This window comes from Seriola dumerili, unplaced genomic scaffold (genome assembly GCF_002260705.1).
Source record: "Seriola dumerili isolate Sdu_G_001 unplaced genomic scaffold, Sdu_1.0 BDQW01000550.1, whole genome shotgun sequence".
In the NCBI taxonomy this organism is placed as follows: Eukaryota; Metazoa; Chordata; class Actinopteri; order Carangiformes; family Carangidae; genus Seriola; species Seriola dumerili.
Window position 1 is genome coordinate 1,597,223 of NW_019174805.1, and position 71,135 is coordinate 1,668,357.

At 41.4% G+C, this 71,135-nt stretch overlaps 4 protein-coding genes across 6 annotated transcripts in view; 2 read left to right on the plus strand and 2 right to left on the minus strand.

The window, feature by feature from the left end:
* The first annotated feature begins 17,827 nt into the window (after nt 1-17,827).
* LOC111235996 (ferritin light chain-like) lies at nt 17,828-23,105 on the plus strand. The gene is made up of 3 exons (XM_022764579.1): nt 17,828-18,200; nt 19,209-19,355; nt 21,689-23,105. Exons 1-3 carry the CDS (start codon nt 18,030-18,032, stop codon nt 21,977-21,979), a joined length of 609 nt encoding a protein of 202 aa, XP_022620300.1. The 5' UTR covers nt 17,828-18,029; the 3' UTR covers nt 21,980-23,105.
* A 2,936-nt stretch (nt 23,106-26,041) lies between these two features.
* LOC111235991 (myoblast determination protein 1 homolog) lies at nt 26,042-28,675 on the plus strand. Its single transcript, XM_022764572.1, has 3 exons — nt 26,042-26,699; nt 27,756-27,837; nt 28,452-28,675. The coding sequence occupies exons 1-3, from the start codon at nt 26,109-26,111 to the stop codon at nt 28,673-28,675; spliced, it is 897 nt and encodes a 298-aa protein (XP_022620293.1). The 5' UTR covers nt 26,042-26,108.
* Nucleotides 28,676-32,380: 3,705 nt separating this feature from the next.
* LOC111235971 (troponin T, fast skeletal muscle isoforms-like) lies at nt 32,381-45,354 on the minus strand. 3 transcript variants are annotated; one of them, XM_022764548.1, is made up of 14 exons: nt 45,284-45,354; nt 43,205-43,245; nt 43,026-43,039; nt 41,704-41,868; nt 39,791-39,808; nt 38,894-38,912; nt 38,695-38,740; nt 38,483-38,599; nt 37,845-37,922; nt 37,555-37,668; nt 37,348-37,460; nt 36,875-36,965; nt 36,164-36,204; nt 32,381-32,701 (listed from the first exon to the last, which is right to left on the minus strand). In XM_022764548.1, the coding sequence occupies exons 2-14, from the start codon at nt 43,222-43,224 to the stop codon at nt 32,665-32,667; spliced, it is 873 nt and encodes a 290-aa protein (XP_022620269.1). In that variant the 5' UTR covers nt 43,225-43,245; nt 45,284-45,354; the 3' UTR covers nt 32,381-32,664. The 3 variants fall into 3 exon arrangements, with proteins under 3 accessions (XP_022620269.1, XP_022620267.1, XP_022620268.1); XM_022764546.1 differs by lacking the exons at nt 39,791-39,808; nt 41,704-41,868 and adding an exon at nt 42,398-42,406 and having other exon boundaries at nt 45,284-45,353; XM_022764547.1 differs by lacking the exons at nt 39,791-39,808; nt 41,704-41,868 and having other exon boundaries at nt 45,284-45,353.
* A 5,836-nt stretch (nt 45,355-51,190) lies between these two features.
* LOC111236029 (non-muscle caldesmon-like) overlaps nt 51,191-71,135 on the minus strand; it is a 37,967-nt gene continuing 18,022 nt past the window's right edge. Inside the window, exons 3-13 of the mRNA XM_022764617.1 lie at nt 70,421-70,808; nt 69,301-69,431; nt 68,821-69,061; nt 68,306-68,443; nt 67,216-67,259; nt 63,613-63,694; nt 61,862-61,999; nt 60,667-60,762; nt 59,456-59,542; nt 59,064-59,172; nt 51,191-51,862 (exon numbers count right to left, since the gene is read on the minus strand). Coding sequence (XP_022620338.1) covers nt 51,840-51,862; nt 59,064-59,172; nt 59,456-59,542; nt 60,667-60,762; nt 61,862-61,999; nt 63,613-63,694; nt 67,216-67,259; nt 68,306-68,443; nt 68,821-69,061; nt 69,301-69,431; nt 70,421-70,808 — 1,477 coding nt within the window. The 3' untranslated portion in view covers nt 51,191-51,839. The remainder of the gene's footprint in view (nt 51,863-59,063; nt 59,173-59,455; nt 59,543-60,666; nt 60,763-61,861; nt 62,000-63,612; nt 63,695-67,215; nt 67,260-68,305; nt 68,444-68,820; nt 69,062-69,300; nt 69,432-70,420; nt 70,809-71,135) is intronic.

The following is a 71,135-nucleotide window of genomic DNA, read 5'->3' on the forward strand; positions in this document are numbered from 1 at the left end:
CGAGTCTGCCAGCGGAAAATATCCTCCGGACGCTGTTGTTCTTTAGAGGTGATGAGCTCATCGTTTCCTCAGTGGGCAGCAGTCACAGGTTAAAACCAGAGTCATAATGAAGCATGATATCACTGTGTGTTAACTGCGTCACATCAGCTGTCACACAGATCATCGTCTTAAACCTGAATGTACCTGCTGTGTGTTTCAGGCTGTTTATTATGCTGCTATAAGTTTTCTGTGTTTTCCCGACTTCTGATTGGCTGACTGTTTTCTGAGTGAGCCAATAAAAATAAAGCAGATTTCAGGTAAAAACACTCAGAGAAACCAGATCCTGCAAGGTTTGGATGGTGGGTCCAGGTGGGCGGGGCTTGGTGACTGCTTTGTTGTGACATCACAAAGTTCCAGAAGTCCTGACGGCTGGTTTTAAGGCTCAGTTTCTGAATACAGGCTGTGTGCATTTCTCTGTGGACTGAGGCTTTGATACTTTCACAGTATTAATATAGAAGCTAGAGCTGATCTATAATCACACTACACATGGACAGAGACCTTTACACTGAATGGGACCTTTAATGTATTTGGATTTTTCTAGATATTTAAACTTTATACTCTGTTTTTGAAACATGATTGGATGATTTCTAGTGCGATGCCCACAAACCTCTCATGGGGAGGGGCCAAAACAATGTCCAAAAACACTGGAGCGGATCTGCACTAAAATTTAACAGGTCCTTCCCTGGCCCATCCCCCAACATCCACCACAGATTCAGAACTTTTTTATTTTTCCTTAATGTTGAAAGTAAAACTAAACTTTTCACGATCTTTGTCTTTGAACTGATTTAAAGGTGGAAACGGAGGCTGATCATCATGTTCTTCAGTTTCAGTATTTTTTAAAGTAAAGTATTTTTAGTTTCAGGAAATTACTCATCACCTTCACAACATATGATTTAGAACAACAAGCTCTTATCGTACAGATTAAGTTTGTTTAAAAAGTACATTCGTTTAATAGCAAACTTCCCATCATGCCTCAGTGTGTGCAGATCTGTAGGAAGATAAACTCCTGCCTCTGGTTTATCTGCTGTGAGCAGCAGCTCATGTGTCGCTCTCAGACCTCAGGATGTAGAATCCATCATGGTGCCCATGCTGAAACCTGACTCCTCCTCGTTCCTCTATACTCCCTCGCCCTCGCCCTCGCCCTCGCCCTCGCCGCTCAGCGTTTATGGCGAGCGTGCTGCTGTTACAGGCTCTGCAGCTGAGGCCTGAAAGCCCGGGGCTTTCCTCTGCTTCTGTCACAGCCGTCATCCACCATCCCGCAGGACAGAGACGAAGAAGAAGAAGAAGAAGAAGAAGAAGAAGGCTGAACGCTGGAGGAGCTGGATCAGACCCGGGTTCAGTTTCCATGACGGTGGACATTCCTCAGACGTGTAAACGATTAAAAACAGCTCTGCTGACTCGCCGCTCACTGAGCGATGAGAGGAAAAACATCGGCCTGAAGATGATCACGTTTTTAATTTAACCCCACAGATCCGTCAGTGTCGTCACGACGATCTCCAAAGACTGAGGCTCAAGAGCTTCTCATCAAAGCTAATTAAACTTTTACCACAATAACCTTCTGTGTGTTAAAGTTCATTTCCAGTAAGATGAGAGTTTCTTCTTCTCCTCCCTTTTCTCTGTGATGAACAGAAACACAATTAGGTTTTAAAATATCAATAATTTGGAGACGATCCTCCCAAGAACAACAGTAGCATCGGCCACTGAAACCACACGTGATATTCATGTTTTTCAGACGAGGATCTCGTGGTCGTGTGAACTGTGACTCTAGTTTGTCAGAGGCAAATCCATTTCACAACAAGGACCGTAAACTGAGACGAGTTAGACCACAGACCCTCATCTGATAAGACTTTTGCTTTTAGATCTTTTAAATCCAGAAAGTGTTTGAAACCCATGAGCACAATAGTTGAGGATGAAAGTATAGTGAAAATAAATGAGAACTGAGAACCACCTGTTTATAAAGCCATTAAACTCTGTGATGAGGACGTTTGATAATGTGGATAAACAGATGTTATTTACAGGGAAGTAGATGTTAACAGCAGCTGAGTGTGTGACCATCTCACAATGACTTGTTTGAGCGTTCGTAATATATTTGTGTATTTATGTCTCATATAAAATACATAATATAAAAGTGCTGGACTGAAGATTTCTTAATTGATCAGATATAACTCCTCTCCTACAGCAGGACAGGAGTCAGAGTCGTTCACATGTTGACGATCTCTGTGGACGATGGAAACGACCGACAGCGACGTCAGACGCTTCCGAGTGTGAAACAGGAGCAGCAGCCTGGGAGGTTCGGAGGTGTGGAGAATCCTAATTACAGCAATTCAGAGTCTTCCTCCCGTCAGAGGAACCGCCGGTCCTCACTGACAGATCAAACTTTTTCATCTCAGTCGAGACGTCAAACACAGGAGCCGCGTTTAAATTCTCCTCCGTGTTTTAAAGTTTAAAGTCTGATTTAACCAGTGATGCTGACGGAGCCTGATGCATCAGTGTGGTTAGCTTTTATAAAAAAATGTCTGATCATCATGGATGTGACCTCACATCACACACCGCTCTAGGAATATGTTAAAACAAGCACAGAAACACTGACGGAACAAGTGAAAACTGTCATTTTAAACAGTGTAAACAGGACCATCGACTCTGAGGGGTGTGTCCTAATACTTGCACAATCCACATATTTTTATATATTCACATTCAGGCTGTAGAGATTTCACTAAAAAATATCTTTGTTTGTTTTGTCTTTTTTTCTGGCAAATGAATCGGACTCAAATACAAGTGTCGGGGNCACAGAAACACTGACGGAACAAGTGAAAACTGTCATTTTAAACAGTGTAAACAGGACCATCGACTCTGAGGGGTGTGTCCTAATACTTGCACAATCCACATATTTTTATATATTCACATTCAGGCTGTAGAGATTTCACTAAAAAATATCTTTTTGTTTGTTTTGTCTTTTTTTCTGTCAAATGAATTGGACTCAAATACAAGTGTTGGGACAAAAGGAACAAAAAGTTACATTTAATGAAAAGGCAACAAGATGAAGTGTTTTATTAACACAATATCAATATTTTATTTTTTAATATCACAGTTATCATCAGTAAATCGCGACTCCCGTCCTTCACGTGTTAGATATGATATTTCACAGCCTGTACTGTGTGTAAATGTGTTTGATATGTGACGTTAAATGTGAAAAGTCATGTGTGATAAACATGTTAAACTGATTTCATATGAGCTTTATTCATCAAGTCACTCATCTCATCTGACATTTCCCATTTGTTTGATCCCTAAATGCATCATTTCTGAACTTAATTGATTCCAGTTTTAATGAGTGATTTAAATGTTGATCACATTTTGTCAAACACCTGCTGGTTACAGCTTCACATTGGTGTGAAAAATTACACATTTGACTAAATTACAACATTTTCTCCTTCATCCTCTGAGTCCTGTACGTTGCTTTGGTGTTTGTCAAATGAATAAATGGTAATGTGAATATTTTGGGTTCATTTAGTTGCTTCTGTGATGGACATTTGTAACTGTTTTGAATATTATATACATGATTATTTTAAGTGATGATGGTATGAAATGATTTTTCTTTCTGGTAATTAGTGTCCATGTCTTGAAACGAGAGACAGAATGACGCTGCGCTGTCAAAAAGGAATATTTTGGAGGATAAAATAAAACTCCGTCCTGAATCAGCTGTTTTAAAGTGTTGTTTCCTGCAGGTTCTCGTCTCCCCGTCTCTGTGGACTAAAAGTTTTTCTAACCACTTCAGGATGTTGTGTCCAACTGTCAACGCCGCGCTCGTCAAAAGGTCCTGCCGAGCGTCGGATGCTCCGCAGATACTTCACCATTTGTACAGAAGAAGAATGTAACAAAGTGTGTGGACCACCAGGACGGAGGACAGGAAGGAGGACGGGACAACCTCTGAGCCATCGTTAGGACCCGACATCCAGAGGCTGGTCCGGCCTCGGCCTGCTGCAGGCCTGGATCTGTGTCTGGGTTGTTTTCAGCTTGCTCGGTCCTGTCAGAGCCTCCAGGAGCTGCCCCCCCATTCCTCCCCCATCCTCCCCCATCCCCCCCAGGGAGCTCAGCTGGTAAGTCGAGGGGACGCGGGGAATCAAACACTCAGCACTGAAGGTAAACACAGGACTGCTTGTGATCTTAGCTGAGGTCTGCTGGAGTCCTGCTGGGACGAGCGGGGTCGGGGGGGGGGGGGTCAGACTGGATACTGCATGGACTGAACCAGGGCGGCTGCTCACAACTGTCCTCATTTCATTTCATCAAGTTTTCACACTGTCTGTTATATAACACAAATGATGGAAAATGACCAACTCAAGTTCCCAGAATTCAAAGTTCCTGATCCTGAGCAGCAGCTGCAAACAAAAATATTCAGACTCAAACAAAGAAAAATGTCTGTTTTCTGAAATGAGCAAAGAAAATTAAATTAATTAAAAGTAATGATACTTAGGATTCAATCACCATATCATCATGTTTAGAAGAAGAAAACGTTGCAGGTCCTGGTTCTGTTTCTGATCACGTTGGTCGTCCGGTTTCTGCTGCTGCTCCAGCCACAAGTCACAGATATGATCCTGTTCTTGTTCCTGTTCTTGTTCCTGTTCTTGTTCCTGTTCTTGTTTCAGGTTCTGAGTCTGTCCCTGGTTCTGGAAAGTTCAGCATCAACGTTAACTCTTGTCTCTATCACATCTATTCTTCTACTGAAGTTAGCATGCTAACCAGCTAGCTCCGGCCCGTGTCGCCCGCTTTGAGTTAAGGTTTCCTTAAAAATAAAAACACCTTTAAATCTTCTCCGTCAAGCATTTAAGGTGTTTTCTTCCCCACTCCCGTCAAAACAACACGAGGATCATTTAATGTTACCGGCTTCCCAAAGGTGATCACAGGTATCACAAGCTAATGCAGGCAAACAAACGGTCTCCATGGAAACACTAGAATTTTACCGCTGTAAAATCTCTTTTGCTGCTGTAAATCACTTCATAATGATTTTAAGAGTAACTCGCTCAGCTAAGGAGAAATTAAATCTCAAGTGGTTTATTGAAGTAGAACAGCTAAGGTGTTCTGTGCAACTGGCTCCAGAACCCTTCGCCTGTGGTTTAGGCAACAAAAGGACTTTAGTTAAGGTTAGGGAACGCGGCGGTGAACCTGGGGCCGGTCGATCGAAACACCTTCGTTTTTCTACTTAAGTACGACACTGTGTTTAACGTGTGAGGAGCAGCAGCAGTGAAGCTCTGAGGGTGTTGACTCAGACTGTGGAGGCTCCTCAGACCTGCAGGTTAAAGGGTGACAGACCACACAGAGAGGCCACACACACACACACACACACACACACACACACACACACACACAGTGACGTGACAAAGCTCACAAACATTCAGTGTAATCTGAGTCTCATTAGTCTGTGAGGGATCACTGTGATCTGCTCTCTGCTCATCACAACATTAACTGCTGGGTAACGCACAACAGGCCGAGTGTGTTTACTGCTACCTGTGTGTTCAACACTTACACACACACACACACACACACACTAACGTACAGTTTACCACCAACAAAGACAAAGAATACATTATTTATTATTTCTTTTTTGTGTTAAAAGTGAACATCATGTGACTTCTGTCTGCAGGCCACTAACTGTGATGAGGAAGTTAAATACTTCAGGATCAATGAAATGGTTTAAAGAGTCTTTACTAACGTTAGAAACCATTAGTTAATTAATCATTAGTCTGTTTCAGCTTCTCCTCTGCCGCTGTAATCTGAAGATCTCTGCGTTTTGCACTTTAATCATGATTTTTTTTACATTTTTAAATTAAACAATTAACAAAAGAAGAGATGAACTGATACTGAAATTGATCATTACTCACAGTTATAGTTTTTTCATTGATATACTTCTTCGAGCTTCTTCCTGTTTTGACATATTTTTCACTTTTGGCCTTCAAAATAAAAGTCCTGAATCACCAAGAAAAGCCATAACAAATCAAAGTGACCTAATCTTAGAGGACGTTAGCCTCTCAGCTAACAACCGCCATCTTCTTGTCAACACATCTAAATTAGCATTCTAGCTAATATTGCTATTTAAAGCTGGAATTAGCAGGTTAGCATCCTCATAAGTGTCTATGCTAAAGTTAGCTTGATTTCTGCGTAATTGAATTGGTCTGTGACGCCTGCAGCTAAATAAAGTCTTTGTACATGTGTGTGTGTGTTGGTGAATTAAGTCTGATTGTTATAATAAAAACAAGAGGATGAGAAATTACTGCCAGGAAGGACCAGAACATTTCAACTGATCAGATCAAGAACTGAAACTAACATCAAATACACACTTTGGGTGTTTTTATAAACCTGAAAAACTATTTTAAAACTTGATTCTTTCAATCTGAAACTAAATAAAGTGAAAAATGTTTAATTTGTTAGTAAGTGAACAATTGTGAATATTATTATTATGTGACCGACTCAGACTCAGTGTGAGGGCTCTGTGTTTTTACAGATCGTCTTCAAAGGAGGTTTACAGGGAGGGCACACACACACACACACACACACACACACACACACACACCAAAACAATTTTATTTACAGAAATAAATAAAGATTAACAAACAACAAAATTGTAATAGTCTTATAATGAAAAGAAACACGTTCATATACAACACACACACACACACAGCACAGGACAACACAAAAGACTACAGAAACACACACACACACACACACACACACTGCAGAGTCTTTTTAAAGCAGCTTTGGTTTCACTCTATGATCTCACAAAGTCACACACCGGCCTTTAAACACACACTGCTGCTGTCACACGCACACACACACACACACACACACACACACACACACACACACACACACCTCTGCACAACGGACAGAACACAAACATTTACATTCGTAACAGCTAGCTTCATGTGTCAGTGTTTGTGTCGGTCACTGTTTACATGTTGTCGTGTTGTTGCGTTGTATCTTGTGTGTTAACTCTTCATATCATCTTCCACCTCAACACTCTGTTTCTACCCGACTCTCAAACTGAGACGTGCGTCAACACAACGTCCTGTAACACAACAACGGCTAAAATCACAAACACCAGCAGTCGTTATTGTCCTCAACTCGACATAACACATTTAAATAACACACATAGCCATAGTTACAGTAAAGATATTACACTTGTGGATATATATATATATATATATATTTATATATATTTATATATATAAGATCTGTTAATATGTCTTAAAGCTCAAATCAGCGGGTCCAAGTCCAGTTTGGTAGAAATCTGGATTCTTCAGAAACAGTGGGGGAGTTCTTGAAGGCAGCATGTTGGACTTTATCCAGGTAAACCTCACCTACGGACAGTGAGTTACTTCATTGTTTATGCTAATTTGGTTGTTTTTATTTGTCCTTGTATATCTTGTATTTGTGAAGAAATAAACCCTGTAACACTGTTGTCAGCAGCTACTGTAACAGGCTACTACCTTGCCAGGTGAGGAGACCGACGTACCTGTATAGAAACTCCAGACTGTTGTTGCTGAACACTGTGTGAATTTTTTGCCGGTGGCCATGGAGACGTGAGAGTCGCCACTCAGTCAAACCTCAACACACAGAACTGATACACACATTTCAGTGCAACTTCAGCTTTCCAGTCCATCGTTATTAACAATGATCTTTGTAAATAAACGTCCATAAATCCGTTTTCAAAATCAGAGAAAAGACACTTGTTATAACCCCAGAACTTGCCTGAGAATCATGATGTTTTGAAGTTTCCACAGTGGTTCAGTGGTAGTTGTCTGAACATCCATGAGTACACTGCAAAGAGGAGCCGCTAAAAGCTAATTCAACTGCTTTTAATGGTGCTGATTTTCTATAATGTGAATAAATATGAGCTAAAAAACAAAGGGCTCACTGACAAGACGTTTTTGAGTCTAATCAATATGACTCTTATTTTCCTGACACTCCCCTCTGTCTATTCACACACTCATATTTGAAAACCTGTGGACAAAAAAAAACGACCCTGACCTCTGACCCCCAAAATCTATTCAGTTTATCCTTGAGTCCAAGTAAATGTTTGTGTCAAATTTGAAGTTATTCCCTTAAAGCCGAAATATCATGTTGACAAGGCCAAAAATGTGTCTTGTGAGGTCACCAAGATACTGACCTTTGACCCACAAAATCCAATCAGTTCATCATTGAGTCCAAGTGAATGTTTGTGCCAAATTTGAAGAAGTTCCACTAAGTCGTTGCTGAGATATTGAGTCCACGAGAACGGTGTACACGCTCTCGTTTGGTAAAGAGGTTGACGGTGGATGAGTCATGAGATCTCAGGGATGTGATTGGATCAATTGTGGCAGATCCAGAGTCAGTTTTCTGTCATGTAATTAAGACATAGTTAATGTACAAATAATAATCAGGCTGGTTCATTAACGTTTGATTATAACAGAATAAACTGAATCTCTGACGTTTGACCTCTGACCTCTCCCAGTGCTCCTCTCTCTGTGGCTCACAGCTCAGGTAAACACATTTTCCTCATGTGTCGATCCCACATTCATGAAACAGATACAGCAGACTGTTGATATTTCATCTGCCCTGGGCAGAGAGAGTGTGAGTATCTCAGAGATGATGTTCAGTCAGGATGACGGTGATCATCTCCACACACACACACAAACACACACGATATCTGGGTCATCGTCACCATTCCCACAATGTGGAGAAACAGGACACATGACTCTGTGCAGAGCTGAAGATCAACACAGCTGTTGAACAACCTGTGAGAAACAACCTGCTCACTCTTCAACCTGCGTCTGTTCCTGTTAATTCTTTACATCTCTCTGTGGTTTCTTTTGGGAGTTTGCTGCAGATCCAACATCATTTTATCCTAATTTTGTTGCGTGTGCATAGCGGCTGCGTCGCTGCTACTGCAGCTCTAACTCTCTACATAGAGTTTTCAGGCTGCTTGAATGTTGGATTTATTTTTATTATTTTTATTTTTTGACACAAAACATCCCTAAGCCAAGGAACACATTGGATGTGTGGACGTGTGTCAGGCTGCGGAACATTTTCATTTTGGCGTCCACGCTAACGGGTCACAGCAACAGGCTGCCTGCAGCTGCGTCGCGTTATCTAGAGATTTGGCATCTTCCCCTTTTTTCACGCATGACGCATCTCCCAGTAAAAACAGACAGAGAAAAGACGTGTTGATGTCATATTCACATCACATGAAACTGACTCCTCCCACTATAGTTTGTCTAGACTGAATCTGAATATGACACAGACATGAAAAAATATAAATACTATAGTTTTTCAACCATTTCAGCAGCTGCATGTGGAGGCAGACACTTTACTGACGTAAATCAGAAATCAATTAATAATTCAAAGAAATCCAACATTTCAGCAGTAAACTGTAAACTCTATGTAGAGAGATAGAGCTGCAGCAGCGACCAAGCAGCCACGCACACACGACGCAGACGGTGTGTGCCCGGCGTAAAACACCACTGTCCCCACATGCAGCTGCTAAAATGGTTAGAAAATATATATTTATATATTTTTTTAGTCTGTATCATATTCAGATTCAGACTAGACATATAAACTATATTGGAGGGAATCCGTTTTATGTCATGTTGCTGGTGTACGCAACACAGCTGAAATGAAAATGAAAACATTCTGCAGCCGCCACGCACACACCACGCATCCAGTGTGTTCCCGGCCTATTCCACACTAATGGTAGTCCCTAATGAAATCACCTTTATAATACAGGGTGACCAGACGTTCCCGTTTTCCAGGGACGGTCCCCATTTTTGGTGACCTGTCTCCAGAAATGTCTGTGTGTCTTTAATTGTCAATTAAAAAAACAGACCGGATCGAAAGACCGGGCCGCAGAGGAGAAGGAGAAGGGCAGTCACATTGAATGATATATTGACGGGAGCTGGAAATGTCCCAGTTTTCATTATTTATTCTTAGTGACAGAAGTTTTAATCCAATGTGTTGCAGCATGTTCATCTTCACCAGGTCAGAAACTGTTATACTCATTAGAAACCCTGGTGGCTGTGTCTTATGTTACTGGTATATTACCTTCTGACATTACAGCTCCTACTGGTGACCAGTGCCAGGGCTACAGGTTCGTACTGGGAGGTGGATGAACCCTTCTACAGGATCTAAAATGTCCTAATTATCAGTCTTGCATTTAGCTGAAGCCGGATGCTCTGATTTCCCAGAGACGCCAAACGCCTCACATGTTTGAAGAATGTGTTTCTGCCATCACTGGAAATAGTCCTGTTTTTAACCCCCCACCCCTCCCCTCCCCTCCCCACCCCCACCTCCTCTGAGCATCATCATTCATCATTGTTTAATTTCTGCCACATAACACTGCGGCGTCCATTTACCCTCCGTCCCTCGCCGGACCACACCGCGCTATATTTGTCTCTTTAATGAGGAAGGGGGCATTCCTGAGGCTCTCTGGGTAATCACAGCGTCTGGCACAAAAAGTATCTGGGGGGGAAGGGGGGGGGGGGGCAGGTCTCACCGGGTCTCAACGCCAACCTCGGATTTACTTTCCTCCCATTTCAGAGCCACATCCTCCCACCGGCCTGAGTCTGCTCGTCCTCACGACGAAGGTTTTCACAACAACAGCAGCGGCGGGACGCTCATGAAAGCCGGAGCAGCGCTGCGACGGGGTTATGGTCCCCGTAACGAGGCAGACTCTGGTGTCAGGTACCAGCAGTGAAACGGGGCGCCGCCGCAGGCTCGGGTGTCCCGCGCTCTGATCAGTAATTGTATTTACCTTGTCTCTGTCTTCCCTCCATTAAGGGCGGTAATGAGGCGAGTTGTGAGCTGAGGAGTTCGTCTATGATGACGATCCGGAGGATTCTTAACAGACAGCTGTTGGCTCGGCGTAAAGAGAGGTCCTGCTGATCTCTTTGACAGCTGTGACCCCGGCACAGGCCCGGGCCAGTGCCGGCCCTTCACTGATCATGTTCGGCCTCTGAAAAAAGACAAAGCAGGTTTTAATCCAGCGGGGGAAGTCGTCCATGAAGGATGTTGGTGTGAATGAAGCTTGAACAAACAGATGATTAATATTTAGTTAACATGACATGTTATGAACGTTACTGGAGTCTGAACGTACTGTTGACCTTTAACTGTGGCAAACTGGGGACTGAGCAGGAAGTTGACCGTGATCCATTAGAACAAGTCAGGAGCTTGTTGTTGTTGTTGTTGTGTATGTGGCTTTTTGCACAAACAGTGTAGCAACAGATCGACGTTGGACAGTTCTGTGCGTACCACTGACTTAATGAGATACAAAGACAACAGACAGAAGTCGGGGCGACCCGGTGACCCGGGTAGAGCGCGTACCATAAAGGCTCAGTCCTCACCAGCAGTCCAGGTTTTTGAATCTCTCTCTCTCTCTCTCTCTCTCTCTCTCTCTCTCTCTCTCTCTCTCTCTCCTTCACAATAAAGGCAAAAAATGCCCAAAAAAGCAGCCATCTTGGATTTGGAGATCCGTTCCAATTGAAATTCCGTCTTCGAAGTTCAAATCTGATTTCCCATCACACACAACGTAAACGATTATACTACTACTATACCATACTACTTATTATATTATAAAACGTTATTATAAATGACCAATAAATCACTGTATCACATGGAAGCTAATAAACAACAAACCTGTTATACATTAGCGATAATATAATGTAACATTTTGTTCTTTGAAACGTCAGTAAGTTGGAAGTCGTTTGGACGTTCCCTCCACCATCGAACACAGAGACTCTTTTATAATCTGAGGAGAGATTCAGGGACGTTTCGAGTATTGATTAAGGTTTAAAGACATAAACTACCATAGAATATTTCATACAACTGATCTGACTTTATATTTTAAAACAGTCCTATATTTGACGATGTGTTTATGATCAAAATGTGCTCACAGCATCACACTACAGCCGGAGTACTAACGACACTAAACCTGTTAAATTGGGCTGCACTCATACACTGTGTTTATAGATAGATTTAAATTAAAATGTCATGAGTTAAAATACAAAGACAAAAATACACAGGATTCCACAAATATACACTCAAGATGAGAGGTAGATATATTCCCTAACGTTCCCTAACGCAGCGAGGTCGTATGAGTCTGCTGCTGAACGTGCTCCTGAGTTTGTGTAGAGTTTTTATGGAGGGGGAGATTTTATGGGGGGGTGGGTGACATCCAAAGTACTTTACAGTTCGCCTCTTGTTCAGCCGACCATCGGGAGCAGATTGGGCATCGAGTGTTTTATCCAAAGAAACCTTTATAAAATTCTTCAGGTCCCAAAAATATTGAACAGTCCTGTGGCAGAATATTCGTACAGAAATAAAGTCAAACTGTTCAGATAGATATGAGTATAAATCATGAACTGATCGACTTCACGACTTCAGGACGGGATGAACTCATTCATAAAACACAGTAGCTTCACACCGGCCTGTGAGCGCTGAGGACGAGTCTTTGTTCCCCTGCAGGAGTCAGTCGATCTGTTTTTGTTCTGTTTAGTGGACCAGCTGTTCTGTCTGAAGCATGAAGACATGAGGCCTGACATGAGCCCAGAGCGGGGGGGGGGGGGGGACATATTTATAAGCTGGGTCATGTGATGAGAGACAGGAATTCAAAATGAGAGGCGGCGTTCCTGAGGAGCGTACGGGGTCCGCTGGGACCCTGTGAACAAACGTTGTGTCTGAAGCTGCTGCAGCGCTGAGAGCCCGACATGTTTCATACAAGGTCAGATATGTCAACTACAGGAGCCACGGTTCAATCTGTGGAGCTCTGCAGGCGTTCACTGATCAGGTTTTATAGTGATCTGGACTTAATCTGTGATCTGTGGTCATACGTTTGGTGTTTTATTGTGAAATTTAGCTCATTGTTTATCTATTTGCTTTCACTCCCTCCCACCATAATCCAGATGTTTTCAGAGAAACAGCTGTAAAATGCCACTGTCCTGAACATAGGAAATAATAATAGAAAGAGAGGGAATATAAGACTAAGATTCATCAGGTGAAATTAAATTAATTAAATTAAAGCTCCATCCAGTGTAAAGGTCTGTGTCCATGTGTAGTGTGATTATAGATCAGCTCTAGCTTCTATATTAATACTGTGAAAGTATCAAAGCCTCAGTCCGCAGAGAAATGCACACAGCCTGTATTCAGAAACTGAGCCTTAAAACCAGCCGTCAGGACTTCTGGAACTTTGTGATGTCACAACAAAGCAGTCACCAAGCCCCGCCCACCTGGACCCACAATCCAAACCTTGCAGGATTTGGTTTCTCTGCGTGCTAGAGCTCCAGAGAGAAGCCTGAGAGAGGAGATGTAAAACTACACTAAGATGGTTTTTATATCTTCTGATGGATCAACACTTTAAATAAAACACAGAAGAAGTGTAAAATTTTGACCTCTAATGATACTGTTGCTTGGTAACAGCTGGATGTGGAAATTAGCAACTGTTTGTTAACAAGTTCAGTCACAAATGTTCACAAAATAGTAACTGCAGCTTTAACGCGACGAGTCGTTGAACTGAATAATGAGGTGAAAATAAATCATCAGTCTCCTACAGAGGCAGGTTGAGGACATGTTTAGCCTAGCTTAGCATAAAGACTGGAAGCAGATGGAAACTGCTAGTCTATGTCCAACAGAAGTGGAAAAATCCATCACTTTTAGAGGACATATTACTCTCTATCTGCTTTTTTTTATTGTGTTTTATTTTGTGTTTTGTCTGATGTCAAACTGCGCGAATCACGTCAACTTGAAGTCTTTGTTCTCAGTAACATTTCAATAGATAAAAGAAAAGAAAAATACAAATTGTCCCGTCATAGAATCCGTTTGTTCAATCTGAACTCAAACACAACAAACCACACGACCGGCTGCACAGCAGTAAATCTGCTCCTCCGAGCTAGTACACCCTGTGTGTGTGTGTGTGTGTGTGTGTGTGTGTGTGTGTGTGTGTGTGTGTATATGTAAAGTAGTCTGCCACCAGTGCAGGACAATGTGGTCGTTGTGGTGTTGGTGGTTTACAGCAGGCAGCAGGTGTGAAGGCCGACACCTCTCCTGTCAGTCTGCACATTTTGGGTTTATTAAGTGCTTTGTGTGTGTGTGTGTGTGTGTGTGTGTGTGTGTGTGTGTGTGTGTGTGTGTGTGTGTGTGCCTCCTGTCTTGTTATCATCTTGTGTTTATCTGTATTTATCTCTGCTCTGTAAAATATTTTATGACAAGACATCTTTTTATTTATCTTTTTTTATGTTATTTAAAATCTTATTTATTTTTATTGATACGATTGATTGACGAATAAAAATGGTAAATAAATGAGAACATGTGATGACACCATACAGGAACCCGTGTGTTTATGTAAACTTATTTAGTTTGTGTGTTATTACTTTACTGTGTTTGCATCTTTAATGTGAGATTTTAATGCATCATGTACATAAGAATATTTTATCTATGCTCTTTAATGACGACGTATTTACAGTACAGTATCCTACTTCGCATAAATCTTAATTCATGACCTTTTGTCTTATAAGAAAATATTGGATACCTGATGCATTATGGATCTTATACAACCGTCTAATTCTACAGAAGAAAGGCAGGATGTTTTTACTGTTGAACATCATCATTATTCATATTGACTGAAAGTTAGAAGAGAAGATCAGCTCCACTCTCACGTCTGTATGTTAAATATGAATCTAGAGCTAACAGTGTTTTAGCTTAGCTTAGCATAGAGCAACTGTAAAAACAACTATTTGCTGTTTCACGGTGAGTTTTTCCTCAGACTGTTTCTAGGCTCCGAGCAAAATGACACTTCAGGCCCAACATACGCCTGGCTCCTCGGCCCGAATCTGGCCCGTATACTTCCACATCTGGGCAGAGTCCAGCTGTTCTCCCCCGGTAATCGTCTGTAGCGTAATGATATAAATGTGGACCGAAGGAAAAATAGAAGTTGCCCCGGTAACAACTGACTAACATTAATTAAACACAAAACTGTCCTCATGATCGGTGATGCGATCGTGATCATGAAGCAGTGGAGGTGAAGGATTACATCACTGTTTTTCATTTTAATTCATGATAACTGAGGTGAGGTTGTATCATCCAGACAACAACAACAGTGTCTGAGGGGAAGCTCCGAGTGTCTGTTGACAGCTGCAGCGTCCAACACACACACACACACACACACACACACACACACACACACACACACACACACACACACTGTCTGTGTGTATGTGTGTGTGTATCACAGGGTAAGACTGGGGGGTTGTAACAATGGCAGAGCTCCACAGGACCGTGAATCACAGAGTCCTGTCATCTGAAGCTCAGCTGTGGGAGAAGAGTCAGAGCAGAAGAAGATCATAAACTCAGAGACAGTTCACTCAGGGAAAGGTTCATCGCTCAGTGGAAATAATCTGGATTTAGAGACATGGTCGTCATCAGCAACCGTCCCTGATTGGCCGTTTAATCTGATGAATGAGTGAACTGACATCACTTTTACGACACCTGATTTTCTTCATCGATACAAATGATACTTCTTCTGTACCACACTGAGAAATACAAACGTTGGTGTCAGGAGGAGGTCGACTGTTTGTTTCCTGCTTCCAATCTGTCGTTTCATAACCTTAACCACTGTTTATTACTGTAACCATGACGACAAACATCCACTCACCTCGACAAAATAGGCTTTTTTAAAAAAAAAAATTTTTAAACCCAACCCATGATCTTTCCCTAGACCGACCCCAAACTTCACCACAGCACCGTCACATGATCAATCTGATTTATTCTCAGTGATCTGCTACAAAGGCTGCCGTCGTCGTGGTGATAACCTCTGTTCCACACGCTTTCAATTTACGGTTTCAGTCGAAGAACACACGTGCGCACAATTCTGCGGTTTAAGAACACGTTCATGAATCTGACGTAGAGTTTTCTTAAGAACAACTTAAGAAAGAATTTAAGAAAATACCGAAGAAGATATTGGTGATTGAGGCGCAGTGAGTTTTACTGTTCGATGTAGAGGACTCTGTGGTCTGAGTAGGTGTCTGCCTCCCCATCATGGCTCTGCAGAAACCCTTCAGGGTGGATCCTCAGTGACAGCAGCAGTGAGGAGCAGAGCAGCAGCACAGATGGATGTGCCGCAGTGTCCGGCCCCCTGTCGGCCCTCTGTCGGCCCTCCTGCGGCGCAGCATCACCTGGTGGAAGCTGACCGACCTCCTGCAGCGTGTCTGTAATCTGTTACAGCCAGGTCCGGCCCAGGTGATTACTGAGGTGTCTGGGGGGGGGGACCAGCTGACCCCCGGGGAGCAGCCAGCCCCTCCCGTCACTCATCCAGGAGCTGGACTGAAACAGGAGAGGAGGGAGAACCAGGGGGGTCAACTGAGAAGAAGCAACCAATGATGATCAGCTGATCCTAAAATCAATCATGATAAAGTGTCACATTTACATAAATAGCTTTATAATAAATCTCACTATTTCCTAACTATTTTTTATTTCTGATGCAATTTTTAAATACAAGAAAATTTAAGTTTATTTTCAGTTAAACAGAGAAATTGAGCCTCATTAATCCAATAAAAATCTAGCTGCAGTCCAGTGCTGATTATCCCATACAGATATTGATTTTGGCTGATCTGCAATAAATAAATAAATAAATAAATATAAGGAATGGTTCTTTTTAAATTTGGCCCTCTGGTGTTTCCGTAGCAGGCTGCATTTTTATTCAAGGTGTTGACACATGCTGAATTACAAGTTTGTGCTCCTTGTAACTTTCTGATGCTAACAGCTCAGTGAGGGTGTCCTGAGGCACAGTAGTGCTTTGAGCTAAATGCTAACATTAGCATTAGTCCCAAACACAGGTACCAGGAAGTGCAGCAGAGAACAGGGACAGGAACGGGTTCAGGCAGGTCAGTTAGAGACTAATGAACCACAATAAAGTTGCACATTGACAATTTGGCAGAGGCAGACAGGTGAACCTGGGCGGGTATAAATACTGTCAGACTAACAGGGAGGTGAGAACAGGTGTGCAGGTGAGTGAGGAAAGTCAGGTGATAAGGAGTAGAGGGAAAAGTCGAAGGGCATCTGGTGGTAGTTGACAATTCTTAATGCCAAATTAATATTATTTTAAATAATAAGAATAATTTCTATGCTGATGAGGTTTTTGGCCACTCCCTCTGTGTGATTGTTCTAATTCAGCAGGACTTTTAATTTGTAAAATGTAAGTAAAAAACTGTTAAAATTTTCACAGGTTTCATTTTTTACAGTGTACTAACTATATGATTTGACACTTAGATCATTCCTATCGAAAAACTGTGGGTGAATTTATTGCAAAAAAAATTTTCCTTGCCAGAATTGGCGGCCATCTTGAATTTTTGAGTGGCTCACGTGCATGTTTTATCAAACAGAGTAATACCCAAGGAGGATTTGTGCCAAGTTTAATATTTCTTATAGTTTCTCCTGATATTTGCAGTTATCTGCTATTTGCCTCAACCTGTCCTTAACGAAGCACTAATTATAATCTCATTAGGACCTGAGCTCTTCAGCAGAAATATATCTGTTTAAAAGCTGTTTTCTGATGTTTTTAAGTCTCTGAACAACTTTAAAGTAAATCTGAGTGACTTCCACCAGGAAACGTGATGTTTAATCAGAGATTAAATCAGACTGACTCCATCTGTGGAGCTCAGTCAGTTTGGACTCATGTTCACTTTAATGTGATTCTCTTATGTAAGTTTTACTGTTTTCATGTGTGCAGCTCTGAGCTCAGTCGCACCGGATGAACTCGAGCAGCTGACCGGGAAACGGTTGATGCAAGGGGGCTAAATTTATCCTCCGTCGAGGTTCAGCTCGGCTGCTGGAGGAAGACGCGTTTTCTCTACAAGAGTTTGTTTCGCGGGTTGTTTATTTATCACCTGTGATTTTTTTTTTGTTTTACTTCCGCGGGTCGTGGTTCCGTCAGCGCTCAGGCCGGACTGTGCGCGTCGGGGATCAGCGGCGGTGGCAACATGGCTGAACCCGCAGGAAAGAGGTTAAAGAGCAGCCTGCCGCTGTGCAAGACGCACCGGAGCTCCGCGGGCACCAGCCGGGCCAGGCACAACCTGCCGGCCGCCGTGGAGGAGGCTCTGTGCGGGGTGAGCAGCCTGCTGTTGGACGGAGCGTACAGACTGCAGGCTCTGGTAGGAAACAACAACAACAACATCAACATGTCGTCAGCTGCGTGAGACTGAGATCAGCTACTGTACGAATGTCAGGGAGGATTTTAATAAGGACATCACAAACCAGAAACTACCTGTTTAACCACGTTATAATCCAACTTTAACACATTTACACTGATTTGTCATCAGATGAGGGATTTTTACCAAAGAAAGTCAGAGAAAAGACAAACTTACAACAGACTTCCTCCAATATCTCAAAATAATATAATATAACTATAAAACTGGTTGGCTGACCACGTGAATGGAACAGTCATTTACTAATTGCCCAAATAAGTTTATTTTCATGAGCTGTGGATTTAATAAAAATGCAATAAATCCCACAAAGGAAGAATGAAATAAAATATAAACAAACAACATACCAACATACTGTAAACACATGACCCTCCTGACCTTTTCTGACCTTCCCTCTAATCACTTTCATACAGTCATAGACATTGATTGAAAGGATATTGCACAGAAATCCCTCATGTCTAATTATAATTATTGATAAGCTATAAATTCTTTGGTATTTTAGGAATTGTATAAGACTTGACAAATAGCGACAGATAGAAATAGAGTAAAAAACAGATAATAAGATAAATCCACTTCACTTGTGACATTTGACTTGAACACATGATGTTAAATATGCTCATGACTGAATGTAACAGCCTCCATGTAGTGGCTTCGCTGCCATGACCCACTGTGTGCAGGGGATTGTGGGATATGAGGAGATCAGGATTCAGGCTGCAGGAGGCTGACAGCAGCTTCTCCACCTGACATGACGTGTTCAGTCTTGAAATGCAGAATTCAAAAGGAGACAAACTTGAATTTGGTTGCACATTGTTAACACATGGTTAATTGGGACCTTTGAGCTATAAACGCTTCATAAAACAACGAGGGAGCATCTTTGAAACGATGAGGGTGTTTAAATGACAGGTTGGAGATGAGTACATAAACACTCTGAGTATTGGTTTGTTTTATCTCCTTCAGGCCAGTGTGTTTGAGCGGGACGACGTCGCTCTGCCTCGCGTCGCTTCTTTCTTCCACCAGGAGGCGTTGAAGCAGCAGGACGAGACCGAGGCCATGCTGGGCTACCTGGCCGAGAGGGGGGGCAACTACTGCGGCAAAGACATCCAGGTACAAATGTACAAATTAGTGTCTTCATTCTGTTTTGTTTGTACAAGGTCAAATGTCACAAAAGCTTCTAATCACTCAAAAAAACAGTCAGCCAATCAGAAGAGTTCAGGTAAACAAACCAAATCCTGCAAGGTTTGGATGGTGGGTCCAGGTGGGCGGGGCTTGGTGACTGCTTTGTTGTGACATCACAAAGTTCCAGAAGTCCTGACGGCTGGTTTTAAGGCTCAGTTTCTGAATACAGGCTGTGTGCATTTCTCTGTGGACTGAGGCTTTGATACTTTCACAGTATTAATATAGAAGCTAGAGCTGATCTATAATCACACTACACATGGACACAGACCTTTACACTGGAGGAGCTTTAACTACTTGTTGAGTTCATGTTGTTTTGTTGAATCTACAACAATACGCGATATATTTTAAAGATAAACACATGTTTTGTGTGTAAAGTCTAAGTAAAGTAACCAGTAAGTAGATGTGTAAGTGAAGTATTTGAGTAAATGTAGTTAGTTTCGCTCCTTACAAACATGCAGAGGTCAGTCAGAGGTCAGGGTCAAGAGCATCTGTTGCCCAGCGACACTTAAGCAGAAGGAAGGGGGGGTGGGGGGGTTGGAGGGGGGTTGTTGGATCCTCACGGTCCTGAGGGGCGTTTAGATGATCTGGTGTGAAGAGCTGATTTGTGGATCCATTTTGAAACTAAATTTATGATTTGAACTTTATCTGTGAGACAGAGGAGCTTCAGTGTGTAACAGCGTTCTCGTTTTACCTCCCGTTCCTCCCAAACCGGCCCATCATGACGATTTATTCTCCCCCCTGTGCTATCCGTCATTTTGTCAGAGCAGGTGTCTCTCTATCTCGCTGTGTCGCCCCCCCCCCCAATGGCTGAGATCTCATTTTGGAGCAGAGCTCTTCATTCAGGCCGAGGGAGGACGGGGTGAGGGGGGGTGGGTTGAGATACCAAGAGGCCAGAGGAGAAGAGAGGGAGGGAGGGAGGTTAAACCCCTGGAGACCTTTCCCCCCCTGGCTCTGGCCATAAGCCCATCAGGGTGTACATTTCCCCCCCCCTCATGTTCCGGAAAATTGGCAAGATTAATGCTGCGGCAGAGGGACAGTGGCGCTGATGGCGTTTCCAGATGGCCGTCAGCTTCGTCGGCGGTGGCGGTGGCACTGGCGCGTCGCAGCATGGCCTCCGACCGCCGCCCCAGGTTTATGAGTCGTGTAAAATCGTTTCAGGACCGAGGCCCGAGTTCAGTCAGCAGCGTTTTGGGACACCTCGTTATCCGTCTCTCAAGTGCAGTTCACCTTTGACGAGACAACGCCTCTGAGTCCTTCACCGCTCACTGCGGTTTGATTTAGTTTCATGTTTCCTGTTGTGGGTGATTTTATTTTAGAGTCACACTGATGACATATCACCACATCATGTCTACAAATATAACGAGGAGATGAAAACAATGAAGGAAAAGGTCTCATGATGACATTCATCAACACTGAACTCAAAGTGAGTCCAATCAGGTTGAATGTCAACTGTTCTGGCAACGTGAACTTTGACTTTAATGTTTTTAATGCAGCACTAGACGACTAACTATCCCATGATTGGCTGTTCAAGACGACAGGAAGTCCTTCAGTGTGGTTCAGGAGAACGAGGTCGTACGAGAAAAGAAGAGGCTCGTGTATGGTACTGATTGGTTGGAGGGAGAACTAAACAAAATGACCCCTTCCTTCCTACTTGTGGAGCAGTTCATATAAAATTAGATGTTGCACCACCTTTTAAAATACACCGTGCCACCGATGCGACGCAGTCTACACGCAACCATGACAAATTACACATTGTTCGAAAGCTCTAATTTCACTGTTTCTATCTGTGCAGTCTGTGTAAAGCATTTTATCCCCATATCACTGCAACAGCTGTTGATGTAGAACTGGTTCAGACTTGTGGCTTGTGTTTTCCACACTAAACGTCCCACCACAGGCTTTATATTCAGTTTTTATACTGATAGAATCAGGCGAGGCAAAAAAATACTTTTATTTCTACCATGTTGTGCCTCGTCTACTCAGTCTGACCTGTTGGTTGTAAAATTTAAGGAGTAAGCTTTCAGAGGAGACCAGGGTTATGACTGCAATCAAAAGGGTTAAAGAACAGTAACCTTTTTATTTTGGGCGCATTATTTTTGGGCTTGTGCACAAAAATGGTGGGTGTCATGTAACAAAGTTAACTCTATTTATTTCGGACTCTGTGACTTTAGTCCGTCAAAGTTCACAAAGACTGAACTTATAGTTGTAATGGTGCAAAGTTCAAGACAAAACAACTGAGATCAGGTGAAATCTTTGGTTTCCAGAAGCCGGGCTGCGAGGCGGTCTGCGCCGTGTTGCCGGCTCTGGAGCTGTTGCTGCTCCAGCTGAAGGAGGAGGCCGGCGTCCTGGTCGAGCTGAGCCAGTTGGCCCGCAAGCACGCAGACCCGCACACCGCCAGCGTCGTGAAGAGCCACTTCCTGACGCCGCGGGTGGACCGCCTCAAGCTGCTGGGAGACCTGCTCACCAGCGCCCGTCGGACGGGCTGCACCAGCGACCAGACGGGGCGGTTCGGGGAGTACATCCTGAATGAGCTGCAGGAAGAGCTCAGCAGATGATCGGTCAGCTTCTCTGAACAGGAAGTCTTTATTGGTTTATGATGCTCCTTCTGGCGTTTCTCTGCAGGGAATAAAGGGTTAATTTTCCTCTGTAAAAGATAAAAATTTGACATTTTGAGAAATTTACTTGTCGGCCATTTTCCCCAGAGTCAAACATGTTTAGCCTAGCTTAGCACAGAGACTGAAAGCAGAGGGAAGCTGCTAGCCTAGCTCGATTACAAGAGATATAAAAAGTTTTTTTCCATCAACAACAAAACTTTAACTTTTTCCAGAATGAAGTCCAGAATATAAATTAAAGTGTTTAAGAAAAAAAAAAAAAAATTTTATCCTCCATGAATTAGCTACCACTCAAAACACTGTTACGTTGTGACCTGTTCACGCCATGTTACATGTTTCATTTCTTTTATAATTACAAATGAAAAGTCCATGTGGATGGAGAAGCACTTTACGATAAACAGGAAGTTTAATTAAACAGATAAAGAAAGAGATAAACATTCTTCAGGACGTGTTTAGCCTAGCTTAGCACAGAGACTGATAGCAGGGAGAAGCTGTTTAGCCTAGCTTAGCATAGAGACTGATAGCAGGGAGAAGCTGTTTAGCCTAGCTTGATTAAAAGAGGAAACAAAATGCACTCAAACAACTCCTGTCTTTATATTGTTTAAATTAGTTTGTTCAGTTTCGAATTCAAAACACAGCCAAAACTCTTGGCTACGTCGTCACCTTCATGTCCTTTATGTTTATAATATGTCTTTCCTCTCTTTTGTTGGTGTCAGTGTGGAAGAATATTAAACCAAGTGAGAAGATAAGACTTAATCAAGGACGTGTTTAGCGTAGCTTAGCACACAGACTATAGAAGCAAGGGGAAACTGCTAGCATAGCATCAAAATAGAAAATGTATCCTACCATTTCCATATATTTTACAGTATTGAAAGTTTGTCATGAAATATTTTCATTTAAATATCATTAAGTTTCTGTCAAAACTGTTAGTTAATGTAAAGTTGTGACCTTTTTGTTTCATTCTTATGGTATGACTGTTGCGTTTGTGTTTTCCCTCTCCCTCGTTATAACTTTTATAAGTGAATAATGGGAGGGTCAGTGAGTGAACCACCAGTTTTTGATAAAAAAAAATAAATAAAAACAAATTAAACCAGTTCAGAAAGAGAAAGACAAGTTTAGCACATTAACTGAAAGCAGCTCCATTAAATGAGAAAAAAAAATGCACCTTGAAACAACTCCAAAACGGATTTACATGTTGTATCTCGCTAGATAGCTGGGTTCATCTAACAGGGGATTTAGCACAGATCTGGCAACCCAACAGATAGCTCCAACGCTGCTGCTAATGTCTCATTTCTGCAGCTGTTCAACAAACTAGATACGACATGAAAATGAAAAACATTTTCCAAAAGAAAGGCTCCTGTAAAGTTTTTCATATTGAATTTCTATATTTTTCATATTTTCATTTGAGGAATTTAAAGATATTTTTCTACAAAACTTTTAAAGCGACGAACATGTACAGAGGACCAACCTGAGCAGCTTTCAAACATCTTGTACGTTACCAAAGAGGTTTTAATCTGGATAAATGATTTTTAAAGAACATGAATGTTTCCTACATGAAGCCGGTTGTAAAGGGGAACTTTATACAAGTATACGTTACAAGTACAGAGCTACTCCGCATCTTCTGTTTCTGAAAATCATTTTATTTGAATTACTCACAGTATATGAAGCATTTAATCACATGTTCTTGTTTGAGGTGTTGTACCAAATTGTTTGATTGTTTATTTGTTTTTGCGATTCTCTAAAGTTGGGGCTCGTTGTGCACGACGGTATCAAATAAAGATGGAAAAATGTTTGGAAATAATCAGTATTTCTTTCCTCTCCAGCTCTCTGTCTCTCTGATTCAAATTCAAATAGCTTTATTGACATGAACAAAAAACATGTTTTGCCAGAGTTTTCAGAATATTAAAATACAATACAATTATTAAATATGTGTCACATACTGGTACAGCTTCAGATTTTCATATAATACAATACAATATAAACAGCTTTATACATTTACTTACATACAATCATTAATTTTTTATCAACGTTAATTGATTATCGGCTGCAGAAGATGAAATGTTCTTAAATATTTCTCAACTAAGAATCAATGAAAGTAAAAATGAATGACAGTAAAATGTGAATAGCAGTAAAATGTATTTAGACGTTGTGTGAGGTGAAGATTTGTAGTAGACGACCTGTCAGTCATGTCGCAGTGATAGTGATAATCCTTTGAGTACAGGGTTTGAATATTTCCTGAGACACTTAAAGCATCGACAGAGTCCAGCTTCTAACCATCTGTCACTCATGACTGGCAGAGGTTGATGGGTAGTGAGTTCACAGCCTGCGAGACTCTGCTCAGGGCAAAGACCGCAGGCGTTATCTCGTCTCAGGCTCTGCTCTGCAGCGCCCTCCAGCTGCTGCTTGCCGCCGCTGCAGCTGCACGACTCATCTGAAAGCTCTGCTGCAGGTTTCTGTGAAAAATCACTAAATCTGCATCTAAATGTTTGTGGGTGTTTGTGTGCGGTGATGACAGCTGAGAGGAGGAGAGAGGAGGAGAGAGGAGGAGAGAGGAGGAGGTCGTGAGTCTCTCCTGACAGAAACACTCATCTATAAATAAACTCAATGACATTTAACTTGATTACTGAGTTCACACTTTCATGCAGTATTAACACTCTTTAAAATGGTGTTTGGCTCTGTAAAGATGTGAAATGTGAGGAGAGGACGCAGACATTCCTGCTAAGTTTGGATGTGACATGTCTCAGTAAAAATGAAGCAGCGCTGCATCATCAACACAAAACAGCTCATCTGCATCACACGCTCGACTCCAGAAAACTCCTCTCAGACACGATTAACACTGTGTTTTCAATTATCATCAATGTTTTTGCAAAAAACAACATTTAACAAAATCCATCCTCAGTTTTCTGCTTTGAATTAGATTTTCACTACTTTATTTTCCTGCTGTGAGAAATTTCGTTATCTAAAATATTTCTGCTTCATTTTAAGAATTTGCTTCTTCTTTTTTTTTTTAAATTCCTCTAAAATGTTATTCTTCTTAGTTTTATGTATTATTATGTATAACTTTAGGTCCTCTTGTTTAGAATTGATAAGCAATAAATAAATATTTAATCAGTGGTTTATAAAACACATCACAACTACAACTCCAGGTTTTAGTAAAATACAGCAGTAATAACAAATGTTATAAACATACATACAGATTACATACAGTTTATCCGCTTACAGCTGCATTATAATGTGTATGTATAATATTCATACACTTATAAATGCGAAACATTAAAGTCTGTTATTTATTACACCTCCAGTTATTTTAGTTTTTATTTTTAATCATTTAGTAGCACTACAGTTACATGTTTGACTTTATTTGTACAGATTCATTGGGCCTGTAGCTGAAGATTGAACAGATTCATTCACATCTCTTATATTTATTCTCTTTTTCAAACCACTCCCATATAAAAACGAATATTGTTTATTTATTCACCACATTTCATCACGAGTAAACTCAGTCTGCTTTAGATTAAAATGAGTTGAAGTTTATTTCACACACAGAAGCAACTGAACGTGCTTCACATACTGCATTAAAATATTTTAAAAAAGAAAGAAAATATTGAAATTGAAATATTATGAAGAATAAAATAAATTATTAGAAAAGAAGAAAGAAAAAGTCTGTTGTGATTTTAATAATAACTTTGTTGTCAGTGTTAAACTCCCACATGTTTGTCCCCCACTGTGAGCAGCAGTATATTACCCTGCTCTTACTGCTCTGTTAGGGGTAATTGTACACTAATTACCGTGAAGTTGTAAACCCCTCCCGCTGCCCTCTGATTGGTCAGGCCTCAGAGGACCTCATTGCCCTGACCCCGCCCCCCGCTAATGTCCCAGGTATAAGAAGCTCCAGGTCGACAGCTGAGGGACAGAACAGTTTGTGACAGGACTCTACATTCCCCCAGAAAACTCTCTCTTCTTCTTCTTCTTCTTCTTCTTCTTCTTCTTCTGTGGTTTGTTTTTGGCTGCAGACTCCCCTGTCTCCTTCACTGGATTGTTCTTCTTCGTTGGTGTGTTGGGGGACTGAACCATGGAGTTGTCGGATATCTCTTTCCCCATCCCCGCGGCTGATGATTTCTATGACGACCCGTGCTTCAACACCAGCGACATGCACTTCTTCGAGGACCTGGACCCGCGGCTGGTCCATGTGGGTCTGCTGAAGCCGGACGACTCCTCCTCCTCCACCTCATCCTCCCCTTCCTCCTCCTCTTCCTCCTCCCCGTCCTCCCTCCTGCACCTCCACCACCACGCCGAGGTGGAGGACGACGAACACGTCCGCGCGCCCAGCGGGCACCACCAGGCGGGCCGCTGCCTGCTGTGGGCCTGCAAGGCCTGCAAGCGGAAGACCACCAACGCGGACCGGAGGAAGGCGGCCACGCTGAGGGAGCGCCGGCGGCTCAGCAAGGTCAACGACGCCTTCGAGACCCTGAAGCGCTGCACGACCGCCAACCCCAACCAGCGGCTGCCCAAGGTGGAGATCCTGCGCAACGCCATCAGCTACATCGAGTCCCTGCAGGCGCTGCTGCGCGGCGGGCAGGACGACGGCTTCTACCCGGTGCTGGAGCACTACAGCGGGGACTCGGACGCCTCCAGCCCCCGCTCCAACTGCTCCGACGGCATGGTGAGTTCAGGGACCGACAGGTGTTGGAGAGGGGGAGAGGGGAGTCTCAAAGTTTCTCCAGCGCCTCTTTACGCACGGATTAGTTTGTTTTCTCGGTTTTGTTTAAATGTACTGTTTATTTCTTCACTCATTATTAGATTTCATCTGTTGTAATGTGTCTTCATCTCTTAGTCGCTGGTGACTGAACTTTAAATTCCCATTTCTACAATTTCCACGGGTCATTTTGATCCATGAGAAATCGACTTTTACCAACATAACTTTTCTACTTTTGGTTGAAAGTGAAGATTTTCTGGGTGTAAATTCAGTGTAACATCAGAGGTTTAATTTAATAACCAGCAGCTTCACACACACGAGCTTCTGCACTTTGATATAACTCTGTAATTATCTGTGATTTTATGTGAGAAGGGAAAGGGAAAGATATTTTCCCTCCATTCCAGCTCATGAACTTCTTCCACTAGTTTTTTCCCCTCACTGTTTAAATACAGAAAATGAAGTGTCATCTCACAGCATTAGTTTTGTTGTGTCACATGTTTGTATTTCGTTAGAGAAAATCGGAGCTCAGGTCTGTTTCTCTTTTTCACGTGGAGAAAAATCCGCCGTTATTTTTAAAACAGAGAAACGTTGTTGAAATCGACTTGAAGCGGGAAACGGATCGAAAAACAAATTTTAGTTTAACGAAATATTTAACGTAATTTTTCGCTCAGGCGTTTATTTTCGTCATTTTCGTTATTTAACAATAATTCAACCGCAAGAAAAAATGTCTAAATAATAATAATAAAATAAATGATCATACATAATTTATCATTTGTGTATGAGGGTCAAAAGTGTGTTGTGAATGTATTTCAAAGATTAATGCGGCTTTTTCTACCTTTTCTTCCCTCCACTTCACCTTTTAATATTTTCTTTATTTAAAGGATAAAAGGATTTATTTTTCTGTTGTGCAACATTTAGGCCTCAGATTTCCTCTAAAATAGATCATAAAATCATTTGTTTATATGATTACAGTCTGACATGTTGTAAAACCTCATTTCTAAATCAAACTCTCTCTTTCCTCAGACGGATTTCAACGGGCCGACCTGTCAGTCCACCAGGAGAGGAAGTTATGAAAGCAGCTCTTATTTCTCCCAGACACCAAAAGGTAAGAAACCAGGGAACTGACCAATCACACGGACTGCTAATTAAAAATAATAAAGCCCTTTATTCACCTCTGGTAATAAAACAGAGAGTTCACAGAGAAAAGCAAATAGAAGAAGTTATAAAAACATCAAGTTAATGAGGCAATGAAACAATAAAACTGAACTTCTTTCCATCATAAATGTTATTGAAGACACATTTTAAGAAGCCCAGTAGTACAGTATATAGTTTATTATCATGGCATTTGTCTATATATTAATGAGACAAAAAAACTGTAAAAGAAGAAAAAAAGAAAAAAAAGATCATTTATATTTTTACCAACATATTATAATTGTGAGGTAATAATATGAAGGTAATGATAGAAAATTACATGTGATACCTTGATGATTAAATCATCTTAAGATTAAACTGACAATTCAATTCAATTAAGATCTTTAGTTGTTTTGTTCTTGTTGCTGTTTTTACAAACGTCCATGTTGTTAGTGAATTACATGAAATGAACTGTTCTTTATTTTTCGGAACAGTTTTGTTGAACTTATAAATATTACAATAAAAACATGTAGAAAACCAAAATAAAACAAACACATGATTTATTACCGTTGTGTTTGGCATCATCAGGTGGTCTGAAGAGTGACCGGAGCTCGGTGGTCTCCAGTCTGGACTGTCTCTCCAGCATCGTGGAGCGGATCTCCACCGACAACAGCAGCCTGCTGCCGCCCGCCGACGGCTCCGGGTCCCCGCCGACGGACCCGGCCGGCGAGACAGCGGCCCCCGGACCCGTCCACCATGTCCCCTCTCCGACCGCCAGCCAGGACCCCAACCTGATCTACCAAGTCCTATAGACCCGCTCCCACACACACACACACACACACACACACACACCTGGGACAATCACATCCTCTCACACCATAAACACACACTCACACACAGATGATTTTTACAAGTTATTTAGGATGAACTGAGTCTTCACAACCTGTTTGCAGCAGCTGTAAAGTTTTTAATGCAGTTTTTTCAACATCCTTCCACATCTGTTTTTATTCCCTGTAGCTCAAGTATGGAATCTCCTTCCTGCCACAAAACAAACAATCAAAAAAAACAAAAAAGTTAATTCTTAAACTTGGAAATATTAGTTTATATAAAAAGGCTTCGAGGGCTTTTAGCCACAACTCAAAATTTTCATCAACAAAGAGAGTTTGATATTTTATAGTCACACTTTATAGATTTTATAGTTACTGAGCATGCTCCATGTGCTGATGAAGATCGTGAGACATGGTCGAAAGCTCTGGAAAAGGGTCTGGAACAAACAAAAACCTTATTCCTAAATCTTACTTCAGTCTTAATCCAATAGCTGTAAAATTAGGAATAACAAAAACTGATGCTTTATTGTGTCAAGATCGTAGGGTTTTTTTTTCAAAATAAAATAACGTTTGTGGACAGAAATACAAAAATGAACAGAACAGTCAGCAAGTAGCTGAAGCCATAATTTTGACTTTGATTGATTAAGTGATTATTATTCCAAACTTACAATACTTTATTTATTTTCCTGGCAGGAATGATCTTCCATACTTTCAGCATATTTCACCCCCAGATTCCCTTTTCCTGTTGTTAACACAAGTGGACTAGAACTTAGATCGAACCACTCGACTGCTGGGAAATGTAGTTTTTTTTTTCTATAACAGGTTTACTGATGAGTAGAAATCAGTTCAGTTCTTGCTGTATTTGTGTATTTTTATTTTGTTTTAAGTTATGAAAAGTAGTTTAAGGCTCAGCTGAGTCGTTCAGATGGATTTTTTTCTTCCTTTCTGTGTATTAGTCTGAAGGACGGAGGCCAAAAAAACCATCCATTTACATTCCTCCACGTTCGTCCATCTGAAGTCCTAAAAGCCCCAGCTGTTCAATTCCCTCAGGGAAAAGAAAACTACAATAATCCTGAAAAAATAAGATACAAAACTGTAGATTTCTGTATAAAACTTTACTTATAAATAACAAAATACAACTAAGACAGATTTCTTACAGGAGTATTGTAGTGTTTTTTTTTACCCCACCAGGGTTGAAGTAGGTTCACACCTCCTTCCTGTCCAAGTCAAATTAAATAGATTTAATTTGTTGTTTTCATTCACTGCAGCGGAGGACCATTTTTCTGTTTCTGTACATATTATGTAAATAAGAGCTGATTTGTTCCAACTGAAAGTATTAATTATGTATTTAATGTTTCTGTCTGTATGTGCTTTGTTTGTTGTGAAAAATGTTAAACTTTATATTTATACATCTGAAAACTGAGTGACAGTCTAATGACAAATAAATGAAACTGCTTATTTATACAAAAAAAGAACATGACTGATTCTTTAATTTCTTTATTTTTAATGTATATTTTATTATTCATGTTATTTAGGCCAAAACAATACACACAGGGTCATTTCAGCACATTTTTGGTGGGAAAAGCTAAAGGGAAATATCTAATATTTAGCAGCATTTCTATAAAAAGTTTATTTTAGTTAAACATACGACAGGTTTTTATAAACATTAAATTATTAAAGATAGATTTTTTTTCAAACTTTATACTGATCTTTAGCGGCTTTTTATTTTATACTTCATTTTCATGCCAGTCTTCAGATCAATATAATTTCAGTATATTATGATTGTGTAATTATTTGTAGATTTCTTTCCCCCATATGTGTTAAATATCTTGTTTTTAAGAACAGCTTCACAAATGAAGTCTATGATTTGAGTTTTGCATCTGTAACCAGGAAACACATTTGAATTCATAATGTAAGTGAAGTGATAGAGGAACGTCAAGTCTATAAAAACAATTATCTTTTAGATAATTCACCCAAAACGCTGAATAAATACAGAACATTCAGCGTTTCACCTGTTCACTGACTGTTTGACTCTGTGGTCTGAGACTCAAAGATCAACAGCTCCATCGTGTGATCACACAGAAGACCTGCAGGTTTCTGAAACACAAGATCCACCTTTAAAAAAAAAAGAAAAAAAAAGAAAAAGTTTTGCTCTGAAATCTGCCAAATTTCTAACGTTCAGTCTTTATTGACGTTGTTGGAGATGTGTAAATTTTACACATTTTGTATTATGAAGTCATGGTTAAGGGTGTTGTTGTGCTGGATTACATTATACTGAGGGGTTTCTAATTGTTTGTGTCCTCCCTATTTCCACGAATGAGGGCGGTAGAATACAACACCACCACTAACTGATCTCAGTGCTAAAAACATAGCTGACTCATCATGGGAGTAGACTTTATGTCTCACCCTTCCTGTACAGAACATACAACATAAAGGACTTTGAATCCTTTTCACTTTGATCACATCACACCTGTTCCTGGTCTCCTGATTTGTTTCAGAACTATTTAAAAATGTTAAACCTTGTATATAAAGCCTTAAACAACTCTCTGACCTACTCATTCAATATGAACCTGTCAGGATTCTTCAGCTCTTCCTGCTCAGACCCTGTAGTCGTTGGTTAAGCAGCTTTTTGTTGTTGTGGTCCCAGCTGCTGAAATACCTCGTCAGATTTTATTATATGAGCTCCAACATCGCTCGACTGTATTTTGAAAGCAGAATCCTGTGCAACTGATGACTTCTCTTACAGCTTGATGGGTAAACCCAGGGTTTACAGAACCAGTTGATAACCAGCTCTGTTATCACAGGCGGTGATGCCAGAGGACCACAGAGCCAGAGTAAGTTGAACTGGCTTCACGGTGCAGGAACCTGGATCTTGAAACCAGCTTAGCTATCATTCAGTTTTTATCATTTATCATTTGTTCCTGTGACATTGCAAAATGTCGTCTGGGAAAAAGGCAACTTACATTTGGTCATCTATCTGGTGAACTTGGTAAAATAAAAAAAATACCTGAGGTGTTTCATGAGCCTAATGTGTTGGATGCATCAAAAACAAAACGCCCCAGAGTGATTCTTCATTTTAAAATCTCCTTTCAAAAGTTTAAAACTCTGACACCAACTTAAATCATCATGGCTACCAAACTGATGAGACGGCAGCTCATCAGAGACAGCAAAGTCTGCTGGGTTTTATAGACCACACCTGCACACAGGTGTTCACGATCAACAGCCACACCTGTTTCCTGTCAGGTCAATCAGGTGTAGACTCTTCAGAGTGACAATATTTGGAAAGACTATTTGACTCAAGCCTCTAAAAAAACATTTTAATAAAGAGTAATGAATAAATCTGACACTCTTTAATCAGCCAGAGACAAGAAGCTTTCTGACGGAGACGAACTGACGGATCTTGTTCGTCTGTATTAATGTGTTTTTGTACAAAACCTTTGTTTCCTTTTGCAGGGATCCTCATGTAGTATTTGTCTATTTTACAGCTAAAAATTATTAATTTTTTAAATAGTTTTTATTATACTTTTGCCTTAAATATACCACAACTCTGTATAAAATAGAGATTTTGAGTCCTTGTGGTGACTACATCATTAAACACCAGGTTCACAGTGCTGAACAAATGACTTTAAAATTACACGACTAAAAATACTGAACTTTATTGATTTCTGAATGACAACAGATCTACAGACATGGCTTGAAGAGTCACACTTTATTTACAAAAATACTGAGAACCAAACAGTCGAGGGTGAGGAAGCGTGAGGCGAATCAGGTTTAGTACTTTTATTCCTATTGAACAGCAGCTATAAAGGCTCCTGGTTGCATGTATCAGGACGTGGGTTGGTAACCGCAAGGTAAACATCAGCGTTACTCGCTTCTTCTGAGCCACGACCTCCGCCACCGTGTGCGTTGCTTCATCAGGCGTGTGTCCGAGACAATCGCAGTTTGGTTTCTGAGCAGAGGCGGGACGGGCCAGTCTACTTTCTGCGGCGGGCGGCGGCTCCCTTCTTGCTGCTGTAATACAAAACAAACGCACACAAAAACAGTGGGGCACGTCAGAAGTGCAGTTTGTTTTTTAACCATTTTCAAACCTTTGTTCAACAGGGGACAGCTGACGGCTCTGCAGGCTGAACACAAAGTCAGTGTTGTTCAGCACAGCTAGGCTATCAGGGTTTGGTGCCTTGCTCAAAGGCAGCTTAGAAACAGTCAAGTAATATAAAGGTGTTTTACTCTCAGCAAAGTCAATACAGAAATACCAAGGTTTGTACAGCCAACATTTAAACTGTACGTAAAAATGAAGGTGGATATTTTGCATTAGCATGTCTGTTAGCATGTCTGTTTTAGTAACGAAATGCTAATGGATGGGGAAAGTAACCACAATATCACTGACCCTGCTTCTTGTTCACAAACTATTAATCTAATGCTTGTGAGCATTAAATATCCTCAGCTGTAACTGTTGTTGTTATTTGTATATTTAAACAATTGTGCAAACCCTTTAGGTAGCTAACCATAGCTAACTGTAGCTCGCCGCAGCAGGACCACAAATCTTTCTAGTTCACAAAATAAACTAGACAAACTAAATAAATGTAATTTCACAAAATACTTTTCTTTTACTGAAAACAACATTAAAAATCTCTTAGCTAAAACATTTCTTGTTTTGCACACATTCAGTTTTCTGGTCGACATGCAAAACATCAGAAACGTCCGGCCTGCAACATGACATCAGACCGTCTCTGTTGACTTTGTTCACACAAGGATCAGAATCAGTGACAAACTCATGCAGCACTTACCTGCAAAGACTGAATCATTACTGAGTCCAACAGTCACTAACTTAACATGTCTATCTTTACAATCACTCTTGTAACGGCTTCACACACAGTGACGTAAATGGGTCAGTATGAAGAGAAGGACCCTGACCCCCACACTGAAAAAGGATGCATTGTCAGCCAGCATACATTATATCACCAGTTTAAATGTTGGATAGGATTCTTTTACAGTGGGAACACCAGGGAACGTCCCTCTCATACTATATCTACAGTTATGTTGAAAAGTAACTATCAAATGGGAACATTAGAAAAATATCACACAATCGTATGGGACGTTAGAGAAGCAACACAAACACAAAGACGCACGGAGCCAAACAAAGGGTAGAAAAAAAACATTGGTTTGGAAAATCGGTGTGCAGAGATTGCTTAAAATAATTTTTCTACCACATAAACAAAGGAAAGGCTCCGTAAAGACAGACCAAAGCAGCAGCTCGCTTCTTTCTTTCTTCTTCAACTGCACACTGGAGTTTTAGGCACATTTTAGACAAATTTTTCTCACAGTCAGAGAAAAACCGGAGGGAAAAAAAAAAATCGTGAAAGCTAGCACGCTACTATTAGCTAACAAAATATAAAACAAACAAACAAAAAACCTTACCTTCAGTTTAATTGTGTAAGGTTTTCTACATTTGGTATGTAGCCTTGCTTACTTTCCATGATCAGGCTAGCTACAGTATTAGCTTGCAGCTCTATTAGCTGGCCGGTTTTTAATTTTAGCTCATTAGCATGAGAAAATGTTTTAAAGGAGCTATTTTAAGTTTTGCTGTTACTACATAGCTAACCTTAGCATTAACAGCTGTTTACCTGCCAGTCTTACAGAAATGTGAGTTCAGCATGAAACTTCAACCCTCTAGTTTTGCTTCTATTTCTATCACTTCTGTTCTTCTACTTAAGTTAGCATGCTAACTAGCTAACCTGTGATTGCAGAACTTACAAAGAGCTCCTTTAAAGCCTAAAACTCCAACCTGCAGGGGGAATTTTTTTATTTACAGGTGGCACCACAGTCCTGAAGACAAACTGCTGCGTGACATAAACACAACACGTATGACCTGCGAGGTGGACAGAGGCCGGTCCTCTACTGCTGGTGACGGTGACCTCCAGACAGTTTGGCGTGGATGTGGGTCTGAACACTCGATGGTGGTGTTAGTGAGGATTTGGTGTGTTTATGGCTTGTTTGAATCATATGTAAATATGGACTATAGCTCAGCCTTAGACTTGAAATATTCCAAAATTGTCAGATTCAGGCTGCTGGTTTGAACGTAAACTAAAACTGAAGAATGAAGCGGGTTTGACGACTGACACCCCTCAAACTGGAAAACTGTATTGTCACCTCCTTCATGAAAAACTCTGGCCAATATCTGATTGATTTTAACAGATTATATATTGGCCTAATTTACTTATGTGTCCAACAATTTCCTGCCATAAACTGACATAAACTGTCTTGAATGTTATAACAGTTATGTCTTACTGAGGGAAAGGGTTGTGACAACAAGTTGGGAGTTAAGTGGAGTTATGTTTTGAAATTACTGGGTGTCAGTGAACGCAGCAGCGACAGTACTTACTGCTTCTGCAACTCGTCAATGCGATTCCTGTACGTGAGCACCTGAAAAATGACACAGCAGCAGCTTTAACACGCACCAGGACACGTTTACCTCCGCGGAGAACCGACCCCCTTCTCTTCTTCTTGGCAGGCTCCGTGGGCTGAAAGCTGCAGGCTGAGGCATCATGGGAAACCAAGACGGGTGTTCCTCTGTGTTCGCTGTTAGTGTTTAGTGTCATGAATTTTGCACCTGATGGTGATTTTTCCGATCATGAAAACGCCCGTCGTAGTTTACCAAAAAGAAACATGGATGACTCAGAGACATTCGGCTTCAGTGTCGCTCTGAAACCTCTACACAGACTCTTACTCACCTGTCGGAGCGCTCGCTCACACACCTGACTGAGTTTCCCAGTCACCCAACACCACCTTTACATCCACTTTACATCATTTATCTGCTCATAGCTGAAGAGTTTCATTCCAAAATGACACTGTTAGCCAAAAAACTTCTGCTTAAAAACATTCGGCCATTGCAGAATTCCCACTTTCCAATTTCCACTTGAATAGAAAACCAAGGGTTCCCGCTCACTGCACACAAGTTTTCGTTTTCCAAAACTTTGCGTTTGAATGATCGACAGTGTGAGGAATTCCTCGCTTTTCTATTCAGGTCAAGATGTTTTTGATCTGACATACCTGTCGATAAGACATCGCCAAATAATTACGACAAAAAGACAGACTTCAACAATCTCCTGATAATAGAAATATTGTCAAAATTCTGACCCTGAGTCAGCAGAGATAAGAAAATGGATCAGGATAACAGACTCATCTTTAATCCTTGTTGAGTCGGACTAATACTAAGAAATCACCAAATTAAAGGTGTTGGTGCCTTTGTGAAGGATAGAGGACATTTAACTCCCTCGTCATCGTTACAGCTGCTCTTCAGTTAACAGATGTCACTTCTGGAAACAAACCCTTCAGTTCTGACTCTCCTTCTTTTTCCGTGGTGTGTCGCCTCCTCTCCTGACCGGAGGCGGCGCTCTGACTCTGACCTTCCTTCATGCTAACATGCAGCGAGCCTGAAGTCGGCAGGCAGACGCCCTGCTCAGCTCTACTTACAATTTACTGAGCTCCTCCACTCTCTTACGCAGGGTTGTAACCTGGAGGAAACCAAAGAGCATATCGAGGGTTCAAATCCAGAGGTGACGGGAGGCTCGGCTGGACGGTCGCCTCAGGACAACAGCGTCAACAACCAACAGCAGGAACAGGGCTTTTGGCTTTTCTTTAGAGCTTTACCTTGCACTGTTTACTATGACATAAGGTCAAATTCAATATCATAAAAAAGTGTTGAATTCATAAGAACCGATCAAAATGAAATAAACTTTTAAATGAAATGAAATAGAGGGAGGAGGTACGTACCCATTCACACAGCTGTGGATTAACATTTTAATTGTTATGTATATTTTTAAAAAGTCTCTAAATGATTCTTGATTAAATCTGGATCTGATCCGATTCAATTCATTTGTCAATTCCCCATAAATTTTGGAATTTAATGAACTATAAGTAGGTCATTTATATATTTTTTTAAAAACAGAGATGGAAGAAAACTTTTTCTGACCCACAGTCCTGTTTTTAGGTCCCAGAATTTCTCATGCAAAACTTTACATGTTGTGAATTTCCTGATGTTTTTCAAACCTATTGGATTTTTAAACTCATGAAAAATGTATTAGTCAATGTGGGGTCCAAAAGCTGAGACTCAAGGACAGCAAATACACAGCAGAGGTTACTGAGAGAGATTATGATGTGACGACACCGGGGACGAAGTCTCACCTCGTACTTCTGTCTCTTCAGTCTCTCCATGTGGTCGAACTTCTCAGACTCCAGCTGGGACATCCATTCATGCAGCTCGTTGATCTTGTCCCTGCAGGAAGCACAAGATCAAATGTTACAACAGTCTCATTTGAGTTGAGTGCTTTAGTTTCCCATGATGCACCACACTGTTTTTTTTCAACCCTGACAAGTGATGGAGGAAGTATTTACATCCTAACACTGTAAAAATACTCCAATACCAGTAAAAGTCCTGCACTGAAAAAGTAAAAGTACGTATAAAAAAAAGTGCTATCAGAAAAATGTACTTGAGGTTTTCAAATTAAAAGTATTGAATAGAGAAAAGGACCCTGTGACTCATATATATATATATATATATATACTGTAGTTTATACTATATTATAGTGTGTCTCAATGAATTGGTTAATTGTTTAGTCATGAATGTCAGTGTCCTCAGCTGTTGAAGTGACTCGTACTTCAGCTTATCTTCGTTCAGATGGTCGATGTTAAGTTGCTTGCGCCTGGCGGCCAGGATCTTCTTCTTCTTCTCTCTCTCAGTCTCTTTCTTTCCTCCTCTCTTCTGGTCGGCCTGTTGCGCACAGACACACACAAAACAGTACAGATGTTTAGTAACAGCTGTCCAGGAAACGAGACACTACTACTTCTACTGCGTGTGCACTGACTCTCTGCAGGTGACTGCTGTAGTTGGAGCCCATGCTGGACAGAGCCGACTTTTTCTTGGCCTCCTCATCTGCCTTCTTCTTGGCGTCAGCCTCCTCCTTGATCCGCCTCTCTTCCTGGTTCACAGAAAAACACATCAGAGTGAGACCTCCGAGCCACATCCACCACTCAGACTCCAAACCAACACAGGAAACAGAAGCATTAAACATTATAACATTACACTCTGAGTGTAAACACAGAAATTATACACATGAATATAAAGAATAAAGCGAGATGTGATGAAAGCACGAACCTCACGTCTGGCCTGGCGCTCCTTTTCCTTCTCAGCGCGGACCCTCTGCTGCTCGGCCCTCTCAGCACGACGCTTCTCCTGCAGGACGACAGCGAACGCAGCGTCAAGCATTTCATTGGACACAACTCACTCCACCCGCCTCGTGACTCCACCCGCCTCGTGTATTTTAGTCTGTCTTGATTGGTTGTTTATTGTTTGGTATGTAAAAATTCAGAAAATCGTCAACACAATTGCCCAGAATTCCCCTTCACAATGCTTGTTTTGTCCAACCAAAAGTCCAAACAAAACAATTATTACAAATAAATTACAATTATTTTAAATAATTTAAAGGAGAAGTATCAAATCCTGAGAATCTGGAATCAAGAAACGTTTGAACTTTTCACATGAAAGTGACTTAAAGCTCCGACTTTGTACGTCAGAACTTGAGGAAATATACTTATAAATATAGGATATGTATTATTTCTTTGGCATAAAACATGATTTAAAAAAACATACAAGGTAACTGAGAATGAATTTAACTTTTTTTTTCCTAATTCAAGGGGGAAATATTAATAAATGATCATTTCATATAATAATTATATGATTTTATGACGTTTTGTGAATATCACAGCTCCATCTTGCTGCCACTGAAAACTCACAATCCTGTCCTTGAGTGCAATCAGCTCCTCCTCCTCCTTCTTCCTGCACTCAAAGTGAGCATCGATCAGGGCCTGCAGCTCGATCAGATCCTTGTTCTGACGTTTCTTCTGGATGTCCTGCAGGTCAGAGGGACAGAGACACCAACTCAGACTCAGACCCCCCCACACAAACCAACAGAAATCCTTCATGTTGTCACTGCGGGTCAACTTACATCAAAGTCCACTTTCTCACCATCTGGGATCTTAGGAGCGCTGGGCCTGCGAGAGAGCGGTCCAGTCTTAACTTTGAATCTCTCATTATTATAAATGATTATTAAGTTGCTTTTCTTTTTATCTTTTCAGCCAAAGCGGCTCAGATCAAAATGTCTACAGAAATCATATGAGGTCAGATCACATGAGAAGGACACTTACTTGAACTTTGGCTTCTCCTCTGTGGGTTAGGAAATGAAGAGGGGACAAGTACATGTCATTGGGTTAGAAACAAAGCAGATTGTGTAACTTCTCTCAGGCATTACATGGATTAAAATGTATGTTCTTAGCTCTATATGACAGATTAGATTAAGATTAAAAAATTAAAATGATTGCAGTGTTTATCAGTTCTTTTAATTGGGGTTAGAAACAACAGGTAAATAAGAACAAACAAATGACAACTTCACAGAATAAAACAGTTGTAAACGGGATTATAATGTTTTGTGAATATGTGCAGTCACAATAATACACAATGATGTATTCAGGTTGTTCACAAACCTCAGTGTGCTGCTTTTTCATTCGTCTAAAAAGCTGCTAAAAGTCTTTTTTATTTACCGTTTTTTTTATTTTTTTTTACGGTTTTTGCTTTTGTTTTTTTTTTTTGTTTTTTTTTGGCTTGACCCCGAAACTGTTTTACACAAGCAAGACAAAATCATTTTCCCCAGTTCCTTGTTTCGTTTTAACCCAGATTCTGGCGGCTCCATGCCATGCAGATGCAGGAGTGTAACGGTGGGGTCGCTGCGCAGTGAAGCACGATGTTAGCATTTCATATTCTTTCACCCTTCTTCCCCACTAGCAGTTTTAATTTATCTCAAAACTCACTTAATACACATTTAAAATCGTGTGTTTGTGTGTGTAGTATTATTATTTTTTATAAATTTGGATTTCAAACTCTCGGTGCCTTCTGGATTTCAACAGATGGATAAAATTTGGGCAGACATTTTTGTGAACAGCAGCCGTTCCCCGAGTACAGACGTCAGACCTGGACACTGCAGACCTTCCAAAACCAGAATGACAGATTTTTCAGATTTGTCAGAAATGTTTTTTAAATCAACATACCTTCCTCTTCAACAGCCTCTGCATGCAGCAAGCATCGAAAAACAAAAGCAGAATAGACAACAGCGTTAGCAGGCGCTCTGGGAGTGACAAACTGCACAGCTAAATTAAATACAGCAAATTAAAATCAGTCAAACTGCTGCAGCTACAGCATCTCTAGTGACTCACTCAGAGATGAAGAGGGATTTTAAACTACTGTAAATTCTCAAATAAGTCTCCAATAGTACGAGCTAGCACAAAATGCATTGATAAAATGCATGTAGAGTTATCTGTACCCACAAAAACTCTTGGAAGCAATTGGAAAAAAAACTGGGGAAGACTTCAGCTAGTATTTGAGAATTTACGATTACACACGTCTTGGTTTGTTGAAGCCACAGTTTCACCTTAAAACAGCTCAACAAAGTATTATCCTTTAACATTTAACCTTGCATTCATGTGCTATTGGACATTTCAGTGTTCTTCATCAACGTGGCAGAAGATTATATTAATTTAGTGCTAGATATCACGTCTTACATGGTTTTAGGTCCTGCAGTAAGTAAAATTATCATTGGGTCTTTTTTTTCAAAAATAGCACATGAATACAACACTGCCTCGGCTCACCAGCACCATCATATCCATTAGGTAAATATTGAAAAAGATGAAATCTGCAGCACCATCTTTTTCTTTTCATAAATCAAATAGAATTAAATAAATATTTTCATGCTAAGCAGTAAATGTTATTCCTTTATAAAAAAAAAAAAAGGCAGCTTTAACATATAGTATGTTTTTAATCTGATGTTCACCTTCATCAGATGTCAAAATAATAAAAAAGCAACCATGTACTCCAAATACCAGTGTTTGGAGTACATGTGGTACAGTAGTATAAGGAGGGTAGACTGATGAAAGAGGCCAATATTTGTTTTTTCTTAGAATTTGAACCCACATGTAATCAATGTAAAAACAATTCCCTGTGTTAGCAGCTTTGTCCTCTGTGAATGCTAACCTTTTAGCATACAGTAGCCTATGGCAGGCTAAGTTGCCAATTATTATAACTATCTGCATGTTTTGATGGATTAGCAGCTGTCCATTGTTTCTTCAAGGACAAACTGGCAAAATGTTTAATTATTTTCTCATAATAAATTGAGTTTAATGTTTTTTTAATTATAAAGCAATTTGAACAGAAGCTAACTGAACAGAAGCTAACCAAACAGAAAGCTAATTGAACAGAAGCTAACTGAACAGAAGCTAACTAAAAACAGAAAGCTAATGGAACAAAAGCTAATTGAACACAAAGCTAATTGAACAGAAGCTAACTGAACAGAAAGCTAACTGAAAAGAAGCTAACCAAACTGAAAGCTAATTGAACAGAAGCTAACTGAACAGAAGCTATCCAAACAGAAAGCTTATGGAACAAAAGCCAATTGAACAAAAGCTAACCGAACAGAAAGCTAATAAAACAGAAGCTAACAGAGCAGAAGCTAATCAAACAGAAAGCTAATTGAACAGAAGCTAACCAAACAGAAATAACTGAACACAAAGCTAATTGAACAGAAAGCTAACGTAGATGTGGGGCAGCACTTTGTGTCTTTGTATTAGCTTAAATCATGAGCTTAAGCTCAGAAATATTGGCCTTCTCATATTAGTCACACCCTAATTATAAAATGCTTTGGATCAAATCATCTCAACAATGTCTATATTAAAAAAAAAAAAAAAAGTAAGACATCCCAACTTGCGGCCATTGAGTGCTGCATAACCAGGCTGTTTTTGACTTTGTCCAGAGGTGGAAGGAAGGTAGCGTTAGCATTAGCAGACATGGTGAATATGTGTGCGGATCAGGATTAGTTGGGGTCTGTCTGGTTGGCTGTAGCTGGTGGAGCGCACCTGTTGCCTGGGAAAGGATGATAGAATACCCCCTTCCCCCCCTCCGTGCCACATACCTTCAGCCTCAGTCTCAGCCTCAGCCTCAGGTTCAGGTTCTGGCTCTGGCTCTGGTTCTACCTCTGGTTCTGGTTCTGGTTCTGGTTCTGGCTCTGCCTCTGCCTCTGGCTCAGGGGCCGCCTCAGGGGCCACCTCTACTTCCTCTACTACCTCCTCTTCTACAGCTACACAACATGCAGCGAGTCACCAGGGGAGAGGAAGGGCGGTGAGAGGGTTAATGGAAGCAGGAGAGAAGGGAGAGAGGGAAAGAGGTGGTGGCGGTGAGTAGATGAAAGGCGGAGATGTGAGACATGAGGAGGTTCATGGAGGGAGGGGGGCAGTTTGGGGGAAACTGCCACCAGATGTCGCTAAAGCACGTGAGACTGCAAGCAGTTATAGAAGTGAAAAGGTCAGTCATTGATGGTCAGTCATAATGGATGAAATGCGATTGACTCCTGCAAAATACCTGCACTGCGACTCTGAGATCGAACACACAAATAAAATAAAATAAAATCCGGATTCTATCCTGACGCGATCGATTCTGCGTTTTTCGACCTGTGTCTTTTCATTTATTTCTCATACGGTTAGTGTCGACCCGCATGCCAGTAGAGAAAAGTACATGTGGCGGTAAGAACACACATCTTCAAAAGTGACCGACAAATTAGTATCAATGACGTGAGACTTATCATCCGGAGTCTGCAGGCTTCACCTTACCATCGTATTCTTCACGTCCGTCCGAGAAAGAAAGGAGCAGAAGAACATTATGAAAAGATCCCATTTGTACCCATTTTTGACAGAATACTTATGCAAAATATGGGTACACTGGGGATCCATGCTAAGCATACGCAACGCAGTCCTCCTGGGCTGAGCGGCGCCGACTCTCAAGTGGCTTAAAAGTTCCCAGAAAAGTCACCCGTTGTTTCATCTGAAGGTGCGTTCAGCTCAGGAGGACTGCACAGTTGCAGGTGGACATGCAGAGCTGCAGGACGCGTTGCCAACAGGTCAGTGCAGGCTTGTGCAATTTAGAGGTTTGTAAGTTCAGATTTACTGTCCTGTTGCCAGCGTTGACGCCTGCAACCACGCCACAGCGGGAGGGAAATATATGAGCAGATTTGCCTCAGGAAGAGAGAGCATTATTGCACAACTTGAATCTGGAGGAGTCAAGCCAAACCTGCAAACATACGAATTTATCCAGTGCAAATATCTCTCTACAGGGGATGGAAAGTTGGTTAGGCAGGATTCAGAAATAATAGTGGGATTTAGCATGGAGCTCCGGACTGTACCTGCAGCTAATGTTTGGGGATTTAATGTCTTTTTAAAGGGGAGAAAAGGTTCTACTTACCCTCGACCTGATCACTGCAAAACAAAAGGCAAAGAGTCAAAATTAAACATGAAAAAACACTAGTTTGGTAAAATAATCTTAAATCAAGGTCTGCTTTAAATTTAAGATATTCCCCCCAAACTGCTGACTAAAAAGGTCAAAGGTTTTTAATTAGTGCATGAAAATGTGAGTTGACTTACACTTCCTCTGTGTCAGACATGGTGACAGTGGACTTTGCAACCTGGAGGCGAGAGAGAAGAGAAGAACTTAAAGTCTGTCTCTGAGGAGCGCCTGAGCGGCCCGCTGTATTAATAGCTCAGGATTAAGTTGCAGATGTCTTAAATATCTGCTGCCTGCCCCACCCTGACCAAACCCCCACCTGCTTGCCTGCACATATTTTACCACCACCACCCTAAAGATGAAAAAAAAGAAAAAGAAAATCTACATTCTTCATGTAGATTCACATCAAAACATTTAGATCCTCGTTCATTTTAATTTCCCTCGTCATTTTCTAAATGTTTCCCAGAGAAACATTCCCAAAATTTCTCATATGCAAACATCTTTGGTTTATAATTAGCGTGAGCACTTTGGACTGAAATTCGAGCCTCAGTCCTGAATCTGCTTCTCTGATGATAAGTGAGAAGGGAGCCAAACATAGATTTATGCCAACGGTCTGTTTTCAACCGCTGAGAGAAGATTAATGTTGCAGTTGGAAGACAAAAAAAAAAACAAAAAAAAAACCCAGAAACCTCCAGGGGTCACGGTAAAAGGTCAACCTCCTGCCCTCTCCCCTCGCTCTGCATCCAGTCGGCATCGAAGGTGTTAAAGACTTTTATCTTTAGAAACACATTCAGCTCAGCTCTTAAATGCCTCCTGGAAATTCTGTCACATCTAAAAATCATCCTCGGGATACGATCCTGTCGGAATCCAGTTGTAAAATTCCCGACTGGATTCTGCGTCTGATCGAAAAACCCTGCGATGATAAACACACATGACCAGAATTTTATTCATAATTCAATCTACCGGTGATTAGATTTCGGATTAGTCGCCCATTAGCCTCATTAGCGTGAGGCCCACCATGAAGACGTCCCGACATCACAACTATTTCCAGCGGACAGCTGCACAGGTCCCAGATCCGGTTTCAGTGGATCCGATGTTGAAGATTGGGTTCTTTCCCCTGGACCACTACCCATAATTCCACCTTCATTTCCTTATCTGGCCGTCTGGCTCTCACATGGTTCCTTCAATCACCTCCCAGAGGCTCCCTGCTGACTGAAGCCACTTTGCTCAGGAATTAAAATAAACCCTGTAAAGGGAGCCGTGAAGGTTAAAGGTCTAAGGCCTGGCTTCCTTGGATTTGTTCTTTGAATCTCGTAAATTGAAAATTTGTTTTCAAAGTGTTCACGCCGTTATGTAATATTGAGAGTCGGGACAAACGCTCCAAATTTAGATGATTCCTTTACATCCAGTCTGGAGGTTCTTGGCTCCTGTTCAAGATGTTAAAGTGTTTATCCTCAAGCTATGTGCACTCTAATGTAGACACATGCCACACCCATTTACAGCTTCACTAATAGACATCCACAGCGACAAAAAATGCAGCTTTCAGCCAAGAACACCAGCATCCAAGAAAACCCCACAGCAGACTTCAACTATCACTAAACAACAATCAGGATTTATTGCGGCTGTTGTCATGACGTTACATAACTTATTAGTGTCATCTTCTGTCTCCTGGAGTGGAAAGCTGCTTCAAAGGCTTTAAGCCATCTGTAAATCCCTCAGGTATGAGCCTCCGCTGGGTCTCTGGACTCAGACCAAACTGGCACAAAAACAACAACAAAGTCCTTTGAGAAAGCATCTGCTGCTCCCACAAGACCCTCTGAACCTTCACACCTTTTAATCTAATTTTTTTCATCATTTTACAAACTCCACAAGAAATAATCCATGTTTCTCAGCTCTTTTCGGAGACGCGGCAAGGCGTCAGAAAACCCGCTGCTTATCAGCCTCAGCTGCAGTCAAACACAGACACGAACTGGATTTCATTACATTAAGAACTCAAACACAAAAAGCATCAAACTCTGTGTGGCTTCGTAGGGAGGCCTGTTTCCTCTGATCCAACACAACTGTTCCCCTCTCACCCCTGACCTCTGCTAGTCGTGGCAGTGATTTTAAAACATGTGGACTCAGCTGTCCTCAGTTTGGGTGATGTTTGGGGACATTGCACTTGAGCTTCCTCTCCTCTCTACCACTCACACTCTCATTCTCTCTCCCCTCTTCCTTACCTCAGAAAAGCTGAAAGAAGCGAGCTCCCTGCTGGCCGAGACAGGCTGTAAGGTTCTGCAAACTTACCGCGCTGATTATGTCCTTCTGTTATAGTGACACTCGATCCGCTCGGCCTCCCCATTGGCCGAGGAGCCGGCCCGGAGGCGAGGCCGGGGCCCGCGGTGGGGCAGGGTCCGCGACTTCACTCGCCCCCTCCCACCGCTGGCACTCAATAAGGAGATGGAAGGGTCGAATGCTAAGGAGGGAGGCTCAAGTTTGGAGAAGGGGGCAGCCAAGACGTCCCCGGGTTGCTATTCTGGGGCCGCTGCATTAGGCAAGCAAATTTCATGTGAGACCGAGAGGAGAGTTGGACGTCAGGGAGGAGAGGCAGGTGCTGTTTCTGAACCTCTAAACATAATGTACAGCGTGGTCAAAGGAAGGCAACAACCTGACTCAATCCAACCATCGTTCAACCATCGTTTTCTTTGTCTCCGGCGTCAGTGTCCCCAATAATCAGTTTTACAGCATGTAGGTCCTAATACAAGAAATAACAACATTAGATGACAACTGAGATACGACACAAACACAAACACACACCCCCTCCCCCCTCGGGCTGTCAGGCTGTAGTTCCTCAGTTTAGGAGAAAATTAAAGGAAAATATGCTTGAATCAGAGGAAATTATTATGAATTATTATGAATTATTTTGTATGAATGTGAACATTTTGTGCTGTATGTTCAGACTGTGATCTGAAATAGTCAAAATGTAAACGTATGTGTATTTTAATTGTGATATAAGGTCTTTGTTTGTGCATTTGAAGCTCCCTTGAAGATTTATTGTTAATCTGGTTTTATTGGATTGAACTCTGTTTTAATTATCTGGCAGTGTAGGATATATTCACAGTATAATTTTCTCAGTTCAGCCTTTAAGTCCAAACAAGCTGCAGCATGAATCATTCACCCAGCTTCATTTATAAGTTGGATCTGTGCTGTGGTCGTCCGTCTCAACCGTCTCAGGGATCCTGAAAGATCCTCTCATTTCCTCCAGAGGGCGCCACAATCACAGAATTAAGAACAACATCTCTCAGACACCCACAAGTTAGAGTGTCAAATGTTTACATGTCACTGAAACACAAATAGACGAACCTCAGGCCAAGAACCTCCTGTTTGATTATGTGTTGTTGTTGATTTATAGTTGAACCGACCCGTCTGCGGTCCAGCTGCTGTGATGAACACTGAACCAAACACCTGTACAGTGTTTTACAGTGTGGCCAAAACTACAGTCTTCCCATGGACCCCTGGAAGCCCCAGAGGGACACCTGAAACCCTCTCAAGAACCACTGGAATCCCATAAAGGATCACTGACACCCCGAGGGACTAACAACCCCCTATCAAGGATTAAAACAAACCATTAAAACCTGCTGTGACTCTGTTTGAACCCCATGAACGACCTCTAAAATCCTCGTGAGGATACCTGGATCTCACTCAACATCTCCCGAAAGCGACCCAGGACCCCATAAACCACCTAAAGGACGATTGCAACCTTCAGAAACACTTATGAAACTCTAAGCACAGGACATACAGGTCCATTAGCAATCCTCCAAAGATCCTTGTGACCACATAAAGGACCCCCCAAAAATCCCCTGAGGGAATACTGGAACCTCTCCAGGACTTCACAAACTCCCTACAAGGACCTACAGAATAAAAGGACTCCAGGAACCTCCTCAATAACTCTTCATCTACTAGGACCCTCAGGTTCCTCTTTCCTCTTAGACGCCTCATAATATATTACGAAGATTACTCCCGCCTGAACCAGAGAACCTCATGATGAACCTGCTCAAAAACTGTGATAAAAACCCAGGGAAACCAATGCAGCGTTAACATCGTATGAGATGAATAATAGAGAAGGGGAAAGATCAAAATCATCAAAGTGGTGGTTACATGATTATGAAGTTGTGATTAAAATACTGGTCATTGACGAAATGACACCAAATAGGACCCTTAAGTAGAAAGTACACTTCTGCAGATGTTGGATGATCTGACAGCTTCAGAAACCCCCGTCTCATTTCACCTTTCCCACATTTGATTAAGGAGGGCCGTGTCTCACAACTTGTGTAACCAATCTGACGTCCACACCCACTTCACTTCAGTAAACGTAAACAACCAAGTGCGACACTATGACTATCACCCCTCTCTCCACGACGGTCGGCTTAGAAGTTCGGAGCAACTATGGACACTCTTGATTTCTGACAAACCGATTGAGCATGACCCTCAAGAATGCTTAGAACTCCCTTAAAGATCCGTAGAACTCCATTAAGAACCTCTAACCATTATCTTACCCCACCAAATACCCCTAGAACCTCCTCAGGATGTTTAGAACCCGCCTGAAACCTGAATTGGCGCCACCTTAATCCCCTGAATGCAGAATTCAAATCATGTGAATTTCAACCCCCTCTGATTGTTCTGGACATACTGTGGAGCCACCTATCGGATCCCTGGTACATCCTTAAAGGATCCCTGGGTGGCCCTCGGACCCCACTTTTGGAGCCCTTAAGGTGGTGAAACCTAAGGTCCCGTGGCCTGTCCGTGCTGTGTGTCGCCTCGCTCTGCTGTCAGGACGACGCTGCTGTCACTCTGAGCAGCTCACAGGGCTCAGGATTTATTTTTGGACTGCCATGGCGTCTGTTCCTTCCATTTGTAGGAAGGGGGGTCGAGTTGGGCTCGACATGAACCTGCCGCTCTGACACTCCGGGCTGGGACAAGCAGGCAGCAGCCGGCCGGCCGCCCCCCGAGCAGAAGTCGCACAGGTAAACACGCCATAATTACACCTTTTATTCTGTAGCTAGGGGCAGAAGGAAGCTGTAAGCGGCGTTAGGGAGGCAGCTGCTGTCGAATGCAGAACCCCCCACCTCGGCAGCCAGAGGTCTGACGTGTGTTGGGAGAGCTCAGGGTGTTTTTTTTTACTCGTCCTCAGTGCAACATTAAAGCACCAGCTAAGTGTTAGCCTCGCACTGTCTCTACTCCCCGCGGCTTCAAATCACACTCTGCCCCGTCATTTATCCATCCTGGCTGCACTGAGGCATGAGTGACTGATGAGCACATCTTAAATCTGTACGTAATGTAACGTAATCTTCCTGTTTGTGTATTTGTGGGGAATAAAGTCGTCCTTGTTAGGTTCGGTGTTTTTACGTTGAACTTGAATCAGTGTCTCTCTCTTGTTGTGTCAAAGGGGAACCTGCCTGGAGCAGTTTGAACGTCAGCAACAAGTTGTTTTACCTGGTAAGTTCATCCGTTTTCCATCTGAACTCACACGGTTTGTGTTTGTGGCGTGAACCCTTCAAATCTTCACTGGAGGTAAATGACTTTTTGGGGTGGATTCATTTACTTAAGGAGGCCATTGTGGAGCGGCTTGGTTTTTATTACATGGCTATTATTACCCTTTCCTCTTTTGAACTTGCATCCTGAAGGCGCTCCAAATACCAAACCTACCAGAGCCTTAAAAGGAGGAGTGAACTCTCATGTGTCCGCTGGTGGGGTGGGGGGTGGGGCAGGGCTTTAAAACACAACCAGCTCTGGCCTACATTTCACTGAGGTGACACACATAGTAAACTGTGGATATTAAACAGTTGATGATGATGTCAGAAATAATTTATTTCCAACACAAACCCTCTGGGCAGTTCGTCACAAAGTTATTTTAACTTCAAATTGATAACACAAATGTTATGTGATGCGTGTGCAGTGTTATTTTTAAAGACCGAACCTTTTTTGGGTGATTCAACAAAACAAAACTTTCACTAAGTTTCTCCAGCCTCAATTTATTCACCCGTTTCTGATAACTTCCTGTTCTCTCGTTTGATTGGATAGACTCGGTGACAAAGTATTTCTGAGGCCCTATCCAGTGTCAGCAGGCTGTGATGTCACGGGGTCAGATGCTCTGCATTCACTTTCACCCTTCGGCAGATATATATACACGTCTATATGTGTGTATTTATGTGGGAAGGGTTAGGGTGAGGGAGAGGAACCTGATGTGACAAAGCTGCAAATAACACTCAGCCTGTAAACTGTAACCTCACAGAGAGCTCTGCAAATTTTCTCACTATGTTAAATTTGCTGTTGATGTTCACGGACCCAGAGGATGAACCAAATGATTTTGGTGACCCTCCTAACATTTCCCGTCACACTATCATCAGGAAAGAGTTTCCACTTGAACATAAGATCAAATCAAAATCTAACAGGTAGAATAACATTACATTTTTTAATCATATTCTAGATCCCCAGAGGATAAACAGACTTAACTTTAATGACCCTCGGGACAAACTTTACATTTTTAGCTCCACCGCTCTGGGAAGATCTGAGAATAGTTATATCATCAGTACGTCGTTAATTGTGTCGTAGTTTAGGGCGCGCTGCTGTTACGTCCAACTTTTAGTTGTGTTGTACGGAAAAGGTTGATTCAGTCGTATCAACTTAAGGTAATGAAAATGATGAATTTTTTTTTAAAGGTTAGACATTTTCATCCCAAATTAAACCTTAAATCTTCTTGAACTTTAAAAAATATTACACAAACTATAATATAATGTATTATTATGTATATTGTACTTATCATTCACACCTATTCCTGCTGGATTTACACTTCTACACTTGTTTTGCACAAATATCTGCACTTAGACAGCTAAATTGTATGTAGCTTTTTTTTTGTCACTTCACTAATTTTAACCTCTTTGTGTATCAGTAAAGTCTCATTTTGTTGTATTAATTTGAGCACGAGCAGAACTGAACTAAATGTGATGAAAAACCTCAGGGCCAAACTTTACTACAGCTGACGACAGCAGCCTTAAAGACACAAAGACCTACAACACTTTATCCAGCTGTGGTTGATGTCGAAACTTAATCTTACACATCACGCCTGTTACGTGGAGTTTGTTTTGTTTTTTTTATTCCCTGGAGGCAGCTGAAGCTGCACAGGCTCCATCACAGCGCTCTGATTTACTGTTTTCGGGAAAGTGATGCAGCCTGTAAAAAGCCAGGAGTCTTAAAAAAGGGAAGCAGGTGATTGGCCGGCGTCCTCTCTGCCTTCAAACTAAAATTAGGCAGAGTAAAAGCTTCAGGATCAGCTGTGAGGCGGTAACATCATCCAGGAGGAGTTCAGCCCGATGCTCCTGTTGGTTTTTCAGGCAGCAGCAGCAGCAGCTCGTCTGTTTTATATACAGCACTCACACAGACAGGATGAGTCATCCTCATGTACATGTACATGTGTGTGGAAGTTAGGACACATGTTATGTAACTGTGTGGAAATCTATTAAAACCAAATGACTGGTTTTTAGGACTTCTTCTTGTGGCTCATCTGAAACTTTAAATCTTTTCAAAGGAAGTCATTTTTAGATTATAGATGATCATAATTTGTTTTTATTCTGTATTTACATTGCACTAATTCCATGTGGTACATTGCATTTTATTTTTATTATTATTTTTTTTTTTTTTATTCCAGTCTGATCTTTACAGTGTTGGTTTTTTTGTATTTTGTAAAACACTTTATTTTTAAAACATTTCAAACAGATAATTAGTAATGAATTTTATTAATTTTCAGTAACATCAGTACAGTCAGTCTTTCCCAGCAGATGAGCTAAAATATAAAGTTGGTCCTGAAGAGGGGCAATAAAATTAAGGGTTCATCATCTGGGGAGCGGGAAATTTCATTTTAAGATTTAGATGTTTTTTATGTAGCAGAGGAAAATTTGGCCTGATGGTGGTGCAACAAAAAAGATAAAGGGGTCATGAAAACCACTTGGATTCATCCTCTGGGGACCATGAATCTCCACTGATGATTTTACAAAAAAGAAACTGTAGTTGTTAAGGTGTGTTGCTCTAGAGGAATAAGAGTAGTGAACATTTGATATGATCAGCAAAATGAGACAAATGGAGGGCTCTGATGAAGTAGAAAATTATTTTTAATTTATTTAAGAAAAGAGGTTACAAACACGTACAAGCAGGAATCTCAGTAAATGGACATTGAAGGTGGAAAATGTCTGTAGCAGTCCAGAGACAGAGCTGAAGGAACCAGTGGGTTAAACTACAACATAAACAGGAAGTAGAGTTTGATTGTACAGATCAGGTGTCTACATGATATTGATGTTTCAGATTGTTCTTTACCTGAAGTGGAAGTGTAGAATAGATGCCATATAACACTGTGTGATCTTTCAATTCTACCTGATTGGAAAATGTAAACTTTTTCTATTCAAAAGACTTTTAAATTTCCCTCTACAACATCATACAAGGGGCAGTCATTAGGAATGATTAGTCTAAACAGAAAACAGACACAGTAAAGCTCATAGTCAGATATATATACATCATAATAGAAAGGGAATGTCAGAAGATACAAAAACAAGCATTTGATGATCAGATTCTTTTGGATTTGAGCTGCAGAGTTTGTACGAACTGAGAGACAGAAAAGGTGATTTATTGGATATTGATGAAATAATGAGACTGTAACTGTTGCAGAGCTGCTTCTGTTCGATCTTTATAGTCAGCGGGTGTTTTTTGTGAGATAAAGGTGGAACCACCTGAAGAGAGAACACCTGCTCAGTAATCACGATGATATAAATCTGCAAAAAAAAAAAGACAAAAATACAAAAAAAAAATTAGATATATAGATATTGCTAAGTTGTCCACATTGTTATTTAGTTACATTTTGGACAGTTTTAGTTTTTTATTCTTTTAGGACATGAAGGTTTCATTGATTTAGATTTGATTATTTTTAGGCCTTCTGAACGGACCAATGAAATGGAGTATTTACTTTCTTAACACGATGCATTTCCTGTTGAAAAAGGACGTTTTCTTTACTGTAAACCCACAGAATTTCAGTTGAGGACAGACAGGCAGTTTGATGTGATTGAAGAGATAGATACTGAAGATGAGGAACCAAATGGTTTATATAATAGAACTTACATGGGATTCACTGCTACTTAAACTATGTGACAATCCAAGATAAAAATGTAAGATTAAAATAAAGTTGAAATATCGTTATGAATGAACCTTTTTTCACAGTTTTTTCCAACAGTTTTTGCTTTTCTTTCCACAGGGTGCTGAAGCGCTCATGGCTGTAGCTTACAGTGCTGTGACCCAGCCGGGCCTGCTTTCCCAGCAGTACCCTCCACCCCTGCTGCCCAAGCCTGGAAAGGACAACGTTCGGCTTCAGAAGCTCCTCAAGAGAACTGCCAAGAAAAAGGCCTCCGCTCAGACGTTGCAGTCCGCAGTGCATTTCCGCTCAAGCCTTTCCCCTGTGAATGAAGCAAGCCCCGACCTTGAGCACAGTGACCACTCCACCCCTCCCCGGACCCCAGAGACACCATACAGCCTCTACAGCTTCAAGCAGCCTCAACGGTTCACCGTCAGGCCGCTCTATCAACATGTGGCATCCCCTTACCCGCAGCGTGCAGCTTACGGCAGAGGAGCAAGTTATTCGCCTCAAACAGTGGCAGTCCCCTCGTACTCTTACTCGCAGCATGTCACCACAGTTTCTTCATATTCTGCACCAGCCTACCATTCTGGGGTCTCACCAGCTGTGGGGCCAGTCGCCCAGCCAGCGGTACCCAAAATATCTCTGCCAGCTTCGTCCGTGCCTGAGATGACAGTACTAGCTGCTGAGGTGAAAAAGCCAGCTTTCAGCACATTTGCTGAAAGTCATGCTGGTCTTAGACCTGCTGCAGCTGTAGCAACCCCACAGCCAAAAAGTCCAGGTCCGGCTCCATATCCAGGAGCAGGAGGTCAAGCTATAATTCGACCTCTCATTGTGTTGACACCGCTCGTCAAATCCAGAAGTCCTCGTCCAACATTCAAAGCAACAGAACCCTCAAGGTCACCCAGACCGATGTTTGATGTCCCTCAAATTAGGATGTACACGGCGAGCACATCCTACTACGAGACATCCAGGACCCCACCGGTATACGACACTTATGAATTAACTGCCATTGGCAGCACATTACCTCAAAGTAAAATACCAGCAGAAACAAAACAAGATTTGACTCCCATGTCCGAGGTCAAAAGAGGTACGACACAGACAGCTCAGACTTCTTTGTTGGGCGCAGATCCCCAGAGAAAAACGCCAACTTCAGAAATTAAAAGAGGCACTACACCAACAGCAGAGATCAATACGGTCATAACGCCTACCCCTGAAGTCAAAAGAGTAACCCCAACACGTGAAATTAAAAGAGTAACTCCAACACATGAAATCAAAAGAGTAACCCCAACACGTGAAATTAAAAGAGTAACCCCAACACGTGAAATTAAAAGAGTAACTCCAACACATGAAATTAAAAGAGTAACTCCAACACGTGAAATCAAAAGAGTAACTCCAACACTTGAAATCAAAAGAGTAACTCCAACACGTGAAATCAAAAGAGTAACCCCAACACCTGAAATCAAAAGACTTACTCTGACACCTGAAACTAAAAAAGTTGCTCTGTCCCCTGAAACCAATAGAGTTACTCCAACACGTGAAATCAAAACAGTTACTCCAACATCTGAAACCAGAGCTAAAACACCAACTTATGAGTTCCAGATATCAAGAACTTCAGCAGGACGGCCTAAAACCCCAGCGTACCATGTGACCCGGGCTACAACACCTGTCTTTGAAATCTCAAGACCTAATCCTCTCTTGTTTGCGGTGTCACCTATCACAGTAGAGCCAGAGAGGTCAAGAACACCTAAAATGGCTTCTACTGCGAGTAGTTTGTCTGCTTCCCAACGTGTGACGACTACTGAACCTAAACCTGCAGAAACACTACTGAATGGGGACATTCATTCAGACGTAACACCTGCAGCTAAACCAATCGAACAAAGTCTAACAAAGTCAAAATCAGAGCCCGCTCTGACAAAGATCCCAGCTGCTCCAACTGCCTCTCAAAGACCTAAAACTCCTACATCTGAGCCAACAAAACCAGCAGTGACTTCTTACGGCTCTCAGAGGCCTAAGACTCCAACATTTGAGGCATCCCGACTTATGACCACATCACCTGGGTATAAAAGACCAAAAACACCTACTGGTGTATCACCTGTAGCCTTTCAGAGACCTAAAACTCCAACCCAAGCGGCTCAAAAGTCAAAGTCTGGTTATCGTGGATTGACACCAGCTGAATATGCTGCTTATGGTGGAATCAAAACTTACTCTCCAGCATTTGGTATCTTGAGTTCTAAGACGCCAACTCAAGAGGAGGTTACAGCTAAAAATGAGGGATCAGCAGAATTGAAAACACTGAGCCAAGAACCTTCTGTGAAAGCACCTTCAACAGCTGAGGTGTCTAAAGTCAAAGAAGATGTAAATAAACCCCATGTGAGAGATGAGAAGGTTCCCACCACCCCCGCAATCCCTATTATTGTTGTTTCACAACCATCTGACACCTCAGGAACAACGTCAACACAAGAGACAAGTATCATATCCAGTCATGTTACAGTGAAACAAGAAGAAAAGGTGATCCAGGAAGCACCAAAGGTGAAACCTCCAACAGCAGAGGTGAAAACGCCAGAGAAACAGAAGGTGCAAACACCAGTCCAAGAAGTCGTCAAACCAAAACCAAAAACTCCTGAAGTCAAACATCCTCTGCCCAAAGGCGGTGATAAAGATCCTCTGATGGCAGTGAGGAAACTTTTAGGCAAAGATAAAGTCCAGACTGCTGAACAGAAGGTTCCACAAAAGCAGGAACCAAAAGAGCCGGTGAAACCTGTAACTGCCACCAGGACTAAAGCTGAAGGTGTAAAGCCAAGCTCTGCAGCGCCTGCTAAAGTACCTGCCGTTCAATCAACAGAAAGTGACGATAAGAAAGCAGAACCAGCAGTTAAATCTGTGCTTGAGAAAAAGGAAGGCGACAAGTCCCTCCCAGCAGCTGAGCCCCTTCTTAAGGTCATGCAAAAACCGAAGGGAGTGAAACTGAGACCAAGTGGTTGGTCCCGACTCAAGAAGCACATGGTGGTGGAGCAGGAGGAACCCAAATTTCCAGAGATTGGCTCTCAGAAAGAGACCGCTGATCAGGACCAGGACAAGGTGAAAAAGGCTGACGAGAAGGCCGACAACAAGCCCGGCACTCAGGACGAGAACCAAAACAATGACACTCCCAAGGCAACGCAGATGTGGGACGCTGTCCTCTTCCAAATGTTTTCCACCAAAGAGAACATCATGCATCAGATCGAGCTGAACAAAAGTGAGGAGGAGAAGACGGAGGAGATAAAGGACGAGGTGAAAGAGATACCTTCGTTTGCGTTCCGGCTGCCCGTGCTGCTTTTTAGTCCAAAGTTTGACGCTAAAAAGCTTAAAGAAGCGGCGTCGAGGCCGGTGACGAAAATATCGACTGTGTTTGAAATGGGTCTGATTGGACGAAAAGGTAAAGAAGAGGAACCAAAAGACTTTAACAGAACGGCGAGAGGGTTCACTTATACTTAAGCTACATCTAATGTGAAGCGACGAGATGAAAATGTTTAATGTACAGGTGCAGAAATCTTAGCAACAGAAATCATGTACAGGTCTGGAGTCTTAGTTTCTGTGTTAAAACGAATGACACTGTGTGGCAGCGTTGTAGAAAATTCGACCTTAACTTTATACTTGATAAATGCTTTGTGTCGCATCTGTGTGACTGGTTGTCTGGATGTTAAATGTTTGTGTTTGTGGATTAGCTTGGAGAAGGGAGAGCTACATTTGTCTTAAAGTCATTCGGACGTCACATCAGATTAAAGCCTTTGTGTTTTACGTAATTTCAGAGCATCTCATTTATTTTTTTTCATCACGTTCACAATAAATATAAACTGTTGAGTACGTTATGGATTTGAAAATATGTAGTTACTGTAAAGAAAATCGAGACTGATTATTTATTTGCAGCAGCTCACTCAAGATTTAGAAAGTTATAAAGCTCAAAGTTGCTTTTTAGTAAAATAAGTCAACTTCTAGCAAATAACTAATAATTAAAATATGTGTATTTCTATAGATAGAAAGAAAAAAATAAGACTTAATGATTTTAAGACAAATATCTGACATTGAAAATTTCTCTTTTTTCACTCAAACATCCAGTTTTATTCAAAATGGTGCTACTTGCCTCAGGGTAAGACCTCTCACTAGTTAACGGATGCATATGTAGAGTGACTTGACATTTGAATTATTTATTATTATTTATTTGAATTTCTTTTTTTTTTTAGGTTGTAGGTGGTTGTGTTTTATGAATGAACCTTCTTAAAGTCACAATGAAATAACATTTTAAGAGCATTTCGATTTTTATATTTGGCTTTGGCGGGGACGGATCAGTTAGTGCAATACAGCAATCGGACGCCAGAATGGACGGAAAAGGCAGGGGAGCGAGATTATTTAAATCTGTAGAAGCTTTAACATTAATTATAACTAGTTTATGTCACAAAGTTAACATCCAAATGTAGCAAAGCACAAGCAGAAAAAAAGGAATTGTATTTATTGTTGAATTTATTATGAAAATCGTAAAAAGCAATTGTTCAATGAATAGATGAAGGAACAGTATATTAAGATTATCTTCCTCATACTTGAGCTTTAGTCTCTTTTACACAATCTCCTTCATTTTAAAGCTTCGAGAATCCAACTCTTTTCATCTCCGTCTGCTTCTCTGTGATTGGTTCAAACGTAAGACGAGAAAAAAGTATGAGATGAAAGAAAAAATCTGTAACATCAGCTTGACTGTCTACACTCTGTAGGTGTGTCTCTTTGAATCTACTTGATGCTCAATTTTAAATTTCAAACTTAAAAATGGAACAACGTGAATTTCAAAAAAACTCTAAAATGTCGCAAAAAGTTATACGCTCGAATTACGTAAAAAAAAAAAAAAAATTGTGCTAAACTGCAATCAAAACCCAGATTATGTGTTTCAGCTTCATTTCTGATCGTCCGTCTCACAAACATCTAATAATAATACTAATTATGATAAATTAATTAGAGAATAAAACAACGAGGAGCATAAAAATAAAATAAAAATGTTAAAATTTGAGAGTTCTGATGGATCAGATACACTTACATTTTAATTAAGCTGTGTGATGGCTGGTGTTTCAGTCGCTGCAAACCAAACTGGTTTTATACCCAATTAAAAAAAAGTAGATCAATATAATGAACAATTAGCTGATTGATTTCAATGTGACTTGAAGAAGCCGCTGAGCTAAGAGTTTGTGAAAGTAGTTAGAGAAGACGAACGATGAAGAGCAGCCTCCACCGCGATGGAGGTCAGTGGGACACTGAACTGTAAGGTCAAAGGTCAAGATACACAGAAAGGTTTTTGATGACTGTGATGCAATTTATTTTTCTAGTTTTATTTTCACACCTGCTGTTTTGTTTTTCTGTTTTTCTAATGTTCTTTCTAATGATTTGTAATGTGTGAGCTGGAGTTACAGTGTTTGGGAAATGTAAACATTAGCGGGCGGATTCAGACACTTTCAAAATAAATCTTAAGCAGTGTTTTTATTTACTTGTGAAACTGTTAATGTCAAATACTAGGATGCAAATTAATTGAATCTCTGCATCTGATTGGATCATTCTGGAAGATCTTTCAATCACTCATTGTCTGTGTCACAATTATAAGTTTAATTTTTCTTTTTCCATTAATAATTTTTTTGTGAAATAGTGACAAGTTAAATTTTCATGTAAAAAAAAAAAAAAAAAACAATAACTGAAAAATATGTCATCAATGTAAAATTACATATTTTGATCTTTCATTAATTAATTAATTATTTTATTTTTGGGCTGATGGATGACAGGAAGGAAATAGAATATCAGAATTTTAATTTTAATTAAATGCATTTTTTTGTTTTTGTTTTTGGAACTTAAAAAACCCAATTAAATTTTCTAATGTTCTATTATATTTTTTTTGTAAAAATAAAAGTGATAAGGATTACAGACACCGGTATAATAAATAATAAATGTTAAATCTGCCCAGATGTATTCTGTATATTCTGCTTAAAGATTATTTTAGTTTATCATTTACATAGTGAAACCAACTGTGACTCGTGTATTTTATTGTCACTCATCTTATTTTAAGTGAAGCACTTTGAACTGCGTTGTTTTCTTATGTGAGGCACTGTGTACTGCACGAAAGGAGCTACAAATAAAGTTTGACTTAAACATTTCTACCATTTTTTTTTTGTCAGTAAATTCATTCAATAAGTTGCTGCTGGAGTCGTGTGTTTTCAGGCAGAGAATCAGACTCAGCTGATTCACCTGTCGAGAGCGACACACCTGCAGGTCGTTACTGATCAGCTTTGAGCTTCTGAAACTCTTCTGTCTTCCCTTTCATTTAAATGAACTGTATTGAAAATGAATTATCCATCTGTGTGACTGATTTCTTAATCTAAAAAATCAAGCAAAATGTAATAAAATAGTTAATTAACCTGAACCAGCGCACATGAAGGTTTATTTTTGACCTGTTGCAGTAGTTTCCAAGGGCAACACCGAGCAGTAACACACATGCACTCCACAGTAATTTCATATATTATAAATAATATCACCTGTTGTAAACTTTTCCAAAACTCTGCATCATCTCTGAATAAAACCTGCAGACCGGACGTCAGGCTGAAATGATTTCTTAGTCAGAATTTGTCCTGGCACTTTTTGTTTTTTACAGTTTCACATTAGAGATGGGGAATAGGAAAATAATTCTGCAATCAATCAATATATTAAATATTAAACCAGATTCCAGTTGTTTCTCTCTTTAAAGCTGAATTCGCAGCCTTTATGTTTTCAGCGCTGATCCCTCATGAGGATCAGCACTTTAATATTAAACTATAAACCGCCTCTCGTGTCTGTCGTCTTACCGGACTTTCCGTTGGTGAACTCTTCTCCGTTCTCGTCGTCCACAGGGATCTTCTCGTACTTGCCGTGACCGGTGACGACAAACTTGTACTTTTTCCCGGCTGCCGAGCCCTGAGCAGAGAAAACACATGGTTCAGTTTGTTCACTTTGAAATCATCTGTGATGGATTATCACCCTATAAGATTAATAAACTGTAATTCAACCATTTCACATCATTTCACAACTCTGCTACAAACTGATTCACAGAGGTAAAGAAGTAAAGAAACAACATTTGATCTGTTTCTGACTATATTCACATTTGAATAATAATATAAAATATATATGATACGTATTTAAATAAAATGCTGAGGAAAAGGACTGAGTTAACACCAGTGAAGAAGAAGCGTGTGCTGACCTTGGCTCTTTGTCCCGGCCTCCCTGACGAGTCTCCGATGATCTCCCACATGTTCTTCTTCTGCATCACGTCTCCAGGCTTCACATCCTGACAAACCGATCAATAATCAATACAAACAGGCCGCTCGATAACTCTCCCGCTGTTTCTAAATATTCTTTTTGATTCATTTGAAATTCACTGAACAAAAATACAAACGCAACACTTTTGTTTTTATTCCCATTTTTCATGTTGAAATAAAAGATCAGAGGTTATGTCTCTTTAATGTTGTTCACAAATGTGCTTTTCAAAATAAAACTGCACGTTTAACAGTTTCCTTTTAGACTGTTGCCTGTCTAACTGTCCATGTTTTTTTCAGTGAATGTATCTGCTGTATTATGTCTCTGTTGCTGATCATCGTTTGTACATCATGTGAACTGAAACTCAAATAAAGAAAGTGGTCAAAAGTAAAAAGACATTGATCAGGCTCTGAACTTTCTTTATGGTGGTGGTGGTGGTGGTGGGGGGGGGGGGAGGGGGGGGGGTGATTTTGGATCAGAAAGAGTTGATCCGGCTGCTGATGGTCGGACTGCTTCTCTTCGAGTTGCTGGATATTGGCACGAAGTGGAAGCTCTGGCGACATTTAAGACCTCAAAACCTGCAACATCTGTGCACGTGTTTTATTGTGACGAGCCCAGGACACACCTGTGCAGTAATCATCAGCATTTTGATGTGACACACCTGTGTCACTGACGCATGGTGAACAAGATTTAAGAGACATAAACTCTGACCTCTGAGCAAATAGAAAAAATCTTAGATATTTTATTTCAACTTGTGAAAAATGAAAGTAAAAACAAAAGTGTGATGTTTCTATTTTTCTCAGTGGAGTGAAACAGGTCACAGCAACAGTTACAGCAAAGGAAGAAGCTGTTTTAACAGTTGTTGTATCTTGTTTCTCCACTAGAGGGAAACCTCACATCACAAACTCACAGAGCTGCACTTGAACACATCAGCGTCAGCTCAGGGTCTATTTTTAACCGCTGCAGCTCTGCTCAGTAAAACCCGCTACACAGAGTCTTCACTTTGTCCTCGAGTCTGAACTCTAATCATTCATTATCAAATATTTCCATGAGATCTGAGATGTGGAGGTTTTGGCTCTGAGAGGAGACACGAGGCGACAGGAAGAAGAAGAAGAAACGAGCTGAACGGTGTCAGGAGGAGAGTCAGTGACTTACTGCTGCTCTGCAGGGCGACTGTCTGCTGCCGTCAGACGGGCCTTTTACCCACTGGGTGATCAGGCTGGCCACGCCCACCTTCAGACCATCAGCGTCCTGAGTCAGAAAAAACAAACAAAAAAGAAACAGACGCTTTGTGTTAGAGAGATTCACCATCTTGGAAGTTTTAGTTCCAGATTTAGAAACGTAGAAAATCATCATTTTATAATAAGAATATATAATCTCTTCATTAGACGTGAGATTTCTGTAAAAAGATAGAAAATACTAAGGAAACTCTTGTGTCACTTGTGTCCGTCATTCTCTCACCAGACTCCGACACACAGGCTTTAACCGCTGAAGTCCTGAACACGATCCGGTCAGAGCTTCGCTAAAGTGAAAATCTGCTCATTAGTAAATGGAGCCTGTTTGAGTTTCAGTCAGATGTGGTGTTTAATTATTGCAGAGAGACTCCAGTAACGACTCGGCTCTGTCACGGTGACACTCTCCATGTCTCCGTGTTCTCTCAGCACGAGTCTCGCTGGTTTCCACTGATTAAAGACACTTTCATGTTTTTCATTTTTACGTGTTTGTATCATGTTCAAACCCTTTTGTCGTCTGCTCCTCTTTAAAAGGTCTCGTGTTGTATAAACAGCTGTTAATCCCGTCGGATTTACACAACGATCACGACAACAATTCATTTTCTCAACCTTCATTTCTTATGAACAAAGAAACTCAGTCTGCAAGATCTTTTTTTTTCTTACATTACAGCCAAGAAAAAACAGGTTCATAAAAACCTGGTACCACCACGGGAATAATCTCAATTCATTTTCATTCTCACCAGCTGCTGATCTTCACCACGTCTCTGTCTAAATGCCAAGAAGTCGTCACTTTAACAGATAAATGAAACCAAAATGTTTCATATTCCAAATCTGCAAAGGGCTTAAATGTAATTTTTTTAAAAAGTATAAATTTCAACGGGAGAGAAAACTCACAGTTACAGTTTTTTTGGACAGACGTGAGTAAATGTTTGTTTTCACCTTTTTGTTTGAAGAAAAAAGAATCAGTCTGTTTGTTTCTGTGTCTCTTTTCACCAGTTCATCCACTAGGAGTCGCCACAGTCTGAACCTTTAAACTCAGTCGCTCCCGGTCCATCATCCACTTATCACCTACATGATGTTGGAGCAGGAAGTAGCCGGGTCCCTGACTGTTCTCTCACCTTGCAGGTCGCTCCTTTAGTGGGACTCTGGGTCCAGGCCTCTCCGGCCTCAAACAGGTTCTTCTTGGAGGCGACGACCTCAGGTGAGCTGGGCAGGTCGGACAGCGATGCCTTCACTGCCCGGGCCTCCTGGGAGTTCTGCACATTAACAAGCCTGGATTAGTCCTGATGTTAAAAACTTTTCTTTTTGTTTCTGTTGCAGCTGCAACAGTTCTGATGTAACATCCTTATAAGATTATTACATTATATATATATATATATATATACTGTATATATAATATTATTTATAAATCAGTCCTGGAGTATTTTATACCAGGTTTCTCCTCTGTGATAGTTCTGTTTTTTTATTATTAAACTTTGTCACAATCAGTGTTTTAAATTTCATAATTTATTTACATAAATTCTGCCTTTATGAAAATAATTTTGAGGAATTTCATTTCAGTCCATTTCATTTTTATTAGAAATAAAGCAAAAGCAAAAATAAAATGTAAAAAATTACAATCATTTATTTTGTATGTTATGCCTTGTTGGATTACTGGCTGTTGCTATTTTGTTTATAAATACATTTTATTATTATTATTTATTAATTTGTAATTTCATTTTCAGGTTTATGTTACACATCGTCCACAAAATAATGTAATAAAACAAAAATTAAATAAATTTTTTGTCAGTTCAGTTCATTTACTGCAGCTTTAAACATGAAGATGAGAACTGGATTTTTACATTTTAATTTTAATTGTGCCTTAAAACATGTGCACACAAATAGAAAATATACATTTCGTTTTGTAATTAATCAAATCAGAAGTTAAATTCATGATTCAATTATTTAATATTAATATTGGCAACATGGACTTCCATACATCCTGGGTTTGAACAGTGATGAACATAAGTAACGTTGATTCATGTAGGATGAGATTTAAATAGTGACAGACAGATATTATCTCAAATTTATGGTGAGAATGTTTTTTCTTCTTCATGCCTGTAATTTTTGCTCTTTATTGCTCTTTGTGTGAAACCTGTGCTTCATAAATAAAAGTGACTGGAGGTAACCTGGGGTCATTCACTGAGCTGTTAATCAGCCTGGGAACGTCCTGCGGCGACGACTGAAACCAGGGAACGGAAGGATGAGAATAAAGTGCTCTGAACGCATCGCAGATCCGCGCCACACGAGCAGGAATAAAAACAGAGCTGTGAAGTCGCCGCCCAGGTGCTGCAGAGGTTTGTTTGTGACTCCAGCACAAAAAGGGTCAGAGCTGCTTCTGCTTCTTCAGCTGGTTCAAAACAATGAGGGTTCAAAGGTCGACGTGAACATCAGCAGCTTCTCACTGAGCAGAAATCACTGTGAAGGAGGACTTCCATGTTTTTACTTCCTGACTACCACATTAAAGCTGCTCCAGTGTAAAGGTCTGTGTCCATGTGTAGTGTGATTATAGATCAGCTCTAGCTTCTATATTAATACTGTGAAAGTATCAAAGCCTCAGTCCACAGAGAAATGCACACAGCCTGTATTCAGAAACTGAGCCTTAAAACCAGCCGTCAGGACTTCTGGAACTTTGTGATGTCACAACAAAGCAGTCACCAAGCCCTGCCCACCTGGACCCACCGTCCAACACTTACAGGATTTGGTTTCTTTGAGTGTTTTTACCTGAAATCTGATATATTTTTATTGGCTCACTCAGAAAACAGTTGGCGTGTGTGTGTGTGTGTGTGTGTGTGTGTGTGTGTGTGTGTGTGTGTGTGTGTGTGCTGACCTCCACAGCGTGGGCGTACTGCTCCAGCTTGTCGTCGATCTTGGACGTCAGGACGAGAGGCTGCGTCTTCTTGAAGCTGTTACTGATTCAAACAAAACAACAACAACAAATGAAACGAGTTCAAACCAGAGACGCAGATCTGGATTCAGTCAGTCAGGATTTGTTTTCTTATCAAACCCTGATTTCTCCCTTAAAAAAAGTGATAAACTCCTTTGTCTCCACTTCAAATGAAAATATTCTTTATGTCCAGTGCATCGCTTTAGATGCAATCCCCCATGATTTATTTTTGCCACGAGAATTTAAAATTTATTTTCTTTGATTAGTTCATTACTTTGTATTTTAATTCTTCTTTTCTTCTTAGAATCAACACCTCACAGTTACATCGTTAGATAACGACCAGAGGTGTTTATACACAACATTATGATGTCACATTGAAGTTGACCTTTGACCCTCTGTATATAAATTGTCATCATTTAATTTTATCCTTATAGACATTTGAGTTAAATTGTGTCATAATTAGTGAATGAATTAGTGAGTTATGGTATCAAGCGTGTTTTGTGAAGTCACAGTGACCTTGACCTTTGACCTTTGACCACTAAATTATAATCAGTTCATTGTTGAGTCCAAGTGAACGTTTGTGCCAAATTTAAAGAAGTTCCCTCAAGGCGTTACTGAGATATCACGTTCACGACCTGAAAATATTAAAATAAATATGATAAAAATATGTGAAGTCACACAAATGCTACAAATTAAAATATTAAATTTAACTGGGAAAAATGAATCACTCTTAAAAGGAACTTTCTGCAGCACTACAATGAACTGTGACTTTACGCTCCTTTAGTTTCCCTTAATGTTTCTCCAAAATAACGGAGTTTATCTCCGGCCAGTGATAATATGTAAAAGAGTTTTCATGTGTTCCTCTGTTTCTCTGACGCATCAGTTTTACATGTTCACGCTTCGATCAGAACCAGGAACGTTTTTAGTGCCGACCGGCACATGTGGACTCCAGGAGTCCGGACGCTGACTCAAGTCCAGGTTTGTGTTTGAACAAATGAAGGTTTGTCTGAAATGTTTTTGTCTTAGTCTCCAGGAGGGTTTCATTCCTCCACCCAGCTGTCCAAACTCAACCTCCACCATCATCCTCCTCTAAACTCCAAACTCTCCTCCCTCACATCTTATTTTTTTATTTTACAGCCACAGATAGGAGCTGGATGAGGTCACTCTTCATTCATCATCTGAATCCTTCGCTCCAACATGTCTGAGGCAGTGCCGCTCTGAGGCACCGCCCACTTTTTAAAGGGAGGTTTACACCTAATGATGTCATGAGCGATGGAGGGAAGGAGCGGCTGATATAACATCGCTGATCTCACGCGTTTGGCTCGACGTGTTTTACGAGCTGCTGCCTTCACTGCTGGAAGCTGTGACTCAGTCGGATTTGAGTTTTACCTTCAGCAATAAAGTCAAAGGTGAAGTTTCCATCGTTGAGTCAGTGGCCTCAAATTCATTGTTTGTGGTTCGGGCAAAGCTTCTGATTGGACAAAAGTTGCACAAATACAGTATAACTGAAAAAACTAGGACAATGTCAAACAACATACACCAGACAATCCGATCCAATTCATACTAAATGATCTGGATCTGCCCCCAGATCTAAAGGCTTCTTCCCTGACCCACGTCCCATCCCTCCACCAGGTTCGGTGCAAATCAGTTCAAGACTTTTTGCGTAATCCTGCTGACAAAAGGTGAAACCAAGCGCCAACCTACGGGACTCAAGTGTCAAAAGCTGCAGTTCCTCTAACGACCACTAGAGTCTGGCTCCAACAGTGAGTCAGTCCCCATAGACTCCCATGTTAAAATGTCCAACTTTACAGCAGAAATAAACATGTTTACAGCCTGGTACAGAAACTGTTTTGGTCTCTAGAGCTAATTTCCTCCTTCATGACACCTGTTTATATAACTCACCTGTTTATATAACTCAGAAGATGAGATCTTGCAGATGAAATCTATTGCAGGTCCGATCAAAGACACAGTCAGAGAGCAGCTGGTGAACATAGTGGAGCATTTAGCAGCTAAAGAGCCAGATATTTCCCCCAGGAGCTGGTGGAGACCAAACATGGAGCTAAAAGAGGGAACACTGGATACAAACATGACTCCATGGCTGCTGGATGTGGAAATATGAAACTGTTTGATAACAAGTTCAACAAATCAACTGAAAAGGTGATATATGCCAACAATGTGCAGTCAGTTAATACTGCCTCAGGAAACTGGCTAACACTGCTGGAGTCAAAGGTTGCATCTGCCGGCCTCACGCCTCCTCTGAACATCGCCTCTGTTCCCGGTACAGTCACTTCACAATAACAGCATCACACTCACAGAGGCTCCACTCCTGCTGGCAGCTCCACAGAGCTGATAACTACCTGCAGCAGACTGCCTGGAGCCGCCGTACCTCTCCAGCCACCAGAGAAAACACAGTAACGCCGCATCTGGACGGAGTTAAGCGGAGCCATAAATTGCCGGCGGAGGAGGGCGATGCAGCGAGAGAGGTGGAGAGGTCACCTCTGACCCTCTCCATCAGTGTTTACCCTCACACAGCGGCGGGTCAACCAGCAGCAGAAACGATCTGACCGGGAGAAACACTGAGCTGCGAGAAGAGGATGAACGTTCAAGAGCGGGAAATGATCGGCGAGGAATAAGTCATTAATCAACGTAACAACCAATCATCCTCTGGGTCCACCTTCTCAAGCGTGATGTGTTTTATATCATTGTAAAGTGAATATCGTTGGGTTTTGGACTGTTAGGTGAATAATGAAATGTCTCCACCTCAGACTCTCAGACTGTTTTCTGGAATTTAATTAAAAAATAAATAAAAATGAGGAGATCAGTCGAGTTATTCAGGAGCCACTCATCAATGCTTCATTAATTACCAGGCTGTTCTTTCCTCATGTTTTTGTTTACCTTATTGTAAAGTGTGAACAGACTCGTATCATCCAGCGGCTCCATCAGCTGATGAAAACTGCACAGTGTGCATCTTGACATTTTATCCGTACATGTCAGAGACGTGCAGCTGATCCTCACACGGCGGCTCCTCTCTGTGTGTTTACTTTAGGTACGACTCAGATTTTGCATCAATAAACGTTTTTTCCCTGAAATCTCTAAACGGAGGTGACGAGCACCAAGTACAGCTGTGTTTAGGTTTGATTTAATACTAGTTTGTTGCCCCTTTTTTTTTCCCCTTTCTCAATTTTATCCTCATTCTTTTTAGTCTCTCTCTGGACCACCCTGCCTGAGTAAAGGCTGAATGAGTGAGTGAATGAATGAATGAATGTCCCAGACGTCTATTAAAAGAAAACTTTCCTGATTGGCTGCCTGTTGTGTTGCTCTGCACAAAACCTCAGCATTTAAATCTAATTCTCTCTGCTGAAAGACGTTTTTAACCTCTGGTCCGGGATCCAGGGAGATTTACATCAGTTTGTAGCGGAGATCAGGCTGAATCTTTGAGGGAAATGTTTCTAAAATGACGCACAAAAACATCCAGAATATTTCCATTTGATGGAGCAGTTACAGACTGAATGTAAAACCAATCAGGACATTGATCGGGACATTCACCTTTTCTTCAGCGAGCGGTTCAGGGACTCTGTTCTCTCAGTGATCTGGAAGAGAAGAAGAAGAAGAAGAAGAAGTGTGAGGTCATTTCTCTGATGAACACAGGAAGTTTTCCTCCGTGTCGCTGCCTCGGTTCTGAAGTGCGCTAATTGCAGCTCGGCTCTGCGTTCGGCCGCAGAACGCCACGACCTCGTCCAAGACAAACAGAGTCTGCTGGCCTTCATCTGTACAACTGTACGAGTCATCAGAGCAGCTGCGCTCTGAGGGCAAGAGCAGAGGATGATGGGAATGTGCTTTTTTTTAACCCATAATTCCCTGAAGAACAAGAGACTGATTTGATTTTTCTGTTAAAACTTTGATGTTCTGCGTCTCTCTTTGAGATTTCCCATTTCGAGGTTCCTTGTTATCAAAAAAAAAAAACAACCTCTGGCTGTCAACACATCTGTCCAAGTGAAGTATTTTCCTCCACATTTCTCACATCTGTCACTCACAAATTAAATGAGTCTGCACCGACACGTGTGCACTACCGAACTCGCAAAACTCTATTTTCTTTTGTTTAAAGTTATTTTTTTGGGGCAGTTTTTATGCCTTTATTTTGATAGAGAAAGTAGAGACAGACAGGAAATATGAGCAAAAAGTCTATTTTCTTTCAGACAAATGTATTTTCTGAGCATGTGCGGATCCAAAGATGTTTTCTGTGGATCTTTATTGTAAAATTAACATGGAACAGGAAGAACAGAAAACGTGAGTGACGGCGAGGAGACAGCTGACGCAGCCTTTACACTGACTGCTGGTTGTGATTCTCCACACTACGTGAGCACAATAATACTTTCTGAACTCTGTGGGTTTGCTCTTCTCTCTAGTTCAAAAACTTAATTCATGTCTTCCGTCCACATTTATCCGACAGAAAGTTTCTTAAACAGTCCTTGAATCTGGAGACAAAATAATAATTAACATGGAGACTTGTCGGTTCACTGCTGTTCAACATATGATGTCACTGAATAAACCACGAGGTCAGGAGATGTAAATCATGTATAAGTATGATAAGTGAATAAGCTGCCTCCTCTGCACTTCCTCCTCAGGTGTTCCTCACCTTGTGTGTGGGAGCTTTGGGACTGATGGGACTGAACATCTCGTCTCCATCCACGCTGGACGTGCTCAGGCTCTTCATCCTCTCTGCTGCCTCCATCCTCCTCCTCTCGATGTCTTCCTTCATCCGTCTCCTCTCCTCCTGGAGTCGGGGGCACAAAACACATTTTCTACATGAGACTGTGTGGCTCTAATTAAGGAAACCAACTCCTGGGAGAAATATCCGTCTCTTCAGCTGCTACGTGTTCCACTTTCTTCCCCAGCTCGTCTCTATCTTTGTCTCATCCGTCTTTAAAAAGGCCAGAACACATAAAAGATCCATTGTTTGATAAAAGTATGGACTGGCTGCTCTTTATATGTAAACTGTCCTGGAAAGTTTTCAGATTTTTAACAGGCCACTTTCAGTAAGAAATCTGTGATACTTCAGTTAAAATAGACCCGTCTGATTGGTCGAGTAGATATCTGAGCGATACCTCCTACAGTCGTTCACACATTAATCTTTCAATGAGTCGTGGTCACCTCCTCTCTGGCCAGCCGCTGCTGCTCCTCCTCCTCCCTCCGGCGCTCCTCTTCCCCCCGGACCCGGCGTCTCTCCTCCCTCCTCCTCTTCAGCTCCTCCAGCTCCTGCTCGGCCTCGGCCTGTCGGTGCCTCAGCTGCTCCAGCTCCTGGCTCTCCTTCACCTGGAGGCCCCGTCGGATCTTCTCCAGACGCTGCTCCGTCTCCAGGATGGCCTCCGCCTCCTCCGGCTCCGTGGCTCTGCTACGTACACACCAGGGGAATTATTAAACGTAAAATAAAAGTTTCATTTATGACCAGACTCTGGACTGTACAGTGTCCAAGGTCTGTGTTCAAGGTCTTTCTGAAAGCTGAGACCGGATACTCTGACTTCCTGCCCATAAATAAATAGTTATCTGCTCCTGTACTGGCTGATGAGAGTCAAACATTCGCCTTTTTAACAAACAGTATTCATCAGAGAATAAATAGGACGGTCTACACACCTGGTGGATCTCTTTGTCTTGTTGATGTATGACGTCGCTTCCTCACTGGTTGCGTCTCCGTTGGCGTTGCTGTGTTTCGGCTCCTGGTGAAGGAAAACCTTCGACGTGTAGGAGACTTTGACTTTCTCCACCTGCACACGAAAGGTTAGAGACACAGGATCACCACCCGAACTCTTCTTATATACGACAATCTGAGCGACCGGAAACTCAACACAAACACTGAACCTCAGAGTGTTTGAAGGACGACGTCACATTTAGCTACTGGCCTCACGTTCGACCTGACGGCAGTAAAGGCTTGAGAGTTGACTTGGATTTCACCTCCTTGAAACCTGATTGTAAAAATTGACTCAATAATTGAGACTCAATAAACTCAACCTTGACTTTGACTCATTTTAAATGCTGTTAAGACTCGATTTGAACCGGTCTTGGATCATGTAAGACTTAACTCTTAATTGAGAATGACTTGATACTTGACTCAAACAACAACTCAAGACTAAACTTGGTCTCGTCTTTAATAATTTGCGACTTGACCCCAACTTGTCTCAGTTGACTCGAGACTCTCTGTCTTGTCATATTACCTAACCCTTGACTTGTCGTCTTCTTCGTCCTCGTCCATGGGACTGGACTCAGAAAACTTTAAACCTGACTCAGATTTGTCTTGAACATTTTAAGACTTTACTCTGACTTGTGTCAAATGCCTCGATTTGGACTGGTCTTGACTCAAACGTGTCTCGAACGACTCAAGACTTCACTCTGGAAACTAAACTTTGTTGTGTCTCTAATAACTTGAGGCTTGACCCGGTCTGGCCTCGAATGACTAAAGACTGTCATATTACCTAACCCTCGACTCTGACGCCCCTGAAATGACTTGGGACTTTAGATCTGACTCAGATTTGTCTTGAACATTTAAAGGTTTGATCTCGTCTCAAATGACTTGAGGAACAGACTTCTCTCTAGTTACTCTTACACTTGACTTAGAGCTGTCTGAAATGACTGAGACATGGTTTGGATTCGTCTCAAATGATGCTGAACTTGTCTCCAGTAACTCAGGACACAAGTCTGACGTTTCTTGAATTATTAAAATCTTAAACGGCTCAGTTGTTTGGTGAGGAAGCCTTACCTCTGTTTTTGGCCTTTGAATCTCCCCCCTCCTCTTGGTCATCACCTCCTCCCTCTTCCTCTTCTCCTCTTCCTCCCTCTTCGCCCTCTCGGCTCGAACCGTCTCCTCCTCACGTTCCCTCTTTCTGTCCACCTCCATCCTGGCCCTGTCCGTCCCCTGCCGCTCCTGTCTCACGAGTCGGCTGGAGGACGTGACGGAGGCCTGGACGGTCTTGGCGGGCGCAGCTTTGTTTATCGTGTCCTCCTCTTCGTCCTCGTCCTCCTCGCCGCCCTGGCTGAGCTCCTGCAGGCGCTGCTGCCTCCGTCTCTCTCTGCGCTGAGTCCAGTCGCTGAAGCCTTCGTCCTCCTCCAGAGACGGAGAGCCGCTCGGCTTCAGGTCGCTGTCGTACCTGAGGAGGAAGAGCGAGACGGGACAGGGCGGTCAGGGCGGCTTACTGACAAAGTTTGACTGATGTGAGACAGCGGCAGGTGTCACAGGTTTCATGTAACAACTACAGGTGATCTGACAGGAGGTCTGATCTTCACTGTAGGAGCGTATTTCAGCTTCTGTCCTTCAAAAGGCATTAGATTTTTGTAACAAGGCCTCGAGTCAGAAACAGAGGCTTAGACTGGCTGCAGGGGAGGGGGGGGGGGGTCAGTCCAGGACGGACAAACAACAGTGAACAAAGTCCGTGAACATAACCTGGAATCACGGCCAAGAATTACAGAATAAAAAT

What these genes read in the sequence shown, in the direction of transcription:
- LOC111235996 (XM_022764579.1), top strand. Translation starts at nt 18,030, where the DNA reads ATGGCTGAACCCGCAGGAAAGAGGTTAAAGAGCAGCCTGCCGCTGTGC. An exon ending in CGTACAGACTGCAGGCTCTG is followed by an intron (nt 18,201 to 19,208) that starts GTAGGAAACAAC and finishes TATCTCCTTCAG; the next exon opens with GCCAGTGTGTTTGAGCGGGA. An exon ending in ACTGCGGCAAAGACATCCAG is followed by an intron (nt 19,356 to 21,688) that starts GTACAAATGTAC and finishes TTTGGTTTCCAG; the next exon opens with AAGCCGGGCTGCGAGGCGGT.
- LOC111235991 (XM_022764572.1), top strand. Translation starts at nt 26,109, where the DNA reads ATGGAGTTGTCGGATATCTCTTTCCCCATCCCCGCGGCTGATGATTTC. An exon ending in CCAACTGCTCCGACGGCATG is followed by an intron (nt 26,700 to 27,755) that starts GTGAGTTCAGGG and finishes CTCTTTCCTCAG; the next exon opens with ACGGATTTCAACGGGCCGAC. An exon ending in TTTCTCCCAGACACCAAAAG is followed by an intron (nt 27,838 to 28,451) that starts GTAAGAAACCAG and finishes TGGCATCATCAG; the next exon opens with GTGGTCTGAAGAGTGACCGG.
- LOC111235971 (XM_022764548.1), bottom strand. Translation starts at nt 43,224, where the DNA reads ATGTCTGACACAGAGGAAGT. An exon ending in GTGAGAAAGTGGACTTTGAT is followed by an intron (nt 38,600 to 38,694) that starts GTAAGTTGACCC and finishes TCTGACCTGCAG; the next exon opens with GACATCCAGAAGAAACGTCA. An exon ending in TGAAGAGACAGAAGTACGAG is followed by an intron (nt 36,205 to 36,874) that starts GTGAGACTTCGT and finishes GGTTTCCTCCAG; the next exon opens with GTTACAACCCTGCGTAAGAG.